The following is a 69,147-nucleotide window of genomic DNA, read 5'->3' as shown; positions in this document are numbered from 1 at the left end:
TTTTTTTTTTTTTTTTTTTTGGTACCAGGGATTGAACTCAGGGGCATTCAACCACTGAGCTGCATCCCCAGCCCAATTTTGTATTTTATTTAGAGACAAAGTCTCACTGAATTGCTTAGCATCTCACTTTTGCTGAGGCTGGCTTTGAACTTGCGATCCTCCTGCCTCAGCCTCCTAAGCCTCTGTGATTACTGACATGCACCACCGTGCCCAGCAACTCATTCATTTTTAACTGAAATTCATTGAGTATCTATTATTAGTCAAGGTTCTAAAATTGGTAGATTCAGCTGGAAACAAACATTCAAGTGGGGAGAAAAATGAGTTAGTAAATAGACCAGGTAAATTATATGTTATTCAGTGAGACAAGGTAGGGAGAAGTAAAATTAATTATTTGTGTAGTTTTTTGGTGGATGTATGTTTTCCCCATGTGACTCAGACACAGTGTATGTAGTAGGTACTCAGTAGTATTCCTGGAAGTCCTCTTGCTTTTAAAAACACATATGGAGCCAGGCATGGTGGTGCATGCCTGTAATCCCAGAGACTTGGGAGGCTGAGGCAGGAAGATTGTGAGTTCAAAGCCAGTCTCAGCATCTTAGTGAGACGTTAAAATAACACACATAGAAAACGTTTTGAAAAATCTTGAAGTCATTCACAATGTAATGGATGTTTATGGGTTTGTCCTAGTGAATCAAAAGGGTGCATTTAAAGGATCATTCTAGAGGGTGTTCAGAAAGAAGGGAACTAACATTGGATGAGTTCTACCAGGTGCCAGGAACTGTGTCAGGTGCTTTATGCCCATTTTCTCTTTACTGTTTTAACAACTGAGTACCTATTATTGGTCAAGGTCTAATATTGGTAGATATTAGTCAAGGTCTAATATTGGTAGTGTTGCTCTTCTCCTTTATAAGATGAGGGCTTGAAGCATTTTTCAATGGCTTATTAAAGATTATCCTTTCTTAAAGTATAAACTTCAATTATCATTTCTATCTTGAGTATGATTTCTTGCCAAAAAAATGATTACAGTCATATTGATTGCATTATTTATTTAATTATTTCAACAAAAGTTGCAAAAACATTCCTTCATATTTAGACTCCCCTCTTTATCAGTTGACGGTTATTCATATAGCATCTGTTTTAATTAAAGTAGAAAACATAGTACTTGCAAATATGAACACAAAGAAAATTACTCCTCTCCATTGTCAAGCAGGTTTCTTTTCTGAGTTGTAATATTTGATTTATATTTTCACAACTAAATGTTAAGGAATATTATGTAAAACCAAGTTTTCCACTTATTAAGCTGTCTTCATATCTAAATTAGGAAACTGTGCTATACAGTTCAACATTATACCACAGTGTTGACTAAGGTTTAAAATTTGGCAGGATAAGGAAATCATCAACCACGGAGAGTGTATGGGGTTTTCCCAAATCTCAGATCATTCTGACTTAATTCAGTATACAGAGTTCAAGGAGTTGAGGTGTGAGGTCACTTTATGAAGTAATAGTTTATTATGAAGTTTTGCCTAAAAAAATACAGAGGGTTGGAGGTGATACAGGGATTTCTGAAATTTTTTTTTTGAAAGGAAGGTGATCTGGCTTTAATGTATGAAGACATTAGAATTAGTCATCTTTCTGGGTGGTTTATCATGATGATAGAAATGATAAAGCAATACAGGAAGTATGTGTGTAAACAAGTGTTATTGCCCTATACTTACTTGCATACCCAAGAAAATACCATTTTTATTTTTCTTTGCAGAGTAAGTACTCCTTAATATGGTTTGAAATGGAAACATTTTGTCTTACAAAATATTTTTGTTTGGGAATATTTTGTAAGACAAAATGTCTTACAAACTGTCTGATCACTGTCTTTATAAGGCCAAGAATCCTAGAGGTAAAGTATTTAAAACTATGAGGTCTAAGAGGGAAAGAGTCATGCCAAATCATTTGTCTCTAGCTTATAGAAAAGTGGCTGGCAGATGGTAATGACTCAATACTATTAAATTAATAGAGTGTTATATGACACAGTTGTTCTCCAAGTATGGGTTAGAAATACAATACCTCATGTTGAAGTAGCATCACATTTGGACAAAAGACTCATTCAAAACTCAAAATAGAAAGTAAATTTTAGTGTTAACAGTATGAGAAGTTTTATGATATGGTTTCAGAGTCCACATTGCAACTTCACTTTAAGAGACTACTACTTTTCAAGTTTGGGTGAAGATAAAGGAAGGATATCTGCAATTGTGTTTAAACACTATTAAAATAAACCTCTCCTTTCTGACTACTTATTTATATAAAATTGGAATTTCTTTATGGACTACAGCTAAAACCATACATTGCTATTGATTAAATGTAGAAGATTTAATAATCCAACTGTCTTCTATTAAACCAGCCATTAATGAGATCTCTAAACTGTGAAACAGTGCCTCTCTTCTCACTGAATATTTTTGTTTGTTGTTGTTTAAGAGAATATTTTCAATAACGTATGCTAATTTCTATAAAATATGGTATTTGTGGCCTATATGCATCAAATTTATTATTTTTATTTTAAATGAACTAGAAAATACATATTTTAAATATTTTTAATAATTTATAATACAGTAATATATGTATGTGTTTGTTTTGTATGTAATCCTACATAAATAAATGCATTTTAAAATGCATTCAAAAGTTTTTAAGAATAGGAAGGAATCTTGAAACCAAAAGATTGAGAACTGCTGATATCATGCCTAGTAATTTTCACAAGCATCATTTCATTTTAATCTCAAAACAATTTTGTGAAAGAAACAAATCTCATGTTCTATTTCCTTTCGTATTGTTTATTGATATGTCCTCAGCATTTGAGCAGTATCTGTATAACTACTCAATAATATTTGTTGAATGAATGACAAGGAGGAGGAGGAACAGTGGGGAGAAGCAAGTTAAAGAGAATTAAGCTGATTACTAGGATGTACCAAATAATTACTATGGTGTACCAACAACCAGTGTTATTTTTGTATTTATTGTTTCATGTAATTGTTCTAAAATTCAATGATCTAGAAGGTATTGATATCATATTTTACAGATGAGGCACTGAGAGCTATCAGAATTCAATGTCTTATCCTCTATTATCTAATTAACAATGAAGATTTGGTGACTTGGACACTCAGGCTTTCTGATTCCTGTTGCCATTTTCTTTCTCTAAGACTTTGTTTTTCTTGGAGTCTTTCACTAAGAAAGGGAGTAGTTTTTAAAATAAATCTCCCATTGGTATAAAGTTGCTTCTTCTGACATAGTGTTGTCAAACCATGGCTTTGGGTCAAATGTGGCCTAAGCTTGATTTTTACCTGCTTAAATTGTTAAAAGAAAAAAAATCAGAAGAAGAGTAATATTTTATGGCATATTAAAATTAACCTGAAATTTAGTTTTCAGTGTCCATAATGTTTTTTTTTTTTAACTCAACCATAGGGGTTTGTTTTCATGTGACCTACAGCTTGTTTTACAACAGTTGAGTAAATGTGAAAGAGATTTACAGCCTGAAAAACTCTAAAATACTTATTTTTTGCTCTTGACAGGAAAAGGAGGCCAGCTCCTTTTTTCTTTCAACAGTTTCATTCCATTTAAATCAATGCAAAGAAAAGTTAGAGTGATTTCCTTCCTTTCTTTTCTTTTTGTCCATCCCTCCCCCTCTCCTCCTCTTTATTTCTTTTGCCTTCCTTCTGCTTTCAATCTCTCTCTCTTCTTTCTTTTTTTTTTTTTTTTAAGCAGTAGTGGGGATTGAACCCAGGGCTTCACACACGTCAGGCAAGTGTTCTACCACTGAGCTACATCCCCAGCCCACTCACTTCACTGTTTTGCTGTTTCTTTCTTTCTTTCTGATTTACATAGCTTTATGATTCATATTTTTCTGCGTTTATAATAAAATACATTCTCAGCCAATACTTCAAGTACAAGACTTTATTGTTTAAAATTCATCAATCATAAATACAAAAATTCCTCTGGAATTGATTTCCCAACAGAACACACAGATATATAGATAAGATTAAAATTCATAAAACTGATTTCTATGTGGTTATCTCCTTCCATTCCCATACTAGTTCAGCTCATGTAGTCATGTGATATGGTTTCAGAGTCCACATTACAACTTTACTTTAAGAAACTACTACTGTAGTCTCTCTCTCTCTCTCTCTCTCTCTCTCTCTCTCTCTTTTATTGGGGGGAGGGGTACCAGGTATTGAACCCAGGGGCACTCAGCCTCTGAGTCACATTCCCAGCTCTTTTTTACATTTTAATTTGAGACAGGGTCTAAATATAAAATATAAAGTTGCTTAGGGCCTCACTAGTTTCTGAGGCTGGCTTTGAACTCTAGATACTCCTGCCTCAGCCTTCTGAGCCTCAGGGATTATAGGTGTATGCCACCTTGCCCAGCTTCAGGTAGTCTCTTACAAGACTAAACAGTTCTGTTTCTGAACCTTTTCATGATGATACCATCTAGTGCTAGGAATTTCAGTGTCTTCAGTGAATATAATAGAATATGAGATTAGCATTTGCTGCCATAGTTTAATACTGTGATTGGTATCAAGTTAGAGCTGTGGGCCGCTTGTGCTTCAATAGTAGTGTACCAGATTAGCCTTTTTCCTCAGTCCCCTGCTCAGCAATCAGCCTATCCTCTTGGCTCTAGAATTCTTACTGAGTCACATACTTTGTTAGCCTTCTTGCACAACACTACCAACAGTTTGACATTGGATATTTTTTTAAAATATAGATTTTATGAAAATGGTAAATTTTATTAAAATATAGATATCATTTTACCCAGAAAACAATCCTAGGAATTTCTTGGGCAAAAGGTAAAATCAAAGAAATGATGAATCAGAATACTCATTACATCACTGTATTAATTTTCTGTAGATATTCTTGAGGCATTGAATTGCAACAATAAACATTAATTTCTTTGGAAATGCCTAAAGAATGCATCAGATTTCATTTTTTGCCAACACTAAATGTCCCCCACCCCCCACTTCTATATCGACAGGTTCGCCACTATGTTTGAAAGCACACCCTTTCCTTTAATTTGAATACATGTTTGCCTATGCAAATCAAAGTGACTTCATTCTGACCCAGCTCTGATTGATGTAGTAGTAATTGGCTGGGGAGAGGAACACTTCTGAGAAAAATTTCCTGTGTTCTTATAAAGAGGTCCTTGGAAAGAAGTATCTCCTTTTCTGACTTTAGGCCATGGGGATGTGATGCTGGGAACTGTGCCATGAAGAGAACTTGCCCATCCTCTGAGTGTAACAGAACAGAAAGATGGAAATACTCTGGATCCTTGATGACTATTTTTAGCTATAGATTAACTATCTCCTTATAACCATATGCCTCTTAGATTCCTTGCTATGTGAGATAATAAGCCCTTTAAGTTTAATTTGCTTTTAGGTGTATTTTCTGTTACTTGAAGGCAGAAATATTTTCTCTTGTGGAAATTATACCTTGGACCTTTTCTGTACATTGACTGTAAAATAAGGCTTGTTTCAGTACTACCTTTTCTACTTTGGATATAAACCAATGATACCAATAATGATGGCTAGTCTTATGGAGTGATTATTATATATATCTGACTCTGTAGTAAATACTTGAAGTCCTCATGTTATCTCATGAAGTTCTAACTAGTACTGGCAATCCCCAATTGCAGGTGGGGAAACTGTGATCCAGAATAATCAAGTACCTTGCCTAGGATCTCAGAGCAGGGAAGCAGGAAAAGGACTCTTATGTGGTGCCAGAACTATGAAAAATTCCAATTTCCAAATCCTAATCTTATCAGGTCCCAATTTATTTCATCCAGTTCTTGCTACTAAGGACATAAGTAGAGTCCACTTAAAAGTAGATTTGTGATTCATGTAGCAAATGGGTAATTATTTAAAAGTTTTTTTTTTCATTTACTCAACAAACATTTTAAAATCTCCTATTATGTGATATATTTTATATTTAGTGATGGGGATACAGAAATAAGAATTAAATGTATACACTAAAAAGGCTCATAATTCAATGAGAAAGGCAAACCAAGAATACAGTGTAATAATGTAGTTTGGGAAAAGTTCTATTAGAATATATTCCTTCATGTGTCCAGCATCTTTTTGTTGGAATTTTGGACTTTCCCAATAGCATTAATTTTCCCTTTGGTTTACCCTTCCCTGTTTAAAAATCTGGTTTAGGATTGGTTTCAGAATTTGCAAACAAGTATCATCCTATAATAAATGTAACAAAAGAGGCAAACATCTATGGAAGCCTAAAGAAAGCCCACTCATTTTACTTCTGGGTGGGGACAAGGAATCACAAAGGTTCAGATAATTTTTTTTTCACACCTAGGGCCTTGAAATGCTGAGCAAACACTACCACTGAGCTGTATCCCAAGCCCAAGGTAAATCTCAATAGAAGTGAAACTGGTACATTCTTGAAGAATTGGTAATAGGTTGAGAAGAGAGAGAGAGGAAATAATGGGAAGGCATGGAAAGAGAATGTGGTGTGTTCCTAAAGCTGCAAGTTGTGTGTAGCCAGACCTTGGGGTGCCTATGACGTTTAGAGAGAAGGTAAAAATGAAGGTAGGCTAGAGCCAAACTATGTAAAGCCTTTGGCTTGGGTTTTATTTGAAAGTGGGATGCTCCTTGTTTGTGTATGAGATGGTTTATTTTGAGGGTGTTGGCAAGGATATATTGCAAGACCTGAGACTAACAGCAGAAGTCCAGAGACTATGACAGGAATCTAGACAGGGAGTTTAAAAAAAAAAACCCTCTAAATTAATATTTGAAGTCATTAATTAATAAACTTGGTACAACTTAAAGCTCAGTGGATATGGAAAGTGAGGAAAAGAGAAAAATTCTAGGAAGACCCTGTACTTATGATTTGAATAACTGGGTAGTGCCTTTGCCAGAAAGAGAGCACAAAGGAAAAGAGGATTTATGGGGCCACAGGATGAGTTAGATGGGCACTCCAGAAATATGTCAGCTTGGGCTCACTGTTTAGGGTGCTATGAGGCAGGGATAGTAGCTGAGGCCTTGAACAAGGACTAGATGATCAGGACAAGTGTATGGACTGAGGAAAGAAAAATGATGATTCTCCAAAATATACAAGAAGGAATAGGAGGTGGAAGGAGAACTGAGTGTGGTTTACCAGAAGCCAAGGTAAGTTTCAAGAAGGAAGTGGAGCAGAGTTGATAAAACACACAATGCCAAGGAAGTCAAGTAGGACGCCTGAGAAATTTCCACTGGGTTTGGAAAATGGCTGGTCACTAGTGACTGTACGTAAAACTATTTCACTGGAATAATTGGGGAAATGTCTGAATATTATGACCTCAGGGGGATATTGAAGCAAGAATTAAAGACAGGCAGTCAGTGTAGATAGGCAATTGGGTCCAGTTGAGAGAAAGGAGGTTAGTTTGGGAAGTTGGAGACCACCTCTGAGGGATTGAAATGTGAATGCCTTCAGAGCCCTTCCTCCACCTGCCCCTGCTCCAACCTGTTGATAAGGTGACCTGTCCTAGGAATTGCTCCTCCCCACAGAGCTGATAAAAGTTGTTAATGTCTCCTGGGATGCTTCTTGGTTCACTCTATTTGGCCCTTCCCAAAGACAAGCAGGAAGGAGAGAGATAAGGGGGAAGAAGGCAGAAGAACAAAGAAAGTCTAGGAAGTATAAAAGGAGCAGGATACCCTCACTTCTTGGAATACCAGGATACAAGACGTGGCCCCCTTCTGCCTACTGGGAGGAGTCTGTGTTACTACTTTTAAATAAACCCTGCTTTATATGCTTGCCTTGGCGGCATGCTTCTCTAATATTTAAACTTCAACATGTGAGGAAGTGCAGCCTGTCACCAATACCCAGTGGCATCGATATGAGAGTAAGTAAATGAAGGGAATAAGAGCACTTCCTACAGAAGATCATTTTAAATAAAATGGCAAATGATTGGTCAGAAGTTAGGAAGAGAACTGGGGATGAAAGTTCTTTGTCTCTCAAATTTCAATGGAGGAGACTCAAGCTTGCTTAAATGCTGAGGGGCAAAAGCTGGGCAAAAAGAGAGACTGAGGTAAGAATGAATGGATCTAAATGGTGGAGCAAGTTTCTGAGAGAAGGTTGAGAGATTAATCTTGGATACAGGAAGTTCTCCTGTTATATTAAATGAAAGAGACATAGATTAGCCACAGAGCAGAGCCAAATAAGTATGGAGGGAGGATAGGAAGTTGAGAATGTTGCTGTACAGGATTTCAAAGTGAAGTAACAGCACTTTTAAGATTTGCTACTAATTGTTCTGGGTGAGTATGGTAAAATTAAAAGAGTTTTTTTTTTTTCATTTCAGAGTGAGAATCAATTATAAGGTATGTGATATATTTGACATTGGAAAATTACTTAATGGATAAAATAATAATAGGAATAATATTATTAAAAGGAGATTTGAAAAATCCTAATTATAAATAAAGTATTGATCTAGTACGTTCCAGGACTGATGAAATTACTGAAAAATTTAGAGATTCATTCCAATTGGCAACTAACTAGAGAATAAAAACTGAGCAGTGAAGTTCAGATAAATGACTTCTGCCAAAACATAGCAAAGTAACAAAACTCAACAACAGCAACAACAAAAATCTTGGCCACAAGAAGAATTTTTGAAATATTTCTAAAATAAAATGTAAGTGTTAAGTAGAGGTAAGGAATTATAACTTTGCTAAAATCTTAAAAGGATACTAGATAAAATAATAAAAATATTGAGAAAATGTTTAAATACTTGATAGGTATAGAAAGGGGGCATTTCTATTGTGATCCTGAAGATAAAAAAGTCATTGGTGGGCTGGGGATGTGGCTCAAGCGGTAGCGCGCTCGCCTGGCATGCGTGCGGCCCAGGTTCGATCCTCAGCACCACATACAAACAAAGATGTTGTGTCCGCTGAAAACTAAAATAAATAAATAAATATTAAAAAATTCTCTCTCTCTCTCTCACTCTCTCTTTTAAAAAAAAAAGTCATTGGTTACATTAGTGTGAATGAATTAAAAACAAAGTCAGTGCTCATCTGTGTCTTTTATATCCTCTGCACTATTCATGTAGATTTCTTCCCACAAGTATAATCAGGCTTATTATTTTGAAATAGAGTTTGGAAACAACTTTGAGGTTCTATGTCCTGTAAAAGGAGTGAACTTTTGCCTCTGAAATATCCCTTGAAAATCACAGGTTTTTGAGAATGAGATGTCTGTGGTGTAGTCTTGACTAAAAGCAGCATTACCCAGCTTGATTAGTAATTTTATTTGCCAACTGTGATGACAGATGACCATTTTCTGTTAAAAGAACCACCAAACATCCCCAAATTAGAAAAGTATGCTCTCATTGGGGATATTCACAGAAATGCAATGTTGGCTTCATTGGCAGTTTCTAAAGGGGCATATAACAACAATTCTTTTAATCATAATTGGAATAAAGATAATTTCTAGCAAAGTTTCCATTTTCATGAGGATAACATTAATTTACTTAAATTGCCAGTTCTGGTATGCTTATTACAATTTCTTTTAATAATCATTTTTCCTGTTCTATTTTTAAAATGTTTTGAAAGACAAACTTTATGGATGTATGAACATATGCTTTGTAAAAATTCAAACCATATATATGTGCATGTGTGATGTATATAGATAGATCTATTGAAATAAAAAAAATAAATATAAATATAGCTATAATGTAAATGATCGTGTTATGTATATTGCTTTGCAACTTGATGCTTCATTTAATAATTTTGACATCAATATAGTTTTATGTTAACATACATCATCTTTTTTTGTTTTTGGTACTAGGGATTGAACCCAGGGGTGCTTTATCCCTGAGTCACATCCCCATCTCCATCCCTTTTTATTTTTTGTTTTGAAACATGGTCTCACTAAGTTTTACTAAGTTGCTTAGGGATTTTCTAAGTTGCTGAGGCTGGCTTTGAATTTGTAATCCAACCTGCCTCAGCCTCCCAAGCCACTGGCATTACAGGCATGTGTCACCATGCCTAACTTTACATCCTCAATGGCTACATAGTATTCTGTGGCATGGATATGTTAAAAATTAATCTGACTTCTGAATTATTAAAAAATTACTATGTATGTACTCTTACAAGAGTTCTTAGCCATATTAATCACTCTATATGCTAGATCTTCTTCTGATTATTATTGTATCTTATTATGATTATTCTCGACATATTGCACATGAAAAAGGCCAGTATCAGAAAGATTGACTTCAGTAAGATCGTATGGCTGGTGGAAGAAGCAGAACTGGAACCCAAGACTTAACTTTTAGAAAAGGCAATGGTAGTACGCTCTACACACCTTATGTCAAATGAAAAAAATTAGGAAAGAAAGCAATAAAAGAAAAAGAGATTTAAATCATAGTGTGGATCTTTGAGAGAAAAACAACAAAGTGTAAGGTGGAGTCAGGAAAGGATTTTATTTGAATGGATTCCTATTCCCCTGACGGTAAAATAAAGTGTGACAGATTGGAAACTGTTTTGAGATAGGATAAAGAGCACTATGGTCTTACCAGGGCTTGGCAAGGATGAGCCAGGGCTAATTTGACTAGGAGAGGTGAAAATGCTTGGGGAAGTTTTGTGGGACCTAATTAGGGACTCTGACTCGGTATGGGGTGATGGGGGTTTCCAGCAATGGGCCAGGCAGAGCTGAACTTGGCTGGACCTGTGGTGGGTGGGGCCTGTTTTATCAATGCAGAGCTCTGGGTGGGAGTCTCTCAGCAGCCAGCACAGGCAGATGGCCCACAGGCAATGCTTTAATGGGCAATTTCTATTCTTCTTCCTCCTCCCCCTTCTCCTTCTTCTTAAAATACACTTTATATAAAATAGAATATTTTTTTTAGAAAGTCATAGTTTTCAGAATTTCGTAGAAAGTGGCTGTTGGGGATTGAGTCTTTTGTGGGTAGGGCCAGCTCTCTGTTGGTGCCACGGGCAATCCTTCAGTGTTTGGCAGGTGATACCCACATTACAGGCAGCGTGCTTCTCCCAACGTGTGGTAAAAGAAACGCAGGCAGTCCCTGCAAGAGGGAAGTGGTTACATGATTGAAAGCAGCTTGGGACTTGCGCAATATAAAGTCATTGTCATAGAAAACTCCAAATGCGTTTTCATTTTCAAATGATGAATTACATGCAGGATTGCACAAGGACAGTCTCAGAAGACTTCCAACCAGACAAGCCTTGATTTCCAGTGCTTTGGCTTCCAAAAGCATGTTTGGGACATTTTAAAAACCTGTCCCTAGAGGCAAAGAGGAAGCGTTTTGTTGTGAAAATCTGTTTTTTTATAAATGGGATGAGAAAAACTGCACGCACATTTAATTCAGGAAAGTAATATGATCTAACAAAAGCATTTCTCATTTAGTAGGGATTGAGGGTTTTAAAAAATAATTTCCTCATGAGCTGAATGAACAGTTCATTGATTTATTGTTAATGGAGTTGTTCATTTCTTATTAATCATATACTTAGAGACATTGGCTCTTCATGTCCCCTTTCTCTGTCGAAAACAGCTACACAGATGTCAATATGAGTAAAGTTGTACACTATTTGAGAGTCATGTTGAGTTTTAGTTATTTTTATTATAAAAATCACATATTCAAATATAAATGTAACTGGGTGTAGTGGCACATGCATGTAATGCCAGCAACTCTGGAGGCTGAGGTTAGAGGTCAAGAGTTCAAAGATGGCCACAGCAACTTAGCAAGGCCTTAAGCACCTTAGACCCTGTATCAAATAAAAAATAAAAAGGGCTGGGGAATGTGGCTCCGTGGTTAAGCACCCCTGAGTTCAATCCTTAGTTATATATATATATATATACATATATATATATATACACACACACACACACATTCTCATGCGTGCATGTGTGTGTGTGTGTGTATGCATAACAGTTTCCGATAGCTTTTATACAAAATAAAATAAAAATAAATCTATAAAAAAATAAATTCAAGCAAAACATAATCAGGAGGGCAGTGCTGTTTGATTCACAACAGATTAGGTGCTGATTGCTATGCCAGAGGCCCTTTTGCACTTGACAGAGGCTACAATGCCATTTGTTGAGTGTCCTCTGTTACAGCTTTTCTCATGTTGTCTCAACAGGAAGCTGGTAAAGACCAGTGGGTAAGGGCAGATGTTTTCCAGCCAGAATGCCTGACTGGTTTAAGTCCTGCCTTTGCTACTAATTACTGACTATGTGATCCTAGGCAAATTGCTTAACCACTTTGGAATTCAGTTTCCACATCTGGAAAATGGGAGCAACAAAATTCCCTATAGCATTTGGATGTGATAATTCAAGGAGTTAATGCTAAAGAACAGAACATCAGAAAATTATTAATACAATATAATTTTCATCATTTATGCACCAGGTTGTGATGTCACTTACCATACATTGTTTGTCATTGGCCCTCCGAATCCTCTGTTTCCACATTTTCACATTTGATTAGCCAAAGCTTAAAAGTATTTGGGAGAAAAATTGAGTTAGCATTGAACATATACAGATTTTTTTTCCTTGTCATTATTCCCCAAACAACACATGAGAACAACTTTTACATAGCAGTACATTGTTTAAGTTATTAATCCAGAAATGATTTAAAGTACATAGGAGGATGCACATAGATTATATGCAAATATCTTTCCATTTTATACAGACAACATGAGCATCCATGGATTCTAGTGTCTGAGGAAGGTCCTGGAACCAGTTCCCAAGGATACCTAGGGATGAGTTTAATTTACTTTTCTTAAGCCAGTGTGATGGCTTGCAATGTGTCAACTTGGCTAGGCTGAACTGCATGTTCCAGAATTACCTTTGCTGTTTGCTATTGGTTAGAGGGAGCTACAAAAGACATTCCCGTGTCTTTGGAGGGCAGGAGTGAAGTGGCAATCATTTTGTAGCTCATACACATTGTCATGTATCGTATCGGTTGGTTCCCACAATTTGTGTGAGGCAGAAGCCGGGCCTGTAGCTCCTCCATCTTCCCCTGGATGCTCTTACGGCTCCTCTGACTCCTGGAAAGGTTTGGTCAGCTCCATGGTGAGGCTCCTGACTTCTCCAGGACACCCACCTCACTCAGAGGAGAGGCAGTAAGTACTGACATAAGTTTCCCTTCCTCCTCCCAGGTGCCAGCTTGGGCTTGAGGTTCCCTCTTATGCTTGGTTTTCTTGACTTTACACCCATCTTTCCTTCCTGCCTGCCTTTTCTTCATGGACTTGAACCCTGGCATCAGATGCAGAAAACTGATATTGGGAGACCACTTCTTAACCAGCTCCCACAATTGTGTAATGTCAAATTCTTTAAAAAAAAAAAAAGTCTGTGATAGATAGATCGATCTCTAACAGTCCTGATTCTCTGAAGCTCCCTGTCTGATACAACCAGGGTAATTAAAATTGTTTGTCTTTCTCAACAACATGGTCATAAACACAAATGAAAACATGGGCAATGAAATCATGTGGGAGAGTTAATTATGAGAAAGACATTCATATAATTTAGAATACAATTATTTTCAGATAGATGATTATGAAAATGAAACTTCACAACTTAAAATGTTCTCACAAGATGTCCTAGGTTATGTTGAAAAATACTGCTATAATTCATTCTTATTTGTCTCTCTCCCTAGTATGTTTTGGAGACTGTGAACAATTAATATTCTCATACTTCCCACACAACACCCACACAGCATCTTCTGTTGTAGGAGGCACTGTACCCTTGATTTTTTTCTGACAAAAACAAAAACAAACAAAAAAGATGCATAAGATTCCACAACACTCTTTCTAAACTTTCCTCCTGATTCAAGGAATCCGACCCATTTCTCAATAATTCACTCACTTTTAAAAATGTATTTATTTATTCATTTATTTTAACTAGGTATGTATGACAGCAGAATGGATTTGATTCATCGTACAAATTGCAGCACAACTTTTCACTCTTGATTCATTCAATCATTGTAAAGTATTATTGAGCACCTGCTATGTGCAAGAAAGGAAATTGTCACAGAGTATGTAAAGACAATTACTGTCTCTTCCCTAAAGAAGTTGAATTTCGAAGGGGCAAGCAACCAGCAAATTCAGGATAGCAATGTCATGTGACTGTCATGGAAGAGCTGTGCACAGGGCTCCATAGGAGCTGCCAACTCAATAGGGATCTGGAGAGTACTTCCTTTAGGGTGAATACTCGAGTTGGGTATTAAAATCTAAAGGTTAGTCTGTAAAAGGTGAAGGGTCTTTGGACAAAGGGAACAGAGTTTTGAGGCTCTGGAGGTACAAGGAAGCATGAAGTATTTGGGAAATGTTTAGTTGAAACTCATGAGTTTGCAGGTCAGGATGAGATCTGGGCTCACCACAGTTACAGAAATCTGAAAGGTCAAAAGACAGTTGACACTGTGGAAGAGAGAATGAAGACTGAGCACAAACAGAAGAAAGACTATGGTGGCCAACGTCGGCACTCAGCACAGCACTTTACGAGGTGAGATCAAGAAGAGCACCAGAAAGACAAGAGAGTCCGGAGAAGATCCAGGAGAGTTAGGGACTAGAATCAAGGGAAGAGGGACATGTAGAGAGATTGTGGTCAAAGATGTCACATGCTGAAGAAAGTGCAAGTAAACTAAGGATTGTAAAGGGAATTCATGAGTCACTGGTGATGTGAAAAGTGGGCCCTAATGTTCACAGACCTGGTGACTGCACCACTTTCCATAGAAACTGACTGTGAGAGTAGGGAGAAGAGCATGGGATCTAACATGAACATATTCATTCACTGAAGGAAAAAAGAGTCAGAGCAAAAGAAAAAGTTGAAGGTAAAGGAGAGAGGACTATAACCCAAAGAGCAAATTGGAGATGAAATGGTTAAGTAAGGAAACCTAACAGTACTGAAGTAGATAGGATACATGAAAGTGTTTATCTCAAAATTTGTTTCCCTTAAATTTGTAAAAAAAAAAAAGTCTGTGACTTCTTTTATGGAAACCTTTCAGTAACTTCTAAAGGCTTATAGTATGAAGTATGTAGGATAGACAGTGTTTTCACTCTGTATACTCCCTGTTCTTGGAAGAGAGTAATACAATCCATTCACTGCCATGTGATTTACAGTGTCTCCTATGGGAAGAGTTTATATTCTCAGCCCATTACATTCAGCTTGCTGATGTGACTTTATTTGACCAATGAAAATGAAGAGGTAGTAATATTTGTTTCAACCAAATAGAAGCTTTAAGAGCTATTGTATATATCCACCAACTTCCTGCCACGAGAATGCACGTCTCAGGTAGGGACTATTCCTTAACCCTGGGTCCTATGAGAGGAAGAGCCATAGCAGATGACCCAGAGGCAATGACATGTGACATAGGAAAATATGATGTTTGTTGTTCTAAACCATAAAGACTTTTGACTTGGTTTGAAATGATTAATCTTGCAAAGAGGATTAATATGGAATTTGGCAATGGCCATTACGCAGTACCTAAGTAGGGAAATAGTGCATTCAGAATTGTATTTAATATTGATCTAGCAGATTTGGGACACAAGAAGAGACTTTTCTACAAGATTAAACATTTTTACAGCCTTGTCTCTGCCAGTTTTTCTGGGTCTTTGTCTTTACTTTTAAGCTTGTGTATTATATGGCATAAAGAGAGAAGTTCATTCTGGTTTTTATACTGTTGTAGGGACAAATGAGGCAAGGCACTGAAGATAGCAGGAAACAGTTTTATTTGGCTGCAGCCAGGTTCAGAGGGTACAGCCTTTGCTGTAATCAATCAATCCCCTGAACCCCAAGTTCAGGAAGTTTCAGAGTTTTATACCCAGCGTGTAAGGGGAGGGGCTCAGAAGTTCACAGTCTGCAGAAGTTCACATAAAAGCAGCTTTTTCTTTCACTGTTTTAGGCAAGTTAAATACTTCAAGGACAACACCTGAGAAGGGGAGAGCTTCTTCTCCCCTTTCTTTCTTCCCCTGCCAGCTGTTACCATGGAGCCCAATTAATATCTTCTTCTCATCTTAAAAAACGTAGACATCTCTGTGAAGCCCAGCTCAAGGCCAGAAGCCTTGTTAGCACATTTCTACAAACTACTATACTGGATCCATTTGTGAAAAAATTATTAAGGGGGTGCCCAGCACCTGGAGTGCTGGTATCTTCTTGGCCAGTGGCCAAGTAAGCAGAGTGACATGAAAATAGAAAGTTTATCTACAATGGACTCTTTTTCTGACAGTCCTAAAATCAGCCATGGTGAAGAGGGCTTTTCTGTGGAGAAAGGGGGTGCCACTTCAATTCCCCCCTTTAATGATGCTCCCCTTAATTTAATCCTTTAAATTTAAGAGCATCATTACCATTATCTTGGCTTAAGGCCTTATATAATGCCAAAACCTTAGTTGTTGTCATCCTTTCAACAGCAGCTTCTATATTGGACCCAATAGTTTTAATGCACAGTGGAGCCAAACATGGGAGCAATGAACAGGTTAACAGCAGAGTACCCACTACACCAGTTAAGTTTTAAATCTACCAAGAGTTGAAAACCATCTCCCAAAAGCATGTTTGGGATTCAAACTTTAATGCCCTTCTAGGTATGAACGAGCACATGTGCTAGTTCTCTAGCACATTGGCTATATCCTTAACTGTTTGTCTATTGTCATCCATCTATAGTATTCCTCTGGTGGGACAGGTCCTAAATATATGTTTTACTACCTCTTATAGTGGATTGTCTTGACACATGGTTCACATGATCTCCATGGTTGGAATAGGAGTAGAACAGAATCTCTTAAGGTTATCAAAGGAAACCAAACTAAATAATAGACTAACATTTTGGTTAGCATAGGTTAAACAGCATAAATTAACAAAGCCAAAATAATATCACCAAACAAATCCTAGAAAACTTATATAAGCAAGATAAAAAAATATAAGCGAAATTTTGTTTTTTAGAGCCCAGAGTGTTAACCATTACACTATAGGAATTATCTTAGAGGTTGAAAGAGTCCATTAGTTTTCATAGAAGGTTTATCTTTCACTATGAATAGATCAGCCAGTCCCTCCTGTGTGGCTGAAACAGGGCCGTAGTCTCCTCAAGCTTTGGCTGTGCATAGACCAGTCAGCTTCCAGAGTGACTGGAGCAGGGCTGTTGTCCTTCTGATCCTCAAGCTTCTCCTGTGCTCCTTTTTCTTCAGGATGGTCAGCTTCAAGGGTGTAGCAGCATCTGGAGAGCACTCCAAGTCTGCAGCTACAGGCGTGAGTCTGGTGTAGTGAATCCAGGGACCTATCTCTGCAAACTTTACTGTAGTTGAGGTGGATAAAATAACAGTGAAAGGGCCCTTCCAAACAAGTTCAGGGGTTGAATATTTCATTCTTTGACTCAGACTCAATCTCCAGGCTTGAAGGAGTGTGCACCTGGGTCAAACTTACTGACAATCTTTCTCTAACCCATTGGTTGAGAACCTGTAAAGTTTTCCCTAAGACCTGAAGCTGTCAACTCAGGATTAATTCCCCTATCTCTCTTAAGTCTCCCTGTAGCCCCCTAATAAGAGGGGGAGGCCTTCCAAACATTATCTCATAAGGAGAGAATCCAGTCCTCCTAGTGGGAGTGGATCTAATCCTCAAAAGTACAATAGGGAGAAGTTCATCATAATGTAAGTGAGTCTCCTGGCACAGCTTACCCAATTGAGCCTTAAAGTTCTGTTCATCCTTTGAACTTTACCAGAACTCTGCAGCCTATAGGCAGTAGGTAACTTTCATCTGATATTTAAACTCTTGATCAGTAATCGTATCACTTCTGCCCCGAAGCTGGCTCATTGTCTGAGCCAATAATTATTGGGATACCTTAGCCTTTTCAGTGCGGGTGGGAAAGGCTTCCACCCGTCAGAGTGGGAACACACAAAACCCAAAGTTACTTATAGCCCCATGAGCATGGTAGTTCAGTGAAGTTTACTTCCAAGTCTTCAAAAGGTGCTCCTCCTATAGTTTGGATTCCTGGTGAAAGCTGTGGCCCCTGACAAGAATTGTTGTGAGCACAAACCTCATATTGTTTGCAGATCATCCAGGTGATGCTTGTGAGCTGGAAGTCATAGAAATGTTGACTCAGAACTGTCTCAAGTGCTGTATGTCCAACATGTTTTCCTGCGAAACTGTCTGATAAAGGCTGGGGCTAGAAACTCCGGGGTGGCTATTCCGGCCATCAGAAAATCTCCACCATCCACCTGGGAGAAAATTTGCTTTTTCAGTCTTAAATTACTTACTTTCATGTTGGGAGTAGGTTGGCTCCCATTTTGTTAGCTAGTTGGCCAGGCAGAAGGGCAACATTTAAACCTGGGACTGGATTTTTTTCCCATTTCTTGCAGACAGCTAACCTGGCCTCTCTGTCAGCTCTCCGGTTGCCCTGAAAAACCACAGTGTTTCCCTTTCGATGACCTTGACAATATATAATCATAACCTTCCTGGGAGCCCACAGTGCATCCAAAAGTTTAAGAATTTCTTGCCCATACATCATGTCCCCCCCACCTTTTTTTTCTCCTGAGTTAATTAGCCTACATAAGGCCCTATGAACATGAAGGGTAGCGAATGCATATTTTGAGTCTATGTACATATTCACATAGAGTCCTGCTGTCAACTGAGGTGCTTGAGTCAAAGCAATAAGTCTTACTTTTTGTGCTGAAGTTCCCTGAGGCAGAGGCTCTGCCTCGACAGTAGAGTCCAGAGTGACCCTTGCATATCCAGCCAAACATACCTCATCTTTTATAAAACTGCTTCCATCTGTGAAGTACTCTGCATCAGCATCCTTGAGAGGCTGGTCTGTTAGGTCTGGTCTGCTGGAGAACACTTCATCCATGACCTCAACACATTTGTGATCAGGTTTTCCAGGTCCATGGGCAGCAAAGTTGCTGGGTTTAGAGTTCTGACGACCTCAACATGGATACATGGGTTTTCACATAACATGCCCTGATATTTGACCATTCTTTCATTAGTCAACCAATAGTGTCCTTTATATTTTAACAATGTCAAAATTGAATGAGGAACTCTGACAACCAGCTCTTGTCCCATGGCCAGTTTATCAGCTTCCAACACCAGAAGAACTGTGGCTGCAAGGGCACGTAAACAAGGTGGCCAGCCCTGGGCTACAGAATTCAGCTGTTTTGACAAATAGGCCACTGGACTGTGCCATGTCCCCAGCATCTGAGTCAAAACTCCTATAGCCACTCCAGACCGATCATGGACATACAGAAAGAAAGGTTTCATGAGGTCAGGGAGCCCTAATCCAGGTGCACTGGTGAGTGCTTGTTTAATGTCTTCAAAGGCCTTTTGCTTAGTTGACTCCTATATTAGAGGATCCTATTCTCCCCCCTTTGTGGCTTCATAGAGGGGTTTTTGTCATAACTGAAAGTTGGGGATCCATACATGTCTGAACCCTGAATTCTCTAGTCTGATGGCAGGTTGAAGGGACTGGAATTGAGCAGATCTCCTGTTTCTTTTGAGGCCCAGTTGCTATTGTCTGTTCTGTTGCTGAGTCCGATGGTAACCAAAGTATTTGACCTTTTTCTTGATAGATATGGGCTTTTAAGTCAGAGTCCAGTGCTGTCCCAATGATGATGTACTTAAGCCCCTGGGAGGAACTGTCATATAGGGAAGGGAAGCGTACATAGAGCCTCTGGCGCTTTAAGATGCAGGAATTTTTTTGTTATCTCCCAGTGCAGGATCTTGGCTGCTGGGATTCTCCACCTCTTAAATCTAACGTAAATCTTAGCAGAGACTGATGACCTGGGACACTATTTGTATAAAAGGCACCTATGTCAATCTCGCCGTGGGCCGTCTGCCAAGGTTGGAGGGCAGCAGTGCAGTTCCGTGCAGGTCCCAGTGTGGCAGCCACATTGTGCCCACCTAGGTGTTTCTCTTTGTCTGTGTGGCCTTCTCCTCTTGTCAGGTGGGAGTCTGCTCTAATTGTATATAGTAGCTGCCCACTTGTGTTTTGTTCAGTATGCCTGGGTGCATGGGGCTCTGTGGCCCTTCCTGCTGGTGGCTCACAGCTTGTGGCTTGGAGTCAGGGTGGCATATCCTTTTGGAGTGAGCACCCTATGGCTCACTATCAGCTGTTAACATGAACATATTCCTGGTTCATTTGGGGGCTTGCAGCAGCTGAGCCCTCCTGAGGCGCTGGGTCCCGTGCATCGTGCATCAGATACAGTTGTGTGTATCTGTTGGACCTCTGCCATATTCGTCAATCACAGACTTCCGAGCAAGTGGGAAGAAACTGAAAGGAGGGGCTGGGGCCAAAACATTTATTCCTTCTCTGTTCAAGGCTTAGCATTTGAGCACGGTAGTGGGTGCTTGTCCGCTGGGGTCACTAGAGGCTTCCCCTTTTGTCTGGCCACAGTTTTTTTTTTTTTTTCTTATAAACATTTGGAGCATTGGCTTTGTTCTAGTGAGACCCCCCCTTTGAGTAACCTCTGGGTTTGTGGTGAGGGCTGCTGTAAGAAGATCCATCCTCCACTTCATCTTTTTGGTCTGCCTATCTTTGAGTCTCTGGATCTCGATTGATGAAAACTATGGTGGCCACCTTACTCAGCTCACTGGCACACTTCTCAGTAAAGCCCTCTAGGATTGTAAAATTTGGCAAATGGCTCTTTGAGCCTGTCCCACAAAGGCTGCATTGATCACCTGTTGCTTGCGCCTGTGCATTTCTTCACTGACAAACTTGCACCGTGGCTGCTACACTTGTATGTGCCCTTCCTCCCCCTGGCACCTCGGGGAGGAGAGAGGGGCGGCAGCGGCAGTGGCCTGGACATTTAGCTCTGAGTCAGTTGGGCACATCTCTTTTGATCATTGCTGCCAGTTTCATAGGGTAGAGGGGCCTTAGGCAGATGTGGGGCTGAGAGAAATATTCAGGCTATCAAGGTGCGAGAGGGAGACAGCAGGAGGCTTATCTGGGCTCTGTTTGTTTGCAGATGTGCTCAGCTTAGGCTGGGGCTCAGGGCTGGCTTTGATTCCTTCTAACTTTGTTCTCTTTTTTCTATTCTTTTAGATTTTCTCGGAGGGCTGCCGCGTCCGGCCAAGGGAGCAGAGTCCGGCGAGGGACGGCGAGGTTAAAAGACACACAGGACACCAAGGTTCTTCATCCAGGAGTCAATACTCTTTATTGCTAACACACCTTTTTTATACCCCAAGCAGCAGAAGTGGAAAACTACCCAAAAGCAGGAGGGAGGGGGGAGAAATTTAGTTTCAACATCTATTATTGTCAGGTACCGAAACCTCCCTTAACAATAAGTCCATCAGAGCAGAAAAGGTCAAGGCATTCCCGTGGGATACATATGTCTCAGACGGACAAGCAGGAACAGAAAAACCGCAAGTTCGCCATGGCCTTGTGAGCTGGCCACACTGGCATGCAGAACAAACTAGTGGAGGTAGGGCTCCAGGGGCCAGGGTGGACCTGCTGCCAACAGAGGGCTTCTTGACATCTCTTTATCTTTAGACCTTCTTTTTTGTTGGGGCCTGTCCTAGCTCTGGATAATGGGCTGCATCAGATCAGTCATGGCCCAGGGTTTCTCCGTGTAGGAGAGAGTATGGTTTTTCCAGCTTATGAGCTCAATGGTGGAGAAAGGCTGGCACACAAAACTGCCTTGTCTCCCTCAGACATTTCCCTCTGGTCAACATGGGCATGTCCTTTGATCCCTTGCAGGGGCATCTGGAGAGTTCTCATCTGAGTTGTGGCTCTGATCTTGGGACAAATCTCCCACCTTAATCTTGGGAGGTAAAAGAGTCTTTGGTCCTAGGAAGCCTTTGGCTCTGAGGACATCACAGAGGAAGGAATAGCCAGTATTGGGGGCCATCATTTGTTGCCTCTGAGGACAAGGGGGCTGAGGGGACACTCTGCTGTCCCAGTGGTCTTGGCAAAGTTGGTCCTGGGTCCTCTTCTGGCACATGGGGAAAACTGTTTCCCTTCCTGTATTTCCTAGTCAGATTTTCTGCTTAGCTGCTTTCTGCTGGGTCTTAGAGACCACTGTGCTCCTGGCTAACATCAGCTTGGACTGTCCATCTAGACAGGCTCTCAACCAAGGGGGCTGTTTCTGTACTATCTCTTGCCAGCAATCAGTATAAGAGAATTGGTTCAGGGTTCCAACAACAATCAAAAGGACTCAGCAATGACTCTCTCATCTAAAGATCCTTCTGGTGGCCAGCCCACATCTTGGGTGAGCCACTCTAATTCACAGAGTATGCAACCTTTGTGGAGTGAGTTTCACCCCACTGTAACCTGGAAAACCTTCCTAACGGTTTCTCACACACATTTCAGAAGGCTCAGTTTCCTTAGTGTGCCTCCCATGTTCCACCCTGCATCGGTGTCGCACACTTAGAACAAAACATACTTAGGACAAGACTCGCTTCGTCCATCTCCGGCCACTCCCCTGGCAGGGACTTAGGGCCCTCTTAGCCTTGCGAGTCGGTATCAACCCCCGACCTGGAGCTTTCACCTAGACGTTGGTTGGTGAAATTCTGCCATAAACTGTATGAGGTGCCACGGAACTGCGGATCAGGACTCTGCACTCGCTTTGGCCCTCGGGTTGGGTCGGAACCCTTCCCTTTGTCCGTCTCATTCGCACACTTTCCCACAGACATGGCCAGGACAGAATTTCTATATCACCCAAATTCCAACAATTCCAAACCAAACAGAAAAGGGAGTCCCGGTTGCCCCTCTGCTCACTGACCCTGAACAGAGACTACTCGGGCGACTCCCCGGGTCCGTTTCAGCTCCAACCACTTTGGAGGGTACTCGGGACCCAACAGAGGGTGATCAAGCCTCTCTTCCACCAGCTTAGGCCTCAAAGAGGAAGTCAGGTGGGCTACAAAACCAAATGGACCCGGGTCCTACCTGTTCAGATGGGCGGTGCTCCAAAACCCTAATTCTGGTTCCTGCTGCCTGTGGGTTCTGTTGTGCTCCGTGGTGGCTGCCCCAAGGCGCTGGGTGAGTGGATCCTCCTTCAGGCTAAGAGTGGCCTGGGCAGCCAAGGGGAACTTTGTCCCCTACATCCCCAGGGAAGCCTGTCCCCGGAGACAAGAGAGGCAGAATAGCCTTCCTTACCTCCCGTGTCCCATCTGGGTCGCCAAAAATGTTGTGGGGACAAATGAGGCAAGGCACTGAAGATAGCAGGAAACAGTTTTATTTGGCTGCAGCCAGGTTCAGAGGGTACAGCCTTTGCTGTAATCAATCAATCCCCTGAACCCTGAGTTCAGGAAGTTTCAGAGTTTTATACCCAGCATGTAAGGGGAGAGGCTCAGAAGTTCACAGTCTGCAGAAATTCACACAAAAGCAGCTTTTTCTTTCACTGTTTTAGGCAAGTTAAATACTTCAAGGACAACACCTGAGAAGGGGAGAGCTTCTTCTCCCCTTTCTTTCTTCCCCTGCCAGCTGTTACCATGGAGCCCAATTAGTATCTTCTTCTCATCTTAAAAAATGTAGACATCTCTGTGAAGCCCAGCTCAAGGCCAGAAGCCTTGTTAGTACATTTCTACAAACTACTATACTGGATCCATTTGTGAAAAATTGTTAAGGGGGTGCCCAGCACCTGGAGTGCTGGTATCTTCTCGGCCAGTGGCCAAGTAAGCAGAGTGACATGAAAATAGAAAGTTTATCTACAATGGACTCTTTTTCTGACAGTCCTAAAATCAGCCATGGTGAAGAGGGCTTTTCTGTGGAGAAAGGGGTGCCACTTCAATACTGGATTTTTTACTTCAGTCCTTTTCTCTTAAATAGGTTTCAACATGACTATTATTTAGATTTCCATGATTTTGCAACTAATTTTTTTTTAATTCTGTTAAAATTACCATGTAATGTATGGGTGACAAGGAAAAATTTAATATATGACTATTCCTCAGCTTTGCTTATTTTATGTTTACTAAAGAAGGTTTTGTCTCCCTCACTCTGCATCCAAAGAATGTTGTGCAGAATCTGGAGTCTGGGGAAAGCATGAATATCATGGGCTATTTTTAAAAATTATTGTTTAGGAAGAGAAATGAAGGGGGAAGATAGACTAAACTCTTCAGGTGCTTGGCAGTATCATAGTGTTTGACATGTCACTAGCACGTCATGAGGAATCTTTATTGTGCAGAGATGAAAGATGTGATCAGGGAGATTATGGAATAGACTCGTAGATGAGAGGAAAAGAGGCATCTTGGACAGAGACGCAATAAGCACCTGGAGTTTATAGAGTATTAGAGGATTGGGAAAGACGGAAATTGAAATAAGGGTTATTATTGATCTATGTACTTGGGTTCCCCCTTACGATTCTGGGATAACATAAATAAATAAAAATAGAATTTTTGTTTTCCTGCTCTTTTTTGAACATAATGCCCCTCCTGACTGAACCACATGGGTTAAAGTCTCCCTATTCACTATACCTTAGCTTATGTCTCTTAGCCTACTTCCTGATTCCCATCGTTCCTGAGCTTCACTGAATCCCTGAGCCTCCTATTTCTAAGTACAGATAAAGCTGACCCTTACCCTGATCCTGACCCTACCCCATTCCCAAGCCTTACTTTTTTTTCACAAATGTAACCCACATTTTAATGTTGAAATTCAATAATGTGGCTTAGATGTGGTAGAGAAGAAGGTATTTGTAACATAGATTATTGAACAGGTTCTATAAATCATGTTCCTTTTAGGTTTTATCAAAATACAATCTAAAATTCTTGTCAGTGTATCCAGACTGCCATGTAACAATACTTATCTTTTTCTATTTCTGTTGGATTTCTTCACTTATTATCATTTCTGATGAATCAGGGATCCTTCTCTGTAATTTGGAATGTGTGGCTAAAGTAACATTTCCTGAGTTCTCTGGATTTTACCCTTGGCCATTTTGATGTCATCAACAGTAAATTGGCCCAAGATTTAAAGCTTAGTAAAGAGCAGAACCATCAAATTAGATTTGAGGGCTGGTAAATCCCAGATAACTTTAGTTTGGTTAAAATTTTTAAAAATAAGGTCACTTATTAATTCTAAACAAATAATACTAATGTTTTGGTTTAGATGTGGTGTCCCCCAAAAGCTCACATGTGAGACAATGCAAGATTTGGAGGAGAAATGATTGGGTTATAGCCTTAACCTAATAAATTAACTAATCCTTTATGGGATTAACTGAGTGGTAGCTGGAGGCAGGTGGGTTGTGGCTGGAGGAAGTGGTTCGTTGGGGGCATGACTATGGGGCATGTATTTTGTATCGGGAGAGTGGAGTCTTTCTTTCTGCCTTCTGATCATGTGAGCTGATTCCCTCTGCCACACTCTTCCACCATGATGTTCAGCCTCACCTGGTGCCCTGAAGAATGGTGCTGAACTTCTATGGACTGAGACCTCTGAAACCATGAGCTCTCAAATAAACCTTTCCTCTACAGTTGTTCTGGCCAGTCCTTTTAGTCACAGCAGTGAAAAAGCTGACTAAAACAGTTGATGTCAGCTAACTCACATCTGGGTTTTATATAGTCAAAGTTCAAGCAACAAAGTTAAAACAAAGTTCAAGGAATGGATTCAATAAAATTAGATTTTTTTTTTCATTATCACACAGTGAAAAGTCCTATATTAGGCAAAAGTCTTTATCGTTGTTTCCAGAACAGCCTGAAAAACCTGTTTCTCAAAGCTTTCTCCACTTAAACTCTCTCTCTCTCTTCTTTTCCCTGCACCCATTTCAAGAATAAAATTCTATGTAAGCTTCTTTTGAGTTGGTACCTTTTTTTCAGGGCTAGTTTTCTGTAATTATAATATGATTCGATTTTTAACCCTACCTAATTAGGGGTATTCAATATTGCCTATCCTTTTTGGGACATTCAGTAAAGCTGGTATGCTATTGCTATTTTAGGGCAGCCTCACTGGCAGTGGGGCAGTATGTTTATACAGTCTACTTTGCTTGTGCCTCCATTAACAGAAGCCAGAACCACTCATGTGCTCCTGCAGGAGATGCCAAGGCCCTCTCAGCTCTGTTCCTAAACTTATCACCAAACAAATATAGACCTTTTCAGGGTAGATCTTGTTGCTCTTTCATTTTTCAAATACTTTTCTGAAATTCTTTATCTCCGTGACACCAAAACAATCACACAGTGAGTCAGGAAATTTCATGTTAGTTTTTACTTTCTAAATAATAGACTCCTCTGATTATGTGTTTCAGTTTTGAATCAAAATTATTGAAAATGTTCAGCCTGAACTGAAATCTATAAACCTTCATTATACTTACTCATTGAAACAGGATATTTTCACTTTTAGGCAACATGATTTGATAAACTTATTAAATTTTCTTTCAAACTAGTTACTTTTTTTCTCTTGAAAAAGACTTAATTATTATTATTATTATTATTTGCTTAAAAATGATTTTATAGAAGTTAGTAGGAAAATACAAAAATGTCAAAGTGTTTTTTACTAGTTTTTTAATATTGTGATCAAATGATATAGGTTCAATGTAAAATATAATTGAGAATAAAGCTGAGAATAGAAACAAGCTTTTATTCCAGGCTATCTACTGGAATTAAGTCAAATAAATAAAAATTCATAATGTAATTCAAGAATTAAACAGATTTCCATTCCTTCCTCCATATTATATTATATTCTTGAGCAAACACTAGAAAAATAAAAGAACGAAACAAAAACAAAGGGCTAAAATTTTTTTTCTAATTTTTACAAACTTAAAAAAAAATGTTTTGAATATTAGCAGAGTCCTTGAATGGGTCCCAGAATATGACAGGGAAGGGACATTACCAGGACAAGGAGCAGGGTAACTGATGACTATATTTGCTGCTGGAATAATAGTGAACTTAACAATAACTTAAACAAGTTCAGCTCATTTCCCTTTTTCCCAAGGTTTCAAGATGCGGATTCACAGAAAATAAAGCAGCTTGTACCATGAAGTCACCCAGGAACCTGGGTTCCACTGCTGTGGCTTTCATGTTGTGTTCCAAGGTGACTTTCACATTTGACCAGCAGGAAATGGAAAAGTAAGTAGGTTGGATTTAGTCTGTTTAAAAAAAAAAAAAAAAAAAAAAAAACACCTGTAGTTTCACACATGACTTTGGTTTACATTCCTTAGCCAAAACCTAGTTATGTATCATACATAGCTAGAAAAGAAGCTAAGAAACACAATTTTCAGCTCCGAGACCATGTTCCCACCTGTGTACATAACATGGTAAATAGCATTGCCTGCTGAGAGCAAAGGACAGTGTCAGCTCTCATCTTATAAAGCCACTAATCTCATCATGGGGCCTAACCTCCATAACCTCATCTAACCCTAATTATATTCCAAAGGCATTATCTCCAAATACCATCAACATATGAATTTAGGAATTAAGTTTCCAACATAGAAATTTTGCTGGCACACATTCAAATCATAGCAAAATGAAAAAAACTATCCATCAATTGATCTTTCTATCTACCTGCCTACCTAAATTTTTATCACAGTTGTTGCAGGTTTTTGAACAATACGTTTCCCTCAAAAACTTGGTATGTTTCTTGTGTTTTCAGACAACCACAAACAAGCTTATCATGTGATTGAAATCTCTCATGTCTTATCTTCTGCCTTTTGTGCTCTGTCCACATCCCACGTCTAAATTGAGGTTGTTAGAAAAAAATCTTGCGTGGGGATACCACACTCATCCAATTTTGTCAGTGACAAGTTTTTCTGTAAGCAAGTTCCCATCATCAGCCTGAGAAATCTTAATGAAGATGTTTGAGAAAGGTTGGGATACAGTTTATTTTCCTGTATGACACCTCTCTAGAGTCAGAACCACCTTTTGTAACTAGAAAGTGTTCGTCTCCCTCTTTTGATTTTGCTAAAAGAGGTAAGAAGCTGTTGACTCATAGTAATATGAGTTTTTCCAATTATTTCCACGTTTTGATCTCAAGACAACCATACTACTGGATTTCTTTCTACCTCTCTGGTCTTTCAATTTCAGTCTCTTCTGGGAGACTCTGACTTCATTCTTTGATCATCTCTTCAATTTGGAATGCCTCAGTCCTCAATAATCTTTCACTGCCCACTTCCCTTTGATTATATCTTCTCCATTGATTCAGTTACCATCTTTTTGCCGATGATTCTCATATTATCTAAAGTTCTTTCATCCTTCACTTTTTGTGGATGATTTTCACTCAGCTTCTATTCCCACATTTGTCCAGCCATGTCTTGGTGTAGTACAGAGACTGACAAGTGACAATATTTATAAGACTCCTTTGCTTCTAGAGTAATTTATGTGAATTAAATTCCATAAAACAGATACACAAGCAAGAGATTTAGAAGGCAGAAGCTGGTGATGACTCTCTTCTTGCTGCTTTGACTATTTTTTCTGCAACATTGTGAAAATATGGCTTTTGTGCCTGAGCATTCCAGGAATATGGTTGTTAGGTATGGCAACAGCAATGGTAACTTCCTGGTTGTGGTTTCCTGATTTCTGGATCACAAGTATGGGCATATGTTCCTGGAACCAGTATCCCTAGTAGCAGCCTTGTAATTTCTTCATAATTTCTTCATGATTTATTCCTGTCCAAAGTAAACGCTTTTCTAGAGGATCAATTCTGCCTAATTCTTCAACCCATCCAACAATTTGTGTAGCATGTAATTCCATGGGTTTCATCATTTTCTGCTTAAAATAAATAGAATGATTTCTGTTCCTTGCTACCCATCTTTTGCCCTGGTCTCTGTAGCACTGTGGATGGTGAGGCCTGAGATTAAGAGAAACCCACTGATAATTCCTCTGAAGGGTCTAGGGGTGTTCTATTCCAGGCTTCTCTCCTAGTTCCTGGTGGCCCCTTGGGTTATGGCAGCATGATCCTAATCTTCATGTGGCATGCTCCCCGTGTGTGTGTGTGTGTGTGTGTGTGTGCGCGCCCACCCTTAAATCTCCCCTCTTTATAAGAACACCAGTCAGATTTGGTTGCCACCTAGCTCTGCTCCAGGGTGATTTCATACTATCTCAAAGATCTTGTTTCTAAATGAAGTCATATTCTGAAGTCCTGGGGATTCAGACATATGAATTTGATGGGAGGGACGCAAACCTATAGCAAATATCAGTTAACTGCAAATAGAACATCAGCCATGTAGTGGAGTTATCTGTTAAGGATAATACCAATCTCCTAGGAATATTATGAGGATTAGAGGGATAATATATGTAAAACATTTCGAACAAACCCCAGAAAATGAAAATTTCTCAGTGAATTAGTCAAGAATCCTAGCTGCTACTATAAAAATAAGAACAACAATAAGTGTATTCAATTTATTCATTAATTCGTGTATATCAATGATCTCTCATCTGTGTTAGGCCCTGTGTTAAAAGCAGGACTACAAGTATAAAGCAAATTAAAAGTAAATATTTGTTGAATGAATGAGCTTACAGCTTAATGAGGCAGAAAGGCGTGCAGATAAGTATGGGTCAGTGAAGCAAGTGCCAATAGGCGTCCGCGTCATGTCCTATGGGGAGAGCTGGAGGGCCAGGGATGGCTTTCACAGAGAGGACAGCTGCATGTTGTGAGTGCTAGAAAACAGGCACAATAACACTGATGTTTTAAATCTTATTGATTCAATTACTTAGAAACCAATAGTGAGTGTATCATCTCCCTCAAGATTATGGTAGTGTGTTTTTATACTGATTGTTGCCTGAAGCTAAAGGATTGATTTCCCAAGTTTGGAAGGTTTGTGTTAAAATATTATAGCTCAAAAGAGGATTGCAGAATATCAATAACAGAACCAATATATTAACCTAAGTAATATTTGATGAGGATCCTTATGAACCATATCAAAATTTGAAAGTTGGATATAGTCACTTATTCCTAAGAAAGGAATAGGCTCTTTCTTGGTAAAGAAATAAGACAGGTAATCATCCTCATGGGAACTCAGAAATGGTGAATCTCTCAGAAAATGAACTCATAAAATGAAAGGCAATAATGTATTATTATTTCTCACTGTCCTCTTTTGTGATATACTGTAGGGTAACTTTTCACTTCTCTCTTAAACCTGGACATGCCAGAGCTCTTACTGTGGCCAGTGAAATTTGAGCAAAGATTCTACATTAGAGCATGATAAGTCACCTTTGCTTTTGCTATGCCAGCGATAATAAAATATTATCTGGATAATTCCCCCATCAGTCTGTGTTCCTGAGTGACAATAACGAAAGATGCCTACCAATCTGGCATTGGACAAGGAATAAAAAACAAACTTTTGTTGTTCTAAACTACAGTCTGAGCATCCTTGGTCCAAAAATCTGAAATCTGAAATGCTCCAAAAATCGGAGACTTTTGTTCACTAACATTATATCACAAGTGAAAAATTCCACACCTGACCTTATACTATAGTCAGAATGTAGAAATACTAAAAATATTATATAAAACTACCTTCAGGCTATGTAAATAAGGTATATATGAAACACAAATGAATTTTGTGTGTAGACTTGGGTCCCATCTCCAAATTATCTCATTATACATATATACAAATATTCAAAAAATTTAAAAAAGTATTTGCAATCAAAATACTTCTGGTCCCAAGCATTTTGGTAAGGGTTATTCAACTTGTACTTCTAAATTCCTGCATCTGTGAACAGAAGCATGAAAAGTGAACAGTATCTACATACAGATTTCTAAATTAATTAATGCCCTGTTTTTCTGACCTTTAAAGCCATTAAGTTTTCAATCATTAACAACTCTACAACTTACCATAACATTTTTTTTTATTCTTCTAGGGGAGCATACAAGAGGAAATTTTTATTCATTTGCTTTATGAGAGGTCTCAATTTTGAAAATTTATCTTTTTGATCTAGGTGGCTATTATCTGCAAAATGCAGGTATGAGAAAATCAACTCAAATCTGTCCCTTCTAATTGCATCTCGAACCAGGTTCTGATCAGCATCAGAGATTTCCCAGTACATCCCCCTTCTGGGACGCCTTACAAATCCACTCCATAGCAGGACACCAAATACACACCTCATTTCCTGAACTGTGACTTCTAAGTTAACATTTTTCTGAGAAGCATAATTAATGGTTTCATTGACAATCAAGTTGAATGTTTCATCATCAAAAAACAATTCAAAGAGTTCTACTGGGTTCAACTTTTCACTCTTGAGATTTAAAAGTCCAGAATCCAGTGCCGACCAGCTGGGAAAGTTCGGCTTAATGTCTCTTTTGGTCCAACTTTTTTCTGGGACACTTGACACCTTTAGCTTCTTTTGAGGCTGAGCCTCAGGCTCATCTTCCTCCACTTCTGAGTCATCAGAAAATGCAAGACCTTGGAGCAGTTCACTCACTCCAGCTTTGTCTTTTTTTCTTCCTTTTCGGGTAATGTCTCCTGCTGCATACTGCAAGGATGCAATGTGCATTCGGGCCCAGGAGTCACAGGGTGGATGACGGTCCTTTAGAGTGTTCAAATTTGAGACTGTCTTTTTAGTAGGGACAGAAGAGCTACAAGAGATGTGGGGTGCACACTCTCTGTTGTTACCATAACATTTTTAAGGTGTCATTGGAAAGGGGTTTTGCTCTATCAATGGATTCTGCTTACTGGTTTCTGAATTGGGACTAAGGAGACCACAGATGAACACGCACACACACACACACACACACACACACACACACACACGCATATACCTGGGAAAGTCAATCGAGCTGGGGACTGGGGTTGCAGCTCAGTGGTAGAACACCTATCTCGTATGTGTGGGGCACTGTGTTTGATCCTCAACACCACAAAAAATAAATACATAAAAATATTGTGTCCATCTACAACTAGAAAAAATATTAAAAAAAAAAGAAAGAAAGAAAGTCAATTGCTGGGTTTCTGTTCGTGATTAAAAGGTTCAGGGGTCATTCCAGTTACATTGGGCTAATTGGGCTGCACAAAATAACCACACAAGAGACACAAATACCTTTTTCTTTGGGGTCTCTGTGACGGCTCCTCTGACCTTAAGGGTACACAGGAAGAGAGAGATCGAGAGCACGTACTGACCCCTTTTATTGAGGAGAAGCTATTCAAATGAGGCAAGGGGCCAGGTTTCAGGGGGCTGACATCTTCATGATGTCCACTGTCAGCAGGTTGACTGACACCTGGGTAGGCCACACCCAAGGGCACAGTAAGAGAAGGGGACACACACAAGGCACTTCCATGGAAGATTCTATCCTAAACAGGGCAAAGGGTTATATTACAAAGGAACAGGTGACTGAGCATAGCTTCACCCATGGGGCTGTAGCAAGACACACCCATGCACGAGACACTGACCCTCAAACCCAAGAAGGGTGGGGAAAGCTCTGCCACATTTCTGTGACTGAGCGCCTCAGCACCCAGCCAGGGAGTGTGACTCAGTCACGTGTAAGGTTGGTCTCCCACAGTCAATCAAGCTGGAAGATTCTCAGATATTACCATGAAATGCATAATGTATTCTGTGGATCCCTGGGAACATTGTAGGGCAAAAGGTGCAGGTCTTGGGGCTCTTGATGTCCCCATTCCTGCTCCTGCTGTACCTAGAGCTACTCTTCTTTCCTTTTGATTGATGATATTCTATGTTCTCTCTCTCAACTTCTGTCTCAATGACCAAATTCCTGCTTTAAAAATGTTCACCAACCATTAATATAAATCATAAATTAAACATGAAAGCATAATGAATCATCTTTATGAGTTTGGCTTCTGAGAGTTAAATTATGAAATCCACAATAAGAAGCAGACAAAATTATTTAGAAGAAAGAGAGTGGTTCTGGGACTTGAGTAAGAATTTACACAGCCCAATAAATAATATTAACACTTCTAAAGAAATAATACTTTTCTCAGAAAAGACCAAGGAAATAACTTGTAGTAGACCATGGGAAAATGACAATCAGAAAACTTCTCTATCTCCAGGCCTGAACAAGAAATCTTACTCAAATGAATCTACCTGATGACATTTGCTGGGCCCCAAATTCTTTCCTCTATTGACATTTCTATCTTAACCCAAAGAGAAGGAATTTTTCTTTTCATATTTCTGATTTCTTCCCAAGGAAAAAGAAATTGCTAACCAGATGGGCTAAAGCCATCTTTTGCTAGGGGACATATGATGTCTTTGGAGTTAATTTCTGAGAGGTTTATTTGACTTGCATGTGGGCTCCCAAAGTTATCAGGTTGAACCATATGAAACTTCTGATGTTCAATCACTTTCAACTTATAAGAGTAGGAGTTCCACATGGTCCAATATAATACTTGTTAAAGGAACTGATGCTCAAACCCTGATTTATCTATCCCCCAAAGAAAGCACTGTCCATTCTGTAAAATGCCTGCAATTTATTGACTGAATATTTTTGAGAAATGTGTATATGGCTGGGTGGAGGGCAGAGGGAGTAAGATGATAGGAAATTAAATAGTGTTTATTGCAGTAAAATGGGCTGGGGAGATGGCTCAGTGGTTAAGTGCCCCTGGGTTCAATCTCTAGTACCAAAAAAGATACATAAATAAATAAATATATAGATAAATAAATAGTGTTTATAAAGACTGGAAAATAATGTGTGGGGTGGATTAGAAAGAGGCTTATCAGAAGCAGAGAGACCAGTTATGAGAGGCCAGTAGATCAGGTACAAACCTTAAAGGCAAGGGGCTAGAAAGACTAGGAAAAACTCAAGGGGAAAGAAGACCAGGAAACTGCTTTTCCACTCTGCTAGAAGACACTCAAAGGACCACATTGTCTTTTGGATGCAATTCAATTCAGCCCTGTTTTTTTGTGTTTTTTTTTTTTTTTTCCTTCCTTTTCTTCTTGTGATGCTGGAATCAAATCCTGAGCTTCTCATGCATGTTCTCTCTCACTGAGCCACACCCCCTATATTTTTTTTCTTTTATTACAATCAGTAGACAGATCAGAGAATCCCATTTGATTACTCAGCTATTAAGTAATGAGAATGATTCACTTCTCTTCCGTTTACATTTTCCCCCTTGGCTGTCTTTTCCAATCCTGTTAACCTGCATTGCCAACTGAATGTCAATGACTAACAAATCAGCATCTCCCCCATATCTCTTTCCTGGCCACAGGCTTCTTTCCCTTTACCTAACTGATAATAGAATAACCCCCCCTGGTTGTCCCAGAAGCATCTCAAACTCAATATTCGAAAAGTTGGAACTCACAGATTTCCCCCACTAATTTGATCTTCCCTATATTTCTTTAATGCAGCATAGTAGGGGTTCATCTCATAAGATTCCTGCTTCTTCACTCTCAACATTTAATATGTCCCTGTATCCTGTTCTTTTATCCCCTAAACATTTTCTCTATTTCTGTTGCCAAAGTTTAGTTAGCTCACTAATTTTTACAATGTCCTTTTTTATTTATTTCCTTTCTCTATTTTAAAATACACCGAATTAACCGTTACCAATTCCTCCCTTAAAAATCATCAAAGGGGCCAGGGATACTGTTCAGTTGGTAGCGTGCTTGCCTCGAATGCACAAGGCCCTGGGTTCAATCCCTAGCACCACAAACAAACCAAAAAAAGAAATCATGAGGGAATTAACTTCAAATTCCTTCCCGTGGGTTATTTTCACCACCTGCTTACCATTTAATTGTTTTGATACATTCCCTCCCATTCTCTTAGCTGAATTTTTTCTTTTGTCAACTCCCAAGTACACCAGACTTTGCCATGCCTTCGGGTATGTACATATATATCTTTCCTCTCAATTTGCAATATTTCCTTCACCTTTGCCATACCTCATACCTGCCTTGTTCATCTGGTTCTCTTAGTCACGCTGAAAAAAAGACAACTTTTTCCACCTTCTTCTTGAATCCTTCCTATAACTCTTCCTCCTTCCCCCACTATTTCCCTTTTCTATCCCGATGATATCATCTTACTATATCTACACTGTGCTAATCACCTTGTAACAATACTTTGCCCTATAGATTGTATCTTTTGATACAATAAAAGAATAAAAGAATACAGGAGCCTGAGCCAATTTTACTTCCCTTTTACGATCTAGAACCAGTTTTAATCTGTCTGAACAATCAATGAACCTATATTAACATGTTATTACCCACAGTTCATAGTTCACATTAGGGTTGATGCTTTGTATTGTTCATTCTATTAAGTTTGTTTGTTTATTTGTTCTTTTTAGATATACATGACAGTATAGTGTATTTTGACATATTATACATATATGGAGCATTCTATGAACTTGAACAAATTTATAATATATATTTATGTACACTTTTGCAATAAATATTCCATTCTGGTGAGGGATGTTGATCAGGGAGGAGTCTAGGCAAGGGAAGAGACAAGGAACCTGTGGGAAATTTCTGTACCTTTCCTTCGATTTTGCTGCCAACCTAAAAGAAAAGAAAAAAAAAAAACCCTTAAAAATAAAGTCTGTTTTTTTTAAGAAAGCTATGAAAAAAATTGAAGTGTAATCGATATTACAAGAAATATTTGAGATGCTCACAATGTTATGATTAAACCTCAATGAAAATGAATTAAGTAATGTCTGACAAACTTTATGTTCTTATTTTTTGGTGTTTAAATAAGACAAGTGCCGGGTTTTGTTTTTGGTACTTTTCCTTATAATTATTGAGAATGTATTTAATGTTCACAACAAAAAAGGTGAGAGTAAAATTGCCTATCATGGCCATATTTTAGAACCATGTATATGATAATAAGGTGGTTACTATGGTTTGAATATGTATCTCCAAAAAGCTCATGGGTTAGGCAATGCAGGAATGTTTAGAAGTGAAACAACCAGATTATGAAAGCTGTAACCTAATTCATTCGTTTGATGAATTAATAATTTAGATGGTTTACTGGATGGTAACTGTAGGTATATGAGGCAGGGCTAGAGGAAGTAGGTCACTGGGGGTGGGGTGGGGGGTGTGCCCTTGGGGATTATATTTTGGTTTTGGCTCCTTGTTTTCTCTCTCTCCTTCCTAGCTGCCATGATCTGAGCAGTTCCTCTGCCATGCCGTTCTTCTATCATGTTCTACCTCATCTCAGGCCCAGAACAATGGAACCAGTTGCCCATAGACTGATCCTCTGAAACCATGAGCCCAAATAAACTTTTCCTCCTGTATTGATCTTGTTGGATGTTTTGGTCATAGTAACAAAAAGCTGACTTTTTGGTTGATTGGTCAGAAATTTGCAAGAGCATCAAGTGCCTCTGGTTGCTTGCTATTTTCATAGTTATAGTTAGTCAGGGATCATTATGCTAACTTCACACATTCAAAAAAAAAATGGACTTTTGTCTTTTCTTTCTTTCTTTTTAAAAAATATTCTTCTTTTTTTTTAAAAAAAATCTTTATTTTATTTATTTACTTTTAGTGGTGCTGAGGATCGAAACTAGGGCCACACACGTGCGAGGCGAGTGCTCTACTACTGAGCCTGAATCCCAGCCCCAACTTTTGTCCTGTTTTTTGAATTTCAAAGTTGCTGTGGAGGATTTCCATCTTTGTGTATACAGAAATATTTATTGATCATTAACTACTATATTTGATTGACTGGTTGAGAATTAGTCCAATAATCAAGTTTTGTTTTTTTTTTTAATCAATTCTTTTATATCATCCAGAACTCTTGAATCCAGGGAGAGGTTTTTGTTTTGTTTTGTTGTTGTTTTAATAAATGTTGGGCCTTTCTTGCCAGTTCATAAAAAGATAATTTGTTAGATTGCTTAAAAGTCGAGACCTCACAATTTTATTATTATTTTTCATTTTTTTGGACAATTATCATTCTTTTATGTGTTATAGAGCTACTTTTCATTTCTCTTTAGTTTATATGCTCAGTGAGTTACTAAACTGCTGATTGAGAAACAAAGTAGAAAGGGGTCTCTTATTTCTTCTTCCAAGGGAGCACTAACCTGTTTGGAGCCAAGTCCTAGACATTGTTGAACCACCCTGTGAATGGAGTTTTGGTGTATTAATAGGTCCTGCACCCAATTGTGAGACTCCTTCTTCCTCTGATTCCAGGAAATAAGCCAGGGAAATTGTTAAGAGATCTTTTTCAGTGGGAGTCCTCAGCATCCCACTTTCTTTCTTTGTCCTTCTTAATACCTACAAGAACCTCATCCCTTTGGTTTCTTGTACCAAGTAGACAATGTAATGTTAGTAAGACCTTGAGATGTGGGTTTGTCCCTAAACTGATGAGAAAGGCACTTTGCCAGGCACATTTACTAACCTGAATAACTGGATGTCTCTGCATTAGAATGCAAACACAGGTCCATTTTATAAAAGCCAATAACTGTTTTTGATGTTTTCCATTGATCCATGTGTGTATTTTCTTCTTTGTAGACATTATTAGAGAAGCAATGACTGGTCAAACACTAGACTGAAGCAGTCCTGGGTCTCTTGGCCATGATACCATATAAACATTCTCCAAACTCCCATAATCACTCTTCACAAGCTGTTTGTTTTAGGGTTTTATTTTTATTGTTACCATTATCATACTGTCAGCACCATCATTACTATCACTGGGATATCACCCACTGTTCCCATGGTTGATATTGCAGGAGAAGAATTAAGAAAATTTTGCAAGACACCAGGATCTAAAATGGTTTTAAATGGAAGATTCCTGGGAAAGGAGCTTGACAGGGTGATACTGGAGATGATGATGATGATGATGATGATGATGATGATGATAACAACAGCAGCAGCAGCAACAACCACATCAATGTTATCTTCTAACATTATGGTATTTAGCATATATGAGACACTATGGTTAAGTGAAAACACTGACATATCTACTTTTACTTGGAGATGAAGTATCATTTTTGCTTAGATTTATATCTTAATTAAAATGATAAGTCTTTGAATTTCAATTCTACCTCTAGCTTTGTTTGCTTTTAAAATTTATGGTTTTTCCTTCAATACATAGAATTGAATCTCAGAACCCTAAACATTTATTAAAATGAATAAAAATCTCACATTCATTATTATTCTATGCTTCAAAGATTTTATATATATATATATATATTTTTTTTTTCTGGACTATTTTCCTAATAATAGGTAATCCATCTACTGTTAAAGGCATTAAACCATATTCAGTTAAACCATATTTCAGATTTACTGAATTGATCTTTGTAACTGGCCCACATTGGAAAAACATTAGCATGCTATTCCTTTCTTCTTGTATCATCATATATCTAGAACACAGTTTATTTATGAACTCACCAGGAATAGTTGGGCTTTTCTTAATTGGAAGTTTGTTTAATTCCTATAAACAATGAATCACATTGCTGGATATGTTTTCTATTTTACCTTTGATCTCATCTATTTTATAGTAGTTAGACAAATTTAATAGTCTCGCTGTGTTCTTGTGTACCAGTAATAGGAGAAATGAGGTCAAGTGATATTTTATTATTCTAGAACATGATAGAACTATTTATTACAGTTATTTCTTTGATATCATGATGCAAATACCACAACCCACTGTTGCCATGAGGAGCAAAGGAGGTGACCCAAGGTCAATAATGCCATCTATAATAAACTGTGGCAAAAAAGTAGAGAGTATTCAAAAGTGGAATATAGAAGAGAGAAATGAAGGGTTTATTTTAAATGAATTATATTTTTCAAGTTCTTCATCTCAGAAGACTCTGACATGGCCCAAATCTCTGCTGCTCTATACCAGTACACATTAACTGTGTTTTTGTTCAATAAGGCACTGCCCATATTAACTGAATATTATTGGTATAATGCAGATTCATTAGATATTCATTTCTGAACATTATAATAGTGACTAGATGGAGAAACAATTGTGAATTAAAAGCATAAGCTCAACTGTAGTGTACTTCATGATTTATAAAAGATCATCACTGTTATTTGCTAAGCAGCCAGAGTAATGTTTGTGTGACTATATTTCATAAATCATCTTCTCTGGTACCATGAATAGAAATTTTTACCTTGTTCCCCCCACAAAGGATTTGATTTATTTGCAAAAAGATAAAGTTAATAAAATAGAAAATCACAGCAAAGGGAGAAAAGAAAACAAAAAATGTTCTAACTATGACAATCATTGTGGTTGAACTTGACATTTGCCTAGCATATAAAGGGAAAAAAGAGGAAAATATGGTTAGTTACAACAGGACTTCTTACTTTTTATTATATCATAGCATGAACAGAATGATGCAATTATTTTAAGGGACATGGTTGAAAGCAGAGGATCTCCAAATTACCTGAAGGCTGAAAGGGTGAATATTTTCACATGTCTGTATATATTTTGGGATACATAATTTTCTACCATGATTGGAAAAATGGATCATGTGGCACAGTGGCACATGCCTATAATCCCAGCAACTTGAAGCCTGAGGCAGTAGGATCGCAACTTCAAAGCCAGTCTCAGCAACACATTGAGGCCCCAAGCAACTTAGTGAGACCCAGTCTCAAATTAAAATATAGGCTGGGGATGTGGCTCAGTGGTTAAGTACCTGGGTTCAATCCCTGATACAAAAAAAAAAAAAAAAGTGTTATATCGTTTATAGTATCAGAACAAAAGTGTCTCTCTCCTATCTTCTCTTTGGGAAAAATGAATTTTCTAGGTCCGAATTCCAAAATACAATATATATATTATTGATTAGAAATCAGGAGGGCTGGGGATGTGGCTCAAGCGGTAGCACGCTCGCCTGGCATGCGTGCGGCCCGGGTTCGATCCTCAGCCCCACATACAAACAAAGATGTTGTGTCCGCCGAGAACTAAAAAATAAATATTAAAAATTCTCTCTCTCTCTCTCCCTCCCTCCCTCTCTCACTCTATCTTTAAAAAAAAAAAAAAAAGAAATCAGGGGAGATGTTTGATTTGGAGTTAATATTCGCATATTCATTCACTTTTGATGATCATTAGTGTAATGATTTTGCATTAATAAAGAGGATTTTTGTTTGCATGGTTGTTTGGCTTTCCCTGTTTCTAGGCAGAGTCTCGTCCTACGTGGCAGGTTATGGCATCACCCAGCTCTCCAGAGGAATTCTTGGAGTAATCTAGCTAGGGTTTCCCTCCCCACCTCCTAATAGAAGATTCCCTTGGGGAGCTTGAAGATCAGCCAGTTCTTCAGGGATGGCAATGGTGTGTGTGTACTCTGCTATTGCATGCCCTCCCAAACCCTATGAATGGTTCAGAAGGGCAGGGCATTGCAACTGGATGCCTGCAGGAAAGGGTGACAAATTTTCATGTGAATGTAGACTTTCGCATAATGAGCCCATATATCTACTTCCAAGTTATGCAAGTTGTAACGGGCAATATTTTGGAAACAAACACGGGTATAATCAGCTACTAAGATACATAAGCAGAATATGTGGAAAATGTCCTTCTCTTAGAAAGCCATATGCAGGGTGTGGAAAGGTGTTCCTAAAGTGAGGGAGACACCAAATCCTGTTGCCATGCAGTGCTGTAAAAAGCAAACAGTATGCACACCTCCAAGGGCTTTTGTTTGAGGAATCCTGGCTGGGATGAGCCCAGCAGATACCACAACTCCCTGTTGCCATGAGGAGCAGAGGAGCTGACCCAAGGCCAGAAAACTCATGTCAGCAGATAAGTTGGCTGAAAGTTAAGGCAACCTGATTGTAAGTGTTACTGTTTATTAGGTAGGTGGTATTTCCTCCTGGGCAAGTTTTTAAACTTGAGATAGTGTACCGTTTTTCTAATTTCTTTAAAATATATTGTTTGGTGAATTATATAACTATATTCATTCCTGTGAAATATCTACTACTTTCATGAATCATCCTAATTTGACTGTATAAATCACTCTACCGTATGGAATTGATTTTCAGGGTATGTGAGGCTGAATTTATTGCTCTGAAGTCCCTATATGGAAGTCCTACTCCCAGTATTTCAGAATATGATGATTGATATTATTTACTCCTTTTAAAGCCCTACCCTTTAAAGCCCTACCCTTTAAGGTAGGGCTTTAAAAGGAGTAAATAATATCAAATGAGTTTGTTAGGTCCTAGCCAATATGACTAGTGTCTTTATGAGATGGTGCGGTTGGGACACAGACATTTTGTGAGCACAGAGGAAAGACCATGGTGAGAAGGAAGGACCATCCATCAGACAAAGAATGAGGCTGCAGACGAAACCAAACCTGACAACAAACACCTTAATCTTGGAATTCTAGTTTCTGGGGCTTAAAAAAAAAAAAATTCTGTTAGTGGTATTTTATTACGGCAACCTAGCAAGCTAATAAAACCAGTGTGTGAAATAAAAAATGACCTAGATAGTATTTTTTAAAAGAATAATTTCTGCTTTGGAGAATAACATCATGACTTTCTCCTAAGTTGTCTGAAGATCCAAAGCGTCTCCATTGACCTCTGAAGGCTCTTTCCTTCTCGGTTGTAGTTTTCATCAGAAAAGGAGCTGAGCCATGCTCTTGTTTTCTGGAATTTTCTGAGCAATAGCATGGGGCCATACTCTGTTGGTGCCTCAGTCTTCACCTTAATTAATGATTTTCCATAAAGGAGAAGAAAGCAAATTCTGCAAACTATGAAACCAGGAATCTTTCTCTCAATTTGGATCAGGAACCTAGAAAAAAACATTATTGAAAAGAATATTGGGTGTAGGGGTATTTAAAAAATGGATCATTGATTACAGAAGTTTATCATGAAACAAGGAAAAGTCATTATCCTTGTCATTCACTCTGGGAAATTCATTTGATGATGTTGAAACCTGCTCTGCCTTTGACTCTTCATTCTTTTCTGGCTCCTCTGACAGGAGTCTGTGTGCCTGTCTCCTTGGTTTCCCTTCTCCAATCTTCAAAGATGTTGAATAACTGTTACTTTGAAAAAATGCACTTATTAACACAATCAAAACATAATTTTATTATTGAAAGAGACTCTAAAATTCACTTTTCGGACAATCTTCCTCTACCCCTGTGTGGATGTTGTTGGTGATCCCATTCCTTTTCTTCTTAGAGCATCAGGGACTCGTAAACCGGGCAATGATAGTGTGAGGAATCTCCTATTCTGTTTGATTCCTTTTGTTGTTGTTTCTTTCTTTCTTTCTTTCTTCTTCTTTTTTTTTTTTTTTTTTTCAGGCTTTAGGGAGAAGCTTTGTACTGAGATGAACATGCACACCTAAGTGCTGGTGGGAAGAACTGGTTAGAAGGGAAGTGGTAGGGACCAGAGAGAGAAGGTGCAATGGAGGGTGCTGGGTTTGGAAAAGTGTGGGAATCCAGGTTGAAACTAGATTAAAGTGGGGGTGAGTGCTGATATTTGAGGAAACAGGAACAAAGGAGGCTAGAGTGGGTGCAGGAACAGGGACATATTCTATGTGATAGGAAGAATGTGTAGGAATTGATCTTTGCTGGCCTCTATTTTCTCTATTAAGTTGGAAGTAGGTCATCCTCAGGGAACAAAGGGCAGCATGGGGATAGGGCAGAACCTTAAGGAGAGAAAAATGTGCAAAAGTCCTCTTGGAAAGCAGAAAGTGAGTTGCTAGGTCAAATGATGAAGCACTGTGGGAGTACCAGGAACTCTACACTCTCTGCTTCATTTGAATCTGGTGATCATGAATTTGCAAAGGTACCAGCTCTCTCTCTTGTGGGGGCTTTTTCATTTAAATTTTAAGTTCTGCTGCATGAGTATGAAGGAAGTACAGAGAATTGGTGGAGCCATGTGGAGAAAGTTTTGAGTAAGTTGATAGTTTCTTCTAGAGATTTTTCAACAAAAATGGAATGAAAAGGAGGATAGAGGAGTTTAAGATTTTGGAAAAAGAATGGAGGTAATGGATTTTAAATTTATTCTGAAAAGAGAGAATACAAGATGGAAGGAAACTAAGGAAAGGAGAGAGTAGAAGTGTTAAAGGATTGGAAAGCCCAGGCAGATTCAGGAATGATTCCATGTGGGCATTGAACAGACTGGGAAGATAGGAAGATAAGGTCACAGAGCATGGTGTTTGGTTTAATAGTTTGATGACTCTATGTGGGTGATCATCATGGGAGTAGGAACTGAGGTAGAGTGAATGAATGCTATACTTCCGGTGAGGTTTGTCCCCACCAAAACTCATGTTGAAACTTGATTGCCAATGTAAAAGTGTTGGGAGATGAGGCCTTTACTCTCATGAATGCATTAATGTCTTTCTCTTGAGACTAGGTTAGTTTTCTTAAACCAGATTAGTTTGAAGAATGAGTTATTTCTTACAGGAATGGATTGTGAGCCTGGCAGCTCTCCTCATTCACACATGATCTCTCTTTAACAAGCATCATTTGACCTTCTGTTTTCCTAGCATGAGGTGAAGCAATAAGTGGTCCTCACCCATTATGGCCACCAGAGCTTGAACTTTCTGGTCTTCAAAGTCATGAGCCCAAATAAGCCTCTTTATCAATTACCCAGTTTTAGGTATTCTCTTATAGCAACATAAAATGTATATGATCGGCATGGAAAATTTTTCTGAGGAAGAGAATCAATAGGTATTTATTTTTAATTGCTTGCAGAATATCATTGGCATATGCTTTATGTTGTATACATTCAGGAAGGTTTTTTTCCTCTCCAGAAAATCGTGAACTAAGGGAGACAAAGGACTGTGTTTAGAATGTATTTATTTATCTATAGATATAGAAAATCTGTTTCCCAAAGAATATTTTGACAGAACACTCCTTTAATGAAATAAGGAAAAGAGCAATTCAAGGATTTTTTAAATCCATTTCATTGTCTTTAGGAAAATAAGTTGCTGATTCTCCTTTGTCAGCTGAAGGTGAAGGTAGGGCAGGGCAAATTATTTACCCAAGGTGGGCTAAAGCTACCTACAAATGTACAGAAATTAGTTAATTCTTTTTAAGAAGGCACAGTATTCTGAACTTATTCCGACATAGAACTTCACTATTTTTTTTTTTCTTTTCATAGAGAACTTTGTGAAATAGGTAATGAAATGATCCAGGCACAAGATGATAGTGACAGAGAAGCCACCAGTGACTTGAGGGAAAAGGGAAGTGTAGGTGCTGCCTGTGAGGTCACCTTTCCTGTTTCAGAACCTCGGGGAAGGTGAGGTTCTGCTTTCCTGCATACCGTTTCCCCCATCACTTCTCCTCTTTACTCTTATGTAACAACTGGACCAACCCGGCCTGCCTCAGGCCCACATTTCTGGTTCGCTCCTCTCACAGCCTCCCGAGTCTGGACAGAATTTAGAATTAAGGTATTGGAGTCCAGCTTGGAATGACTCGAGCCATCTTGGTTACAACCACCATTTTGCCCCCCAGGTGGCCCTGGCATCCATCCCAAGCCCTATAGGACAAAGTCATTAGTCAACTGAGGAGTGAGGGTGTAGCTTCTGGTAGAGTGTGTGCCTAACATGTACCTGGGTTCAATCCCTAGTAATCCTCCATCAAGAAAAGTGAGGCAGCAAAGCACATTGTGTCAGATACTGATGTCTGGATGCTTTCTTCACTGACATTGAACAAGTTAGTGCCTTTTGAGAAGTGCCAGGCCTTTGTCTAATTAGCATTTAAGACCCTTCCTTCTGTCTTGAGGATCAGATAACCTTCTATCTTGCTGCTGCTCATGGCACACTTGTGTTCATAAACCACTAATAAATTGTACTTTATGCAATCTTTGATCTGTTTCTATCTTTGGCAGGAGTTTTTGTTTGTTTGTTTGTTTTGTATACAGGGGCTGGGTGTTTCTGAAGCATAAGTTCTCAACTAATTAGTGTTTAGGAAATTTTAAAAGTCATCCTTGCAAAGTCATATTTATTCAGAGTGACACATGGTAGCAGCTTTCATGAATCACCTGTTTCTACTTGCAACTGCATTCATCTTGTTCAGCAACTCCCAGTGATCCAATCATTGCTGAGATGTACTGAAAGTTATAAAAATGCTTTCATTTGATCTGAGGGTTGCTAATTTTAAAAATAAATTTGAGAGGAATCAACTAAAATGTATTTCAATGGATCAGTGGTTAAACAAACTCCGGTATGTCCATGTAATAGAGTACTACTTCGCAATAAAAAAGAATGAGATTTTGTTATCTGCAGCAACAAGGATGGACCCCAGAGTTATCATACTTAGTGAAAAAAGCCAATCTCCAAAGGTCACATACTGTATAATTCCATTTACATAACATGATTGAAATTGCAAAACTCTAAATGTGGCAAATAGATCAGAGGCTTTCAGGGATAGAGGCAGGACTACAAAGGTGTGACTATGAAAGAGAAGTTTATGATATTCCTTTATGCTCATAGAACAGTTTGATGGTGACCATATAAACCTGTACATGGTATCAAATTGCAAAGCAGTACACACATACACACATAAGTAAAAGCTGGTGAAAACTGAAAAGGTCTTTAGCTTAATTAACAATGTGAACTGGGTGTGGTGGTGCACGCCTATAATCCCAGTGGCTCAGGAGGCTGAGGCAGGAGGATTGCGAGTTCAAAGCCAGCCTCAGCAATGGCAAGGAGCTAAGCAACTCAGTGAGACCCTGACTCTAAATAAATACAAAGTAGGGCTGGGGATGTGGCTCAGTGGTCGAGTGCCCCTGAGTTTAATCTCTGGTACACAACCCTCCCCCCTCCAACAACAAAAGAGTGTAAATTTCCTGTTTTTGACATTTCATACATTAACATAAGATGTCACTAGTAGGAAAAGGTAAACAAGAATTGGTATACAGTTTTTAAAGCTTTAAAGAGTTTTAAAAAGTAATTTTGAGAATACCCAAATATTTTATGCCTAAAATAATGTCATCCTTACTTATTTGTATTCTTACAGAGAGGGAAAGAATGAGACCCTCTTTGTTCTAAGGACAATCTTCCCTAAGAAGCAAGGTTAATGAGAAGCTGTAAAGATTAGCTCTCAGTAAATCATGCTTTATCCTATCAGACTGGCTCCCTTTCAATTGCATTTCCACACTACTGAATTCCTGCTCCTGAATTCCCATCTTTGGCAACAGGGATGTGACTAGACATTGCAGACACTTCCTACCTGTCTCCCTGGCTCTTGGGTGGCTATTCATCATTGCTCCATCACTGCTGTGCTGGGTAATGGGGCATGATCTGTGTTTTCTAGGTCATTTGCATGCCGTTCTCATCTTCAGTGACAGTTCCTTATGTGGCTCCTCCTCTTGTCTTGCTTCCCTTTAGAATCCCATACTCCATGGTTTCCCCTTAGGAGTACAGACGTTCCTACCACAACACTCATCACACTTTAAGATCCTATCTTGTGTTTGTCTCATGTTGAATGCTTCCCTCCCCACTAGCCTGTCAGTTCTGGGAGGGCAGAGACCCACCCAGGTCCATTTCCTTCCCTTCCTGGGGAGCAAGCCACGTGCAGGCTCAAGCCTAGAGTGCTCTTGACAGTTGGAAAAGCAAAGAAAGAGGACTCAAGTCAGGAGATTTCCTGAAAGTTTGAGGAAGAGTGACGAGGCCAGTGTGGCTGTGTAAAATGAGCAAGAGGGAAACCACAGGAGACAAGGAAGAGAGGTGACAGGGCTTGGGCGGGGGGTCGGGTGGGGAAGATGATGTCAGGGCCTTGCGTGGCTATAATGACTTTGCTGTTTACTATGATGACTTTGCGGTTTATTCTGTGAAATGGGAAACCTTTGCAGAATTCTGACCAGAAAGATGTGATCTGACAATTTTGGAGGTGGTGGGGGCGGTTACTGGGGATTGAACTCAAGGATACTCAACCAATGAGCCACATCCCTAGCCCTAGGGATGAATGTGATCTGGCAATTTTAAAAGAGGTGTTTTCTTTGTCCTGATTCCTGGGCATCTCTCTGATTAAAAAAAAACAAAACAAAACAAAAAAAAAACTGAAGGAAGAAAAGGGGTGTGTAACTTATCCATTCCCTAAAATCTCATACCTGCCACCTTATGTGTTTAACTTGTGTTATTTTCTTTAGTTTCTAATTTACCCGGCTTAAGAAATCAAGAATTTAAAGCTCAGAGAGGTTAAAAAAATTACCCATCACATAATTAGTAAATGGTAAATTTATACAAACCTAAATCTGCTAAACTCAAAATTTATTCTCTGAGCTACTCTGCTGTATTTCTGGAGAATAAAATTTGAAGTAATGAGTGGAACATAGTAGTGCTGGAGAAGTGGGTTTTCTTTAGATGGTCAATGGTTTTACTTACCATACATAGGAGATACGAATACATTTGTCTGTCCTGTCTCCTTTTCCCTTCCTGCTGGGCCCGTCCATTATAGTACCTTCTCCCCAGGGCTGGGATGGGCCCCCATCTGGACCTGGCCTGTCAGAATGACTCATTCATTCCTCTAGCCACAGGGATTGAGCCAAGGATGAACATGATCCCAGCCAGGGCATCCGGAAGTTTTCCTTTTGGAATTTTAAAATTAAAACTGGAGAAGAGTTCTCTTTATTTTTGTCTTCGAGATGGAGTATGTAATCAGGAAATACCATCAATTATCTTTTCTTCCACGTGGAGAAGTCAGTCCACAATGTGGGGAAAAAAAATAATTTGGAGCATAGTACTCTTTGTTGTTAGTCATCTCAGGAATGCTTTGTAATATAACACAGAGCAGGGGTGGAAAGAGGAAATGCAGGTTCTCTTTGCATAATCTATCATGCATATTAATATCAACATTCTTAGAATAAGCTTAAAGAAATGTAAGTAAGTAGAATCTCTGTCAGCAATGAGTGAAGTTTTTTTTTTGTTGTTTTTTTTTTTTTTTTAATGATCTTTTATCTTAGGCGTGTTTGTGCATTAAGAGAGAATGGAACCTATCCTGGCCTGCAGACTTCCCCTGTTCTCTCCTTCCATTCAAACTCACTCCATAAAATTACAAACATTAAGATACCTCTCTTCACAAACACAGCAGGGAAAGGACGGAAGATTTATACCAGAGGCTTCAATTTGTAAAAATCCAAAGGGTAGACAGATTTACATTGTAGGTTCAGTTCTCCTCACAGTTCTGTTCAAGTCACTAGAGAATTTCCATCACTTTTAGGATAAGTTCCAGGTCAGCTTCCTTGGTGATCCATTGCATGACTTCCTCTCTCACATCACCTTTACTAGTTTCCTTCTTGTTCACTATTCTCCAACCACCTGGGCTCCTGGCTGTTCCTCAAACACTCCAAGCACTTCTATTTCAGGATATCTGCATGGACGGCTTCTTCTTTCTGATACACCGTTTTGTTTTGTTTTTTTTTAGATGCCCACGTGACTCTCACTTCTTTCCAAAGTCTATTCATATGTCACTTAATCACTGAGAACTTGACTGGCTAAAATAACCTACCCAGATTTGGGGGCTAATTTCTTCATAGTACTGATTGCTATCTATCTGTTTAAATGTCTCTCTCCCCCTCCCCTGGAGTGTCAGCTACTGAAGAACAGAGACTCTATTGCTTTGCAGAACCCCCTGTGCACTCTGTGCAAATAACAGTGGTGCCCAATAATTATTCTTTGATTGGATGAATGAATGCAAAAATTGTGATATTATGCCAATAATTGATTTGTAATTATTCAGGGTTTCTTTAAATCTTTTAATCTCTACGTTAGCATCTCCAAAATTTTTCCTTTTCTACAATTATGTACCCACACACCCAAACCTACACAAAGGGTTAGAACCACTGAGTTGATTGAAGGGTAAACATGACAAGATCTCTCTGGTGACTAAGTGAAGGGTAGAATTGAGAGAGACAAAACTGTAGATAGGACTATTAATTAAGGAATTGAATGATAAAAGACTGAATCAGGCAAGTGGAAATGGATAAAGGTGCATATGAAAACATTTAAGTAACCATATCAGCAGAACCTGGGACATATTGGGAATAAGTAAAAGGAAATACTCAAGGATGATTCCAGATTTCTAGCTGAGGTGAGTGGGTTGATGATAATGCCACCCATTGAGAGAGATGATATCAGAGGAGGTGATGTGGGGGTGGGATTTGGTTAATTCAGTTTGTGCAAGACCCAGGTGAGCAGCAGAGAACCGGCTATATGCGGCTGAAGCCCTGGTCTTCAGATTTAAATTTTAGTAGTGTGTCCCCCAGTCTATACCCCAAACCTGTAAACATCACTCAAATGAAGTCATCAGTCTCCCTCCAGAAGCCCTTCCTGTTCCTCCTTCTGGTTACCACTCTCGTGATAGAGCTGCTTTTCACAGTCTATGAGTGGGAAAATATGTAGAGTTGACTTATTTCAAAATTAAGTTACTTTTCTGAAAAAATGCACAGAGTTTTATTTTCAAATAAGAAAATCTTTTTGTTGCTGAGAACTGAACCCAGGGCTTGGCACATGCTAAACCCATGATGTACCTCTGAGTTATCTCCACAATCCTATAGTCCATCTTACTCTTGGACAATCCTTAATTTCATAATTGAGAAAATTGTGCCCCATGTGCCTACCCTCTAGAAAAAATTCTAGCTCTTAGTTTTTTGATTCAGGTATTATCTTATTACTTTTTAGATATTATGCTTATGCTATGTCTTGGCTTATTCATTTTATATATTTTCTATTAATTTCCTATAATGTTCACATGTTTTTAGCTCTCTTACAATCTCTCTTCTCATTTTCTCTCCCATTGTCTTTAATATCACCATGTAACTATTAGGCTCAGACCCAAGCAGTGTAATGTGTGAGTCACTGTGTTCGATTCTCAGCTCCACATACAAATCAATAAAATAAAGGTCCATTGACAACTAAAAAATATTTTTAAAAATGTGATAGGGAATAAAAAAACTGTAAAGAAGACTGTAAAGAAATTGAGGAGTAAGGGACTAGGCCTTCATTAGATAAGAGTGTAACATGGTATGAATTCAAGTAGGAGAGGATTGTTGGTACTGAATTCAGTAGAAAGATCACAGGTTACATTGTATGCACTCATACTATTCCTAATGAGTTAACCTGGAAAGTGGTGGGTGGTAGCTGAACGTAGTAGAATTTAAAAGTCATTAAATGGTTTAGCTGAATTTTCTAAAAGGTAGACAATAATTGTGGGAAGGTGCACAACTCTGAGCCTTGTATCAGAATCCTCAAAGTATCATTAAGGATTGTCCAAGAGTAAGATGGACTATAGAGTCAGTAGCCCACACCTTTAGGATTTGCTACTTTATTCAAATAAATATACCCTCATATTCACTGGTAACTAAAACTTGGCTATTTATAACTAGAATCTTTTAGGATTAATCTGGGAGGAATAATATTTTTAACAAAGGATCATCACATTTTATTTATTTGGTACCAGGGAGTGAACTCAGGGGCACTTAACCACTGAGCCACAGCCCCAGCAGTTTTTCTTTATCTTATTTAGAGACAGGGTCTCACTAAGTTGCGTAGGGCTTCCCTGAATTGCTGATGCTGGCTTTGAATTCAAAATCCTCCTACCTCAGCCTCCCCAGCCACTGGGACTACGTGTGTGCACTACCATACCCAGCTCCTTGTATCATATTTAATCTAACTGTATTTCTCCTCTGTTTAGCTTTATGTATGTAGTACATTTTATGTCGTATTGAAAATCTCTACTTTCTTTATGATCTGCTTCTTTCCATACACACCTACTTGGGTCAGTGAAGTCAAGGAAGATGAAAAGATGGGGAGAGCCTCTGAGATATGGCAGGCAACATTTTAAGTCTAAGACATTTTATAACCTCCTCCACACCCCACTGATTGACAGAAGCCCTTTGATTATTTCCATACCTACCAATTGTCTTGTCTACCCAGGTCTGGCTGACCCACTTCCTGGTTTGATGGATTGCATGGGAGCCAACTAAACTCCCGCCAGGTTAGTCAGATTCATTCAGAGGAAGTTACTTAAGAACTCCTTATATTTATGTTCCTTTATAAACATTTTCACTCCCACCCTTTACCTAAACCATTCACACTCTCTCCACTCCCTAAGAAAACAATTATAATAAAAACAAACTTCTGTGTTGGCTCTCCATGGGTGGTCCTATGTTTGTGATCAGTGCCAACAAGTAATGGAGATTCTAAGACTGGGTTTTCTTTCTCCCCCTCTCATCACAAGCAGTGAAAATAGTAAGAATAATCCTGCTAGCCTCCAGTGCTCTTCAATACAGAAATTCATTTGTTTTTCTGAACCCACAGTCATTCATGTTCATTCAATATTTTGCAGATACCATTTGCTCTCTAACAGGATGCAGAAATCCTTGTAGTTTGCAAATATTGAATTAACTGCTTAAAGCTAAGGAAACATTCTGAGGAGTCCATTTGCTACCCAAATCATTTTAATTCTTCTGTTGTTTCCTAAATTAATGAAGATGCAGACTGATTTGCATAAGTAGCACACATTTTTAAAAGAGCAACACAGGTTGGGGTTGTGGCTCAGTGGTAGAGTGCTTGCCTAGCATGCATGAGGCACTGGGTTCGATCCTCAGCACCACATAAACGCAAAATAAAGATATTGTGTCCACCTAAAACTTAAAAATAAATTTAAAAAAAAATTTAAAAAAATAAAAGAGCAACACATACTTTTTTTTAATAGTAATTTTTATCTTTCTACAAATTAGACTCATTAGTTATCTGGTATCCCCTCAGTATTGTATTTTTTTTTCTTGATAAAATATAGGCTTAAATTTCTTAACAGTTTCACAGATTCAGGAGAATTTACTTAAATTGGTGTTCTGGGGAATATAATCTCCAGGGGATCAGAATTCTCTTTTATATTGTATGAACAATATAGTGCAGACACATGGACACAGTTGTTTATTGGGTCACTTTTTTTAGACTACAAAGAGGACAGGTCTTCTCATAGTGTCTTTAGTAATTTAGAGGTATCAAATTCATATTTCATGAGATTTCTAGTCCCTGCGAATGCTAAGGAGATGACTAGTAGCTCAGGGCTCCTAGGTAGCTTCTACTTTCTCAAAGTAGACCAACTGATGGAGCAACTTGTGCGGTTCAGGGAGAGAAGGCAGGAGTTTCTCAAAGCAAAAAGAGCTTGGCAGCTGCTGGGATAGTCCCCCAGTCCCTCCCTTTACTCACATACATAATAATCTACAATAACAGTCCCATCTTTATGACCTCATTTAACCTCTAGAGCTCCTCTGGTTTGGTCTGAGGCAACCTCACACTGTCTCCCAATTTCTTCAGCAGTTGGCGCTCAACAAACTCACCAGCACCATGAATCCTCAGCATGGAAGTAGGGGTCCTTGGAGAGCCAGGCCTGACCAAAAAAGCTGGAGTGGGGGCTGCTCTTGGGTCCCATATGGGTTGCCAAATTTGTTGCCAAAAGGTTAGTCCTTGTCCCTGATGCCAATCCAATAATGAGGACACAGTTTTGAGAAAAAGGAAAAAAAAAAAAAAAGGGTTTACTGCTTTGCCAGCAAAGGAGAAACACAGGGGACTCCTGTCACAAAGGCTATGATTCTGGGCTGAAACTTTCTAATGAAAGTTTTATACCTAGAATTTTTTAAAACTAGAGAAGTGAAAATATTAATTTACTATATTAATTATCAAGCCATTTATGACAAAAGTTGACATAGTTCAAGGATGTGTTTTAGGTAGTTTTACAATTAAATAAATCTGTTGCTTTTAGATGTCTTGCTCTATAGTGCAATATAATAATAATAAAAAAAGTTTAAGATGCCAGATTGTCTAAGAAAGGGAATACTTAAAAAATTTTTGTTAAACTTGTTCATGTTATTATCACATTTTCTATTAAAATAATATTTTTTTAAAAGGCCATAATATTTTATTTAATTTAGGGCATTAGGATTCCCTAATCTGGCTCTGACTACTGGCAGAACACTCCTGTTCTTGAGCTTTTGGGTCACAAGAGCTTAGGCATCACAGTGATTCACATGGCTGTATTTAGAAAAGTGTGTTTTAACAATACATTAAAAGCATTTAAAGTGACATGACCTCTTTAGGCATGTTCCAGTGGAGGGTTCTCATAAGGACAATGATCTACAATAATAGTTCCATCTTTATGACCTTGTTTAACCTCTACTACTTCCTTGGATGCCCCATCTCCAAATATAGCCACACTAGTGATTAGAGCTTCAGCATCTGGATGTTTAGAGGACATAAGGCTTAGTCTATAACACCAACATTGAAATTTATAAAGTAGAGACAGACCAAGACAGAATGGTAAAAACTCAGGATTAAAACAACAACAAAAAACCCTGAAGATTACTTTGATTAATCATTCCTCTCATTTTTTTTTTAACCCAAACCTTTTAAATAACTTGGCAAAGTGAATTCATGGCAAAGTTGGTTGCTTGATTCTCAGCTGTGACATTACTGTCCTCTCTACTTGAATAGTTCTAAATCCCAAGTTGCTGCTGATTCCTTTTCACTGCAAGAGAATTCACACTGCCCAGGTTCTGAAGTTGGAACATGTTTAAAGCCTTTGAGAATGAAGTTTTATGACAGTTTTTGTGCTGTGGTTGTTTATTTTTTTAGGAATACATCTTTGATTAGATTCTCAAAGTACTCTATGATGGGACAAGGTCTGCACACTAAGTAGGCACTCTGCATGCAACCAGAGGGACAGCCTTTCACACACACTGGTCCTGAGAAACTGGCTCCATTTTTGAGAAACCAGCTTCTAAGGGGGTCCAAAGGGAGGGGGTGTGACCCTTGTCCTTGGAAAAACCCACAGAGCACTTGTAGGCACATACCCACCCTGCTGAGTTGTTTGTCTGTAAATAACAGGGCATTAGGATTCCCTAATCTGGCTCTGACTACTGGCAGAACACTCCTGTTCTTGAGCTGCAGAAGAGATCTGCAGCGCCAGGTGTCCCTGACTCAGTTAGGTGAGGACCCATAGCAACCCCCTAGCAACCACCAATCAGCATGAGACTTGGAAAATACCTGAAATGCCAGGTGACCCTCCCAGTAGTTTGATTGATAACACGTTAGGAAACCGTGTAGTTTAGCATGTACACTCATAACAGCTTAAACCAATCAGTTCAAATGTATCCACCTCTTGTACTAACCAATCACCCTTACCCAACTTGTTCCCGCCAGTGAATGTGCTAATCAATGTTAAGAGTTGTTGTTTGATTTTCCTGCGATATGAAATGATTTGCTGTGTGATGTTGTGACGCATAGAGTATCCCCAAAAAAACCTATAAAATCTCGCTGAACAAAGGACCAGGGCTCACTCCCTGGGAACGCTGTGTTGGAAACAGTTGTGAGTCCAGGCTCGAGCTTGCAATAAAGACTCTGTTGTGATTGCATCGGATTCGGCTCCTGGCGGTCTATTGGGGTCCCATGAATCTAGCATTACATCCCCCCTTTTTTTTTTGCTAGAAGTGGCATATTTACTCAAACACCAGTGAAGAGTTCCCATTACTGAGTTTAAGAACAAAAAAATGAATACCACCATTCTGTTATAAAGGCTTAGAGGAGGAGCTAGAGAGAGAAATTTACCAAGCACATGATTTTTCTGACTCTAAAAACTACTTTTCTTTTTTTTTTTTTTTTTGTTTTTTTTTGTTTCACTACACTGTGATAACCTCTAAATTGACTTGCCTCCTGCTTCTTGGATCTTAATATAGCTATTGGATATTGGGCCCGAAATAACCAATCCATTTTTCTGATTCTAAGCTGATATTATGTTGGGGAAGAGAGGAGGAAGTTTGGCTTTGCATTTACTTTGAAAGTAGATAAGTGGAGGCATTCATTTTCTATTTTAATCCCAAGCAGAAAATTACACACCCTTTAAAAAAAATCCTCCTCTAATCTGTGCATAATATAGACTAGAGTTGATCCCAACAGAGAAACAGAAGAGAGAATGCGTACCTTTGTGGAAGATAGTTCATCAACTGAATAGCTAGAATTTGCAGAGAACATTTTTAAAAAGATGAAAAAAAAATCTAATGATAGCTTATGGGGGCTTAAAGACTAAAAGCAAGTACTTAAAACAAGATCTTAAGATAAGACAAATACCTGTAAGTAATAAGGGCCTTGAAGCAAGAAGCCCCACTCTGTTGCTGAAAGCTTTATCTTTGTCCCCAATGCCAGTCAATGTCGAGTACACGGCTTTGAGAAAAAGGGGAAAAAAAGGATTATTGCTTTGCTAGCAAAGGAGAAACACAGAACTCCTGTCCCGGAGGCTGTGATTCTGTCCTCAGCAGGAACAGGGGGCTTTTATAGAGGTGATTCAAATGTTAGTTGTAATTCACTTGTTAATTTTGGAGACAGTCATTTCTGAGATGTTCTGGTACCATCCCCAAAGTTTGTATTGCTTTCTTCCAATGGTGGGTGTGTACTCAAGGATAGATAAATCTGCCGAGGATGGGGAAGAAAGGTGATCCTATTTCTCCTGAAATTAGGGATGGGGAGAAATTAGGGAGGAGCAGGGAGAGAGAAAGAGAAAGAAACATTTCCATTTAAAAAATAAGTTGTAGTGGCAGAGCATCAATGGCTATATTCAAAGCATAAAGTAGACCACTGTCACAACTCTGCCAGTCTACACAGGACACCCAAAGCAGATCCAAAAGGCACCATCACATTAGCATGTAACGGGATCCTCTTTTCTACTTCCTTACCACTGCCTATGAAAGATGACCTCAAACTTAGTGGTTTAAAACAATACAAATAATCTCATGGCTCTGTACTTGAGAAGCTCAAAATGGATCTCATGGAGCTAAAATGCAGGTGTCAGGCATACATTTCTTTCTGGAGGTTGTAGGGAGAATGAGTTTCCTTGCCTTTTCTAGTTCCTGAACACTTTCCCCATTCCCTGGTTGCTGGCCTCTTCATTTTCAAAGCCAGCAATGGCTGGCCAAGTCCTTCTCACATTGCATCACTCTTAACTCCTCTGCCTTCAGCTTCCATGTGCAAAGACAAATGATTATACTCCCCCCACCGTAATCCAATACCATCTCTTTATTTAAAAGTTGGATGATTAGCTACCTTACTTCCATCTGCAACCCTTATAGCTTTGTTAGGTAAGTGATGATAGTTTCAGTGATTAGGATTTAGACAACATTGAGTAGGGGGCATTCTGTCTGCCACAACTACCAAGTTAAAAGGCACTCTAGGTAATGTTCCCTTTGCGTCTATGACAAGGTAGGCCTTCCTGAGTTGTACATCTATTGTCTTCAGTCTCTTATAATGACGAAACTGAGAAATAAAGAAGCATGCTAAATTACCATAGAGTGTGTAGATGTTAAGTAAATTTAAGGGTCAGGTTGGAGGGAAGAATCCTATGGACTTCTCTTAAATATCTCATAGCAAAAGTGGAGAACATGAAAGATCAATTCCTAGTTTTAAGACATTAAGTGTCTCAGAAAACGGATATTAAGGTCTCATGTTACTTTTGCTTTCTCAGATTTATTTTCTCAAAGTACTATGATTATAAATATTATTAATTATATGATTGGACAAATTAAGGAATAGAAATAATCGTTTGCCTTGAGTTATGTTTGAAATTTAAAAAAAAAATAGTTACCTTAAATTTAATGACTGACCTGAGCTAAGAATACAGAAGGCATCCCGTTCCCTTTTTGCTTTTTAAAGGTGAAGAATATGGGGATTTTGTCAACTGCACTGTTAGAAAGTGACAGAATCAGACTCAGAGCAGATTTGCCTGGCTCCACAAAGTCCGTGCTATGGCTGCCATCGTCTGGCCAGTTCACTGCCATGCCATTGTCACCAGGAGTGTGACTGTTGGATTTGTAAGATTTGAATTAGGCTAGGAAGCCAATATTGACTGTTTTATAATTATTAGGATATCTCTATTTCAAGCAATACTGTAAATTATGAAACATAAAGCATAAGCCCTGCTCTGAATTAATCTATTTATATAAATTATAATAGAAATCACCTTTTAAAATGAATAAAGAGAATTAAAATGAGAAAAGGAGCAACCCTATCTATATCTGCTGTTAAATGTTCCCAAATTAGAGATTTAATAGTTACACCATTTCTAATTTTCAAAGGCTTTTTCTTTAAAGCAGTCTTTTTCTAACTTAAAGATCATTTCAAATACTCCAATATTTAGAACATTGCTTAGTGGTGATAAGACAAGTCTGCATAAAATATATCATGATAGTGTTATAAAAAATTTGCATTTTAAAGGGTAGGTTTCAGGGTGTGGATTTTAGGAACATTCTTGTTCTATGCATCATCTCCACCTTTTTTCTATTTAAGGAGCAAGATTGTTTACCTGTTGGTATTTTTTCTTGCTTCTTTCAGAGTACTGTGTAAAGACTTCTTTCAGACACTCCTTCAAAAGCCTGCAAAGTGTACCCCACCCTGTTTTGTGAATGCTGTCATCGTGAACAGATTTTGGGTATAGCCAGGGAAAAGTCACGCTATCATGCAACCACATCACCCGCTAGGAACAATAGGGGACATGAAAGGGCAAGTGAGTGCCATCCAGGAGTCCACAGGCACGAAGACCCAGAGGCAGGGGAAGCTGAGGCAGCAGGGCCCGAGCTCTTAGGTTTCTGTGGTGGGTGAACTTCGTAGAAGTTGATTAGGATGTAAACTGAACATCACTGGTTCCTGTGTCTTTAATTTTATTAAATAATGGTCTCTTCATTGAAGTTTTCTCCATAGGCAATGGAAAGTTCAGCTCATAGGCAATTTGGCCGTGTATTTTTTTCTGAGCAGATTTATATGGAATGTTAAAATAAATTCTACTTAATTTAAGGCACTAACAATTATTATAATGAGAACAATCTGATCATTTTTGAGTATCTATTGTGTTTAATGAAGGCTCCCCAAAGTGATGCTTGTGTCTATTTTTAAAAAACAGAATGATTTATCAAACTTTTTATTGTTTATAGAAAACAGCTCACCTCTCCTTTCTTATCAGACTCTGGCTGAGTTCTGCAAAAGTCTGCATTGTTATTATTAAGAACTATATTGAATTCAGGGTGGTGTTATAGGACAATTGTGATTTGTAAGTTTTTTAAAATTAAAAATGCCAGCTTTTGTTGAAAAAATTAGGGGGAAAGCCTATGTTTGCAAACCCTAAGTCCCTATAGTTTATAATATTAATTTGTTAAAATATAATTATTGGACTCCTGGTTTCCAGTTCCACATGCAAAGGGTTGGAAGTCCCTACTATGATGTAACAAGTAAGAAATTGAACCAGGGCAGTGATCTGGATGCCCAGACTGGGGTGACCATCCAGACTTTGGTAGCAAGGTTCCTGTTTTGCAGTCATAAATTCCTCCTTATAGGAATCTTATGCCCATAAGGCCTTCTGCTGATTAGGTGAGACCATGTTATGGCAAGTAATATACTTTACTCAAAGTTTGCTAAGTTAAACGTTAGCTATATCTAAAAAATACCTTCATAGAAACATCTGCACCAATGTTTGAACAAACAAATGGGCACCATATCCTAATCAAGTTGACATAAAATTAACCATCATTGTTGGTCTTTTAAATTTTAATGATTCTAGTAGGTGTGTAGTATAAATTCACTATCATTTTATTTTGATTCTAGTAAGTGTGTAGTATTATTTCACTATCATTTTATTTTGTATTTGTCTGGTGATGAGTGACACTGTCCACATTTGTATTTACTTATTGGACATTCATGATTTTGCTTTGTAAAGTTCCTACTTAGGTTTTTTTGTTTGTTTGTTTGCTATTGAATTGAAGGGCTATTTATATATTCCATATTCAAGTGGTTTGTCAGGTATGTGTAGCATAACTATTTTCTATGAGTCTGTGACTTGTCTATTCATTTTGCTATTTAGTCTTTTCTTAAAGTATTCTCTTTTTTTTAAAGAGAGAGAGAGAGATTTTTTTAAGAGAGAGAGAGAGAGAGAGAGAGAGATTTTTAACATTTATTTCTTAGTTTTCGGCGGACACAACATCTTTGTTTGTATGTGGTGCTGAGGATTGAACCCGGGCCGCACGCATGCCAGGCAAGCATGCTACCGCTTGAACCACATCCCCAGCCCCTCATTTCTGTTTAAAAATGATTACTCTTCGGTGGTACAAGCTTATAATCCCAATGACACTGGAAGCTGAGGCAGGAGGATTGCATGTTTGAGGATAGCCTCAGCAACTTAGTGAGATGCTGTGTCAAAATAAAAAATAATAAGGGCCAGGATATAGCTCAGTGGTAGAGTGCCTCTGGATTCTATCCCCAGTACCATGAAAAACAAGAACAGAAACCAAAACACCCCAGAAGAATAATCCCACTGCTAAAAGGAATAATTTGAACAGAGAATAGAAGAGGGAGAACTGATTAAGAGACTATGAACTAACTAGGTTGATAGCATGGAACTGAAGAAAAAGGTGATAAATTTAGGATTTGTTTGTAGATTGTAGTCAACAGGATTGTTACTGCTTCTGGATTGGCCATGGGAGTGAAGAAAGTTTTTTGCTTAAAAACTAGGAGATGGTAGTGTCTTCAATTTTGGATAATTATTATTTTAGGGCATATGGTCTGGGAAGGCAGAGAAGTAAAATAAGCTATTAAATTTATGAATTCAAGTGGAGAGGCTGCCAATGAACAGTTAGATGTTGATCCTGGAGTCTTGAATATGGAATTGATTATTGTTTCAAATTATGAGGTTGGATGTGATTAATCTGGAAGAATGCAGAGTAGAAAGAGAGCCAGGCACTTCAATTTGTAGTAGAGTTTGAGCATAAAACAAAACCAACCAAACAAAAACATGGCTGAGCAGCAATACTAATTGAAGGTGGAGAAAGACCAGGAGAGCATCATACCATGAAGCCAAGAAAAAAAGAATCCATAAAGAAGTAGATATTTGGAGCTGGACGTGGTGGCAAAAACCTGTAATCCCAGCAGCTCTGGCGGCAGGGCAGGAAGATCACAAGTTCAAAGCCAGCCTCAGCAACTTAGTGAGGCCCTAAGCAACTCAATAACAACCTGTCTCAAAATAAAATATAAGAAGCTGTGGGGGAAGGGAGGAGGCATGGGGGTAGGTAAGATGGTGAGATGAGATGGTCATCATTACCCTAAGTACATGTATGAAGACGAGTGTACTTAGGGTACATGTCTACTTTGTGAACAACCAGAGACATGAAAAATTGTGCTCTGTGTGTACTATGAATTGAAATGCATTCTGCTGTTTTGTATAACAAATTGGAATGAATAAATAAAATTTTAAAAAAGAAAAAAACCACTGGGGATATGGTTCAGTGGTTAAGTACCCCTGGGTTGATCCCTGGGACCAAAAAAAAAAAAAAAGGTTGATGGATCTGAAGGTCTCAGTGAAATTGGTGACTTAGATGTCAGAGTGTGAGTGCAATAGTATGTGAGCTGAAAGAGTTGGTAGTAAAGCTGCATACTTGAAATGAAGACTTTGAGGGTAGTGTGTCATGAATGATGATGGGATCAAGGTATATGTGATTGTGGGAAATATGGTAGAAATAAGGTAGAATGGAGGAGGCCGGGGAAGAAGGGCCAGGAAAGATATTAACCGTGTGGTCCATCTAGACATTGAAACCACCAAGACTTTAAAAGTAGGAGTGCAAAGGAAGCCACGGTGTAAGGTATGGATGTTTGGCCATATTGAGCAATCTCTTCCTTCCTGAACTTCCTTTTTATTTTGTTATCTCCTTAGTAACATTTGTCTTATTCTTTGCATTTTGTGGCTTCTGTTTTCTTCTAGAGGAAATGAAAAAGCTTGTTGCTTTCTCCAACAGCACAAAGCCCATTTCAACACGTGTTTTCAATTAATAAACAATAAATGATGACTCTAGGAGCCTCTACATGACTGAGGGCAGAACCATTTCATTGAGGGCCAGCCTATTTTCCAATAAATAAAACACAAGACAATGCGTAAGGATCAGGCTTCAGAGAAATCATGTGCCACACAAAGATAATGCAACAGTCAACATTTATTTTCAAAAGAGATTTTCTATTTTTTAAATAGTACAAAAATAAACTGTCGTTTGTCTCAAGACATGTTTTACATAAGTTAATTTACATTTGTCTAAGGCACTGAAACATTCACACAACCTTAATTTTCAGGTATTGTCAGCAGGTTGTTTGTAACAATCAAGTTGGTTTGTCCCTCCCCCCCAAAAAAACCCACAAAAAAACCCCAGAAGTTAGCAGTTTATAAGCTTTTCGAAGATGACTATCTTCAAAATGTTAAGCATAAAAAATCCCAAAGAAAATTTTCCTGAGTTATTCCTTTAATAACATTTCTTTCTTTCCTGAGACATTTTTTTTCAGTTATTTACAAATATTGATGCTGTCTGTAATTGGTGCTTGATTTCAAAATACTAAAACCATTGTTCTTTGCACAGAACATTTTCAATAAATAATTGATTGAATGAAGCAGCCACAGGTCCAAATATATAAAAGACCTATCTCTATGGCATATCCCAGTCAATGTTGTCCGTGCTCTGGTGCATATGGAAATCAAAAGTCAAAATTCTAATCTTAAATATTTTAACATCTCAGAATTAGGTTCCTGAAAATTTATTCACAAATCTTACTTAATCCCAATCATTTACATATTTCAGAGAGGTAATCACAAAATATATTGATTCTGACATAATAAAAAAACAGTCTATAACAATAACATCCTAATTAAACATAAATAATAATCCTCAATAAATATACAGTACCATAAAATGTCAGCTGACAATGAGATGTGGAAAACTATTGTCATCATTATTATTCTTACTATTAATGCTCAACTACTTACTAGTTTTTTGGACATTCATTAGTACAGAAAAGTAACTTGTCTTCCTGTGGAGAATGCCTTACAATTCTGAGGTTCTAGCCTCTTTGTAGGTTCTTGATTATAGATGGTTAAAGTTAAATAAAATTTTCTGCTTTCACTTAAGTAAATATATTTTTAAAAACAAGGCTCTTCTTTTATTCCTACTAAGAGGAGCTAAGTAGTAGTCCTGAGCTGAGGTTTTCCTGAAATGTGCAAAAGTTCAAGACAATATTAGAGTTCAAAGATAGAAGAGCTCTGATCTTAAAACGAGGAAAACAAAAATAGAAGAAAAACTGATTTTAACAAAGTAGCTACCAGGAAAAAATAAATCTAAGGAGCAGCAATGCAAGGCTGGTTTTGATTCAAATGTCCAAGGCTTATTGAGATTTGTGTGAAATGGATTTAAACGTTTTGAAGAGGATTTTGATGGGGCTAATACATTTTGTACTGTGATAGCAACTGCTAAATCACACTGTACAAAAGAAAATCTAAGAAAATAGATCATTGTTCAAGTCTAGCTTGGAACTTCATTTAACTCAAAGCAAAATCTGTTGAGTACCATCCTGCAGTATAAGGATAGAATAAATTCTGCTTCAAAAGTTTAAATCCAAATTAGAATTTGAATTTACTTTTCTTCCTTTTTATTGGTTATTAAATTTAATCAATTTATTTGTTGTGGTACTGGTGATTGAACCCAGGGATACTCAACCACTGAGTGACACCCCCAGCCCTTTTTATCTTTTGTGACACAAGTCTCACTAAATTGCTGTTTCACCTAGATCCTTCTGCCTCACCCTCCCAAGTCCTAAATTCAGCATGTTATTGTTCATAAAAACAAATTCTAAAATCTTTTAAGATGGAACTGGACTCTAAAAGAATCAAGGGTCTATGGAAACCAACTTAATAAATAGAAGTTGTAACAGTCACATTATAAATAAATTTGCACTCACTAGTGAAAACCCCCAAATTTGATATTTTGATTTAAAAGGAGGTTGTAACAGTCATGTTGGATTTTTTTCTCCTAGTGAAAAAGCAAAAATCTCTAATATTTTAACCAGTAATTATTATAATTTCTACTGGTTTTGGAGATTTAAATCTGATTGCTTCTTTTATTGATATGAGTAAAGAGTTTGACAACTTTAGCAGATGAGCTGTTAAAATTGATTCTACCCATGGATTTAGATTCAAATTATTATTTCAAGGCTGCTTTAAAAAGACATGAAATTACTGGTGTCTGCTTTAGACATTCATTTAAATATCTTGTACCCTTGTTTGATGACAGATTAATACCCAAAAGTCCTTTAAAATTCCAACCCTAATTGCTCTATTGCAGCATAAAAGGCAGATTAAAAATAATGGCAGTGTAGAAACTGCAGCATTTCCATCTTGTAAGTATTTGAATGTTCAAATACCTTGGCATTTGTTCTTATTAAAACATACTATACACTGAAATTCAAGTAAAAACATGTCAAAAGTCACTTCCCATTGTTTTCTAAAGAAAAGAATGAACTGTTTTTCCCCCTTAAGTGGAAGAAAATGATCTTTAAAAGTAGTGACAATAATTTCCACAAGTGTGACCCCTTCCTCTCTAATAAGAGTACTGCCGCCTTCTGTTACAGAAGATGGAAAGTAACATAAGGCGTTTAATATAAATATTAAATAATTAAGTTAAAAGGTGTGGTCCATAAATAAATAAATATGATCAATAGACTTCTACAGTTCTGTTGCACGCCCTTTCAGTAGTACTGTGGGATTGATGTCTTCTAGTCTGGAGTGAGAAGCACTTGCATTGATGGTGACTGTCTTGGTGAGCAGTGGATCCTGAACACTGAATGAGACGAAGGGACAGCCCTTCACGTTACGGCAGATGAGGGACTGAATTGAGGCAGTGTTAATGATCTTAAAGCCCACTTCTCCTCCAAAAGTGCTTGGCTTCCAATAGTGAGGAGAACATATAGGATTACCCAAAAGTCCTTTCAAGGAGAATGGTGCTCCAATTTCCACCATGGTCTCACCAAAGATGGCATCAGGACGAGGCTTTTCCACCAGGAGGGCAGGATAGAACTCCATGGCATCAATGTCACCATAGAGTGCTTCCAACTCTGCGGCCATTTCCTTTTCTCCTGGGAAGGTGAAGAAGACAGAAATATATCCAATGTAAAACTTTAACAAAAGAATTTCATCCCTTCAGTTTGCTTTCAACTCCCCTGTTGTTTCCATAGACCCTTGATTCTTTTAAGAGTCTAGAAAATTATATACCTGTAAGTTCTTCAAATGATTTGTAGGGCTTCAGGTTGAAGCGTTTGCGGTACTCGTTGAAAGACTGGTATTTCATATTTCTGCTGTGGTCAATTGAGGCCTTGGCCACTGTTTGTACTGCAGATGGCACATTCCTGCCACCAGAAACCTGTGCAAAATGAATTAAATTGTCAAAACATTTTTAGGCATATTTTCTCCTTTTGCTTTAGGTTCAGAGTAGATAAGAGAAGTAAACTATTTTTATCTCTTGGAAAGATTCTTACATATACTTTGTTGTTTGTTCTTTTATGGTGCTGAGGATTGAACCCAGGGCCTTGTGCATGGGAGGCAAGCACTGAGCAATGTCCCCAGCCTGCTTATATACATTGTAACAGCAGCTGTGCTCAAGATTCAAATTGACAGTGGTCTAGAACTAATTTGCCTTTTAAAGTTATACAAATGAAGCTGATATTCAAGTCTTCAATGTATTTTTCTATAATCTGTAAGATTTATATAAAGGTTTAAAAATATTAAGGTATGGGTATGTATTATTATTTTCTTGACAATGTGCACTAAAGCTTTAGATATCAAAGAAAATTTAGGCTTCTTATTTTAAGAGAATAATTTTCGTAGTAAAATAATTGATTTTTGCTTTACTAACTTCAACAAAACTAATTTCAGTGTCAGAAATTCTAAAGTCACTGGCCAGTCTGTTTCAGTAATGCTTACCCTGCCAGCAATTTGTCTGGTGAATGACTCAACGAACTGGGTAAGTCCATGTTCCAGTAATATGGAGTTGTTGTAGAGAAACTGTTGATAGTTGTACTCCTGGTCATGAATTTGAAAGGTGTCAGGCAAAAGGGGATGCCAGTGATAAAGTGTGTTAAACTCAGAAGCAATACGGTTTTGGTACTGGAATTGTTGGTTGAAAAGCAGCTCTGGGTCAAACTTGAGTTTGAAGTGATACCCGCTCAAGTGCTGGACGTAGTCTTCAATCACAATTTTAATGGTCTCCCCTATTTGCACAAGACATAGAATTAAAAATCTTAATGCTTTCTGATAACAAGCTTTCAAACAACTAACATGCAACTGTTTTTGCTATTCTTTATTTCTTTTTAAAATTAATATCAAATCAAAGGTAGTTAACGATCATGCTTATAGACCAAATTAATGGTGTTATGTTTTTTTCATTTACAACATTCCTTTGGAGTTACTACTGCCCCCACAGCAAAGGTACCAATGAACTATTTACTTTGGGGATGAGTGTTTTCTCACCTATTAATATTAGTCTGCTCGTCTGGAACAATCGCTCATCATCCCACTCTGGATGTTCCTGTTTAAGCACATCACACACTCTGTTATGTTCCCGTAGCCAGATTGTGGCATACATCATCAGACCAGGCACAAGACCAAAGACCTCCTGCCCCACAGCAAACCGAAGGTGTTCAGGGATGTGAGGGGGGTAGATCATCTCCACCTGAGTGTCTTTGACTGTGGGAGGATACACCTCTCCACCAATCACCTGCAAACAGGAATAAACGTTTAATGAACGTTTTTTTATCACTAGTGTAAGTAAAGAGTCATAACTGATTTTTAGTAGTCAAAGGGCATACCTGATATTTCAGTTTTCCATCCTTGAAGAGGCGCAGCTTATGTTGTCTATCCAGAGTTTCACCATAAACATGACTTAGGTCCACCTAGAAAATTATGGAATATTTTCAACTTGCTGCTGTTGAACAATCTTATGATTTTTATATAATTTATCATTAAATAATTTGATCATTTAATTCTCTTTAAAATTTCAATACAGCAAATTTTTTATAACCACAAAATATTAAAATTTGTTTACCCACTGAATCTACAAGCCCCTATGTCTTGTGTTTAAAGGTGTTAGTACCCATACTGAGCTTAAGAATTTTATATACTTCACTATAATCATATGATATTTCTAAAGATAACATTAAAAAGTGAGGGCTGGGGCTGTAACTCAGTGTAGAGTGCCTGCCCACTAGTATGCATAAAATCCTCGGTCCATCCCTAGCCCTTCAGGGAAAAAAATTGAATAAAAAAAACCCAAAACCCTAGAAAAGTGAATTGATACAAAATTCTTGTTTCACATTACATTTTTCAGTGCTAAAGTTTAAAAATATATAACAAAAAACTTCAAATAAAAGAATCTTTGTGTGTGTCTGTGTAAATACTTTTACTAAACCAGTAAATTAAAATGGAGAACTCTACTAAGGTTTTTACAGACATTTTATAAAATGAGGGTGAATTATTTGGTATGGTACAAATGTTAGCATTTATTATCTGCTACAGTTCTGATTTAACTCAGTCTTACCCCGTGGCCCAGTCCTGTGGTGAAAGCTGGCCCTCGATTCCTATCTGACTTAAAAAATTGATGGGTGAAATGCTGAGCAAAGAATGCAAACATCATATTGGTGCCTTGGGGGTCAGGAATGAACTTTCTTCTTAGAAGAACTTTTTCAAACACCTCTTTAGAATCAGGAAGCTCCTTCTTCCCTGAAAAATGAATAAAGCGAAGATAAAAATCCATCTACATATTAAAGGGAACAGACATGACTCACTTTGAGGACATTCACTTACAGGGTACATACAATTGTCAAGAGGACCATAATATCAATGAAAATTCTAAGATATGAGTAAAACTTATTTCTATTTAAACTAGCATTAATTTGGTTTTAATAACATTTTAAAATTATTAGGACATTATACCAAAATAGTCATTTAATTTTATGGAAGTTTACAGATTCATATTTTTTTTGAAAAAAAAAGTTCTATGGTTATCCACATAAAAGGAAAAAAAATTATACTGTTGTTAATGAAGTTTAGGTTTGAACTTTATATAGGTAGTGATCCAATCTCTACTACAATTAATGCATCCATAATCATTTATTCTCACCCACCTTTCACACCCATGGGTGTTGGGCAGTCATCTGCCACAGGAGGAAGGGCTCTGGTATAGTAGGAGAGGTTAGAGAAGGCTTCCCAGTTTTTGTAGCCATAGTGCACATTGTAAGTTGGTGGACTGTCAATTAAATGTGATCTGGCTGAAAGTTAAAGAAAAAAAATATTTTATTGGTCTCTATATGCACAACAAATCAATGTTCATTTTTATTTCGAAATGTGGAAGGTAGTACAGAAATTAAATTCAATTCCAAAGATACTCTAAAAATCACTGCATTTCAGTGTAACTACCAGTGAAAATGCATCTTTACTAAAATATACATGCTTTACAAGAGTACTATGCTCTAGCAATCTTTTTTCTCCAGTAGCTTCAATTCTCTGCTCAAGAGACCTATAATAAGAATAGTTGTGCATGGCACTACTTCAGAAGTATAGAATTTCTTTCTGAACCAAATCCAAATTAACCACTTATGTGAATGTTTAGGATACCTCTATGTCCTATATACATCCAATAAACAAATAACAAATAAACTATACAAACTGGCTGAAACAGTTAGAGGGATGGAGGCTTCTGAGTAGAATTGACTACAGGACAGAACTGTATCAACTAGATGGGACCAAATGTCAATATTTCTGATCTTTAAGCAGACAAACTAAAAAGTTACATTTAAAGTCATTTTGAGGGCTGGGGATGTGGCTCAAGCGGTAGCGCGCTCGCCTGGCATGCGTGCGGCCCGGGTTCGATCCTCAGCACCACATACAAAGATGTTGTGTCCACCGAAAACTAAAAAATAAATATTAAAAAATTCTCTCTCAAAAAAAAAAAATTTTAAAGTCATTTTGACAGGTTGGAAATAGGTTTTTGGATTGGGTTTAGTAATCTTCATTATTATAAAGTATGTTTCTTTGAGGAAGCTGAAAACCTTAGAAAGAGATTTGTACTTACAAGTCAGCACATATCTCATGATTGAATTTCGCAGGAAGGGAATATTATTGACAATGTTCCAGACCCCCTTGAAGTGGGTAAGTATGTAGTGGACTGTGTTTGGAGTGGGCTTCAGAAGTTGTTTTATTCTGGTCAAAAGTTCAGCTGTAAGAGAGCAGAGAGAGAAATGAGACTCATCATAAGACAAAAATCTATAATGATACCTGTATGTAATCCCAACCCACATAAAGAAACTCAAGGGGAAACTTACGTGTTGAACAATTTTCACCATAGAATCCTGTTCTGGTACAGTCACACTTATACTGGTCAAATCCTGTGCTCATACATACACCTTGGTTTTGACATGGGTTGGAACAGCAAGGATTTGCTACAATATAAAAGTAAGGACAGCACATCAATCATTCTTCAGTGTCTTAACCTTGACTTAAATGTTTCATATTTTAACTATGGGGCATCTTTACAATAATAAATATAATATATTTATCTTATCAAGAAATAAGCAGTCATGGAATACAATTTTTAAACCCTTCTCACTGAATGGTTATGCTAGAAATACTAATTTATCATTCTAAATAAGAGTAACAGATTGCTCAACTTGATAACTCACATTTCTGAGGTTTCTTTATAATAACTTTTTAGACTTTCAAATTAGTGTTTCTAAAAAGCTAAAGCAGCACTTTCAAATGGATTGGATCTAGTACTTTAATTACTATTAGTAGTGGTAGTCCCATGGATTGAACCCAGGGGTGCTTACCACTGAGCCACATCCCCAGTCTGTTTTTATTTTTTGAGACAGGGTCTCACTAAGTTGCTTTAGTCCTTGCTAAATTGCTGAGGCTGGCTTTGAACTTGCGATCTTTTTTGCCTCATCCTCTTGAACCTCTAGCATTAGAGGTTTGCTCCTGGCTAGATTAATTGAAATTTAGCAAACTTTTCAAAGTCATAACAGCTTTTACTTTTTAAATGTTTTGTTTTAAAAACATAATTTGAGTTTCCCTGGGGCCAGAAAGCACTGAACAGAGTATTAATTAAAACAATGGTTGCTGGCCTGCCTGGCGCAGTGGTGCACGCCTTAATCCCAGCAGCTCCGGAGGCTGAGGCGGGAGGATTTCAAGTTCCAAACCAGCTTCAGCAGTTTAGCGAGGCCCTAAGCAATTTAGCGGGAAAAAAAGCATCCTATGGTTCAGTGGTTAAGCCGCCCTTGGGCTTCAATCCTCAGTCAAAAACAGAAAGAAAGAAAACACAAAAACACAATGCCTGCTGTTTGGTAACAAGAGGTGGCACACACACACGTTTCACAGGTATCTTAGATGACAACCTGCACATTAGGTTCTCTATTCCTATCTAGTGGGTGAGAGTGAGTCTTAGACCGGTTCAGGAGCTGGTGCATGAGACCAGATTGGGTGACAAAACGGGGATAGCCTCCCAGTTCTTTTGGACTCAAGTTCAAATTCACCCAGCGCGTCTCTTCAGGAGTCGGCCTGCCGAGATGGACCGAGGTCTGAGCGGAAACTCAGCCTGGGTGCGGGCAGGCCACGCTGTACTCACCTGCGTGGCTGATGGCCAAGGCGGCGCTGAGCAGCAGAGAGGCCCGGAGCATCGTGGCCGAGGGCGGGGCGGTGCGCGGCGGGCGGAGCTTGG

General features: G+C 38.4%; 2 protein-coding genes across 2 annotated transcripts in view; both read right to left on the bottom strand.

The window, feature by feature from the left end:
* Positions 1-30,636: 30,636 nt before the first annotated feature.
* Positions 30,637-56,367, bottom strand: LOC107147205 (piggyBac transposable element-derived protein 1-like). Its single transcript, XM_048810215.1, has 5 exons — positions 56,194-56,367; positions 43,912-44,076; positions 41,448-41,608; positions 35,197-35,220; positions 30,637-31,390 (listed from the first exon to the last, which is right to left on the bottom strand). Exons 1-5 carry the CDS (start codon positions 56,365-56,367, stop codon positions 30,637-30,639), a joined length of 1,278 nt encoding a protein of 425 aa, XP_048666172.1.
* A 5,734-nt stretch (positions 56,368-62,101) lies between these two features.
* The window catches only part of Ptgs2 (prostaglandin-endoperoxide synthase 2), a 7,244-nt gene continuing 198 nt past the window's right edge, over positions 62,102-69,147 (bottom strand). The window contains exons 2-11 of the mRNA XM_015492043.2: positions 69,055-69,147; positions 67,757-67,873; positions 67,507-67,650; positions 66,560-66,703; positions 65,974-66,155; positions 65,246-65,329; positions 64,908-65,154; positions 64,362-64,648; positions 63,654-63,801; positions 62,102-63,517 (exon numbers count right to left, since the gene is read on the bottom strand). Coding sequence (XP_015347529.1) covers positions 63,108-63,517; positions 63,654-63,801; positions 64,362-64,648; positions 64,908-65,154; positions 65,246-65,329; positions 65,974-66,155; positions 66,560-66,703; positions 67,507-67,650; positions 67,757-67,873; positions 69,055-69,106 — 1,815 coding nt within the window. The 5' untranslated portion in view covers positions 69,107-69,147 and the 3' untranslated portion in view covers positions 62,102-63,107. The remainder of the gene's footprint in view (positions 63,518-63,653; positions 63,802-64,361; positions 64,649-64,907; positions 65,155-65,245; positions 65,330-65,973; positions 66,156-66,559; positions 66,704-67,506; positions 67,651-67,756; positions 67,874-69,054) is intronic.

Source organism: Marmota marmota, unplaced genomic scaffold (assembly GCF_001458135.2).
Source record: "Marmota marmota marmota unplaced genomic scaffold, marMar, whole genome shotgun sequence".
Classification (NCBI taxonomy): Eukaryota; Metazoa; Chordata; class Mammalia; order Rodentia; family Sciuridae; genus Marmota; species Marmota marmota.
The sequence above is the reverse complement of the archived record's forward strand: the minus strand, read 5'-3'. Positions and strand labels throughout refer to the sequence as shown.

What these genes read in the sequence shown, in the direction of transcription:
- LOC107147205 (XM_048810215.1), bottom strand. Translation starts at nt 56,367, where the DNA reads ATGGCAGTGAACTGGCCAGACGATGGCAGCCATAGCACGGACTTTGTG. An exon ending in TTGTTTCATGATAAACTTCT is followed by an intron (nt 35,221 to 41,447) that starts GTAATCAATGAT and finishes CTTTTCTTTTAG; the next exon opens with GTTGGCAGCAAAATCGAAGG. An exon ending in GCAGCAAAATCGAAGGAAAG is followed by an intron (nt 31,391 to 35,196) that starts GTACAGAAATTT and finishes TGGTAACAACAG; the next exon opens with AGAGTGTGCACCCCACATCT.